General features: G+C 45.8%; 1 protein-coding gene and 1 long non-coding RNA gene across 3 annotated transcripts; one reads left to right on the top strand and one right to left on the bottom strand.

The window, feature by feature from the left end:
• Positions 1 to 12,136: 12,136 nt before the first annotated feature.
• On the bottom strand, positions 12,137 to 64,696 carry BOD1L1 (biorientation of chromosomes in cell division 1 like 1). Of its 2 annotated transcripts, XM_086705431.1 has the most exons (27): positions 64,316 to 64,696; positions 57,979 to 58,103; positions 53,060 to 53,250; positions 51,963 to 52,577; positions 51,626 to 51,775; positions 49,347 to 49,513; positions 47,450 to 47,561; positions 46,655 to 46,793; positions 45,897 to 45,969; positions 37,918 to 43,903; positions 35,581 to 35,645; positions 34,656 to 34,740; positions 30,500 to 30,543; positions 28,973 to 29,033; positions 27,600 to 27,670; positions 26,902 to 26,974; positions 25,589 to 25,662; positions 23,874 to 23,958; positions 23,436 to 23,509; positions 22,398 to 22,473; positions 22,164 to 22,198; positions 21,056 to 21,101; positions 19,229 to 19,278; positions 19,047 to 19,131; positions 18,480 to 18,633; positions 15,727 to 15,867; positions 12,137 to 12,908 (listed from the first exon to the last, which is right to left on the bottom strand). In XM_086705431.1, exons 1-27 carry the CDS (start codon positions 64,544 to 64,546, stop codon positions 12,791 to 12,793), a joined length of 9,126 nt encoding a protein of 3,041 aa, XP_086561557.1. In that variant the 5' UTR covers positions 64,547 to 64,696; the 3' UTR covers positions 12,137 to 12,790. The 2 variants fall into 2 exon arrangements, with proteins under 2 accessions (XP_086561557.1, XP_086561558.1); XM_086705432.1 differs by lacking the exon at positions 15,727 to 15,867.
• Positions 59,104 to 61,227, top strand: LOC147582104 (uncharacterized). The gene is made up of 3 exons (XR_015250591.1): positions 59,104 to 59,169; positions 60,160 to 60,254; positions 60,893 to 61,227. It is a non-coding gene; the product is annotated as an uncharacterized LOC147582104 (long non-coding RNA).
• Positions 64,697 to 71,350: the final 6,654 nt, after the last annotated feature.

Raw genomic sequence — 71,350 nt, 5'->3', positions numbered from 1 at the left:
GTTCGTGAGTCCGAGCCCTGTACCAGGCTCTGTGCTGACAGCTCACAGCCTGGAGCCTGCTTCGGGTTCTGTGTCTCCCTCTCTCTCTGCCCCTCCCCCACTCATGCTCTGTCTCTCTCTCAAAAATAAATAAACATTTAAAAAAATTAAAAAAAATAAACTTGAAAAAGATTTATTTTCAAAAGAACCTTTGTAGAAAGAGCATGTATTTGGATATAAGTATGTAAATAAATGGGGCACTGGGAACCTCTTGCCAAGTATAATCTGAAAAAACATGGAATGCCAATAAAACAGCATTAGTAAACTAGCTGGGTAGAATGGGATGCCAAAGACTGGGGGCCTGAGGTTGGCTCTCTTACAGGAGCAGCTCGTCGTGTGCTGGAGAGACAATACAACGTACAGGCGTCAACCTGAGACTCTCTCTCTGACCTAATGAAAAAGACTGAAAGGGAGTTGACCCAACAGAAATGTGCAGGTACGTTCTCCAAAGACATGTACCAGAATGTCCATAGCCTCGTGTTCTAGTTTCCAAAAACCTGGAAACCACGCAAATGCCCATTCAGAATATCATGGATAAATCACGTATGATGTAATCCCAGAATAGGATTCTATGCAGCAATGAAAACCACCAGTCTACAGCCACAGGCAGCCACAGGGATGAATCTCATAAACACAATGTTTGTTTGTTTGTTTGTTTGTTTGTTTGTTTCTCTTTCCTTTCCTTTTTTTTTAATTTAAATTTTAGTTAGTTATCATACAATGCAATATTGCGTTTAGGAGGAGAATTCAGTGATTCATCACTTCCATACAACACCCAGTGCTCATCCCAACAAGTGCCCTCCTGAATGCCCATCACCCATCTAGACCATCCTCCACCCATGTCCCTCCATCAAATCTGGGTTTGTTCTCTATAGTTAAGAGTCTTGTGATTTGTTTCCCTCTTCTTTCCCCCCACTTTCCGTATGTTCATCTGTTTGTTTCTTAAATTCCACATATGAGTGAAATCATGTGGGATTTACCTTTCTCTGGCTTATTTTGCTTAGCATAATACATTCTAGCTCTATCCATGTCATTGCAAATGGCAAAATTTCATTCTCTTTGATGGCTGAGTAATATTCATATATACGTGTGTGTGTGTGTGTGTGTGTGTGTGTGTGTGTGTGTGTGTGTGTATATATATTCATGTCTTCTGCCCATTTCTTTACTGGGTTGTTTGTATTTTGGGTGTTGAGTTAGATAAGTTCTTTATAGATTTTGGATACTAACCCTTTATCGGATGTGTCATTTGGGAATATCTTCTCCCATCCCATAGGCTGCCTTTTCATTTTGTTGATTGTTTCCTTTACTGTGCAGAAGCTTTTTATCTTGATGAAGTCCCGATAGTTCCCTTACCTTCAGTGACTTAAACACAGTGTTTCAAATGACTCCCTGTCGCATCCCCAGTGCCTGGAGGCGGGGGTGGGGGGATGGGGGGGGAGTGTCTGGCACATCATAGGCCCTTGGCAAATATTTATTGAGTGTATGGTCTCATTTGATCCTCATACAACACAATGAGACTGGTGGGACAGGAATCAGAATTTCTAGTTACAGATGAGGAACCTGAGACTCAGAGGAGCCAAGTGGTTTATTCAAGGTCATCCAGAGCATGGCCACTGCATTGGGATGCCTGCTCTGTAAACGGGTTAGTTCTCCATCATCCTCAGTTACATAGCTCTTCCCCTAGCTTTTTAACACAAATAACATATTTCAGTTTCTTTTGTTGTTGTTAAATCATCTTCTGAGGCCCAACTTGGAGATGTTTATTTCCATTATGAGATATTTTGGACCGGGCTTTGAAAGGGAAAGGGCCAGAAGGCTGTGCTTTCAGAGAAAGGGGTGTAGGGTGGGGGAGAAAGCTCACTGGGGAGATTTATGTCAAAGAATTACAGCGAACTGTCATTCTGTCTGAGTAAGTGTGGCGAGGAACAGGAAGGGCGAAAACAGGATGTCGTGGTAGCACGTGGACTTCATGGAATGTCAGATGAACAGATGGGCCTGAGCTGTCCTGGGAACTGTCAAAGGAATAAGCTCGAGGAGGCTTTGGAGAAATCCCTGCACAAGTGCAGGTGACCTGGGCTGGAGACACGTGCTTCTTGTAGGTCAGAAAGGATTCTTAGTGAAGTACACAAAGGCAAAGCAGTGGTATCTTCTGTCTAAGCTACGACTCTGCAGTCAGTCCAGATTCAGGCCGGAAGGAAGTAGGGTTCCGGGGATTGGAGAGGGGACACATTTATTGAGACATGGATTTCACTTAAAGGTTAGATTTGCTTTTTTTTAATTTCAAGAACCCGAAACAACTAAGTGTATCCTTTTAAACGCCAATCGTGTTTACTGGGGAAAGAATTTTTTAAAGGACCAGAGGGCCCCCACAATGACGGGGGTGAAATGAACAACGGTGTCTGAGGGCAAACAGGGACGCGTGAGCCAAAAATAGGAAAAGGCAGGTCTTGCTGAATACTTCTTTTCGGTTGAAAAACTGTTGACTATTTCAAGTAAGGCTTGCGGAAGACTGACAAATTGGTTTCTGCAAATAAAAACAACTCTGAGTTTTGATGATAAACTCATTTTGAAAAGATGACAAAAAAAAAAAAAAGGCATTGCATGGATTCCGCGAGTGGTCATAGGAAACACATTTATTAAAAGCGAGCGGAGAGGCTGATCCGTCAGGAGATATAAACTGAGTCAATGAGGACACAGACTTCTGCAGAGGCTTTGAAAAATGTATTTGGAGTTTCCGCTTTAGGAACCATGGCACAGAAGGAATTTAGCAAGGCCCTACTGCAACGAAACGCCCAGATGCTAGATGAATTACATACCGGGATTGCAGACGTCAAGTGCAAGCAGACGTCAAGTGCATTGCTGAGCTTGCTGGAGAACGAGGGAAATGTACAAGCCGCCCGTTGTTCCTGGGTGCAGAGAAGGGTGTGGGGGGGTGAGTCGTCAGGAGTGTGACGTGTGCCAATTACTAAGCTACTGTTTCTTCATCGCGGAGCCACGCCTCTCGATGCTGCTTTGTGGCATCGGGACCGGCCATCTGCAGCCCCGGTTTCTCCCTGGGCGGCTGGCTCTCCACCGTCTGTCAGCTGGAGGCACTAAAAAGAGACTGAGGCCGAAGCCGGGGAAGGGATTTGCTGCTTCCTGTTGGCTCCCTCTACCCTTGCAACGTTTCTTCGCCGCAGCGGTGGCAGCTGATGGGTCACCGTTGGCTTCAGTGTCCGATTTTTCCTCAGTCTCCTGGAACGAGCCCCCCCTGTCCTGTGTCGGGCATGCCAGCACCACCCGGACAGCCTTGCTGCTGAGTCTGAGTCCCTGAGCTCTGCAGGGCTTCCCCTCCGTCTCCTGCCACACTCAGTCTTGTCTTTGCGTTCCCCCAAGCCACGCTGGGGTGACGGTTGCTTTCTGAAGTTACTCTGTATTACGTCTCTGTGTCCCCCTTGAGCTTGTTAGTCAAAGCCAGTTCCCTCTATTAAATGATTTATTACAATAACTGATGTGGGTTCTCATATCCGACTGGACCGTGATGAAACAGGTCTAAAATGATTTGCTGTACTGCTGGTGGGAATGCAAACTGGTGCAGCCACTCTGGAAAACAGTATGGAGGTTCCTCAAAAAATTAAAAATAGAACTACCCGGGGACCCAGCAATTGCACTACTGGGTATTTATCCAAAAGATACCAAAATGCTGACTCAAAGAGGCACATGCACCCCAATGTTTATAGCAGCGCTATCGACTGTTGCCAAATTATGGAAAGAGCCCAAATGTCCATCGACTGATGTGGTATTGGGACCCCCCTCCCTCCCCCCACCCCCGGTGGCTCAGTCGGCTAAGTGTCTAACTCTTGATTTCGACTCAGGTCATGATCTCACAGTTCATGAGTTCGTCTCATGCTGATAGTGTAGAGCCTACTTGGGATTCTCTCTCTAAAAAAGAAAAAAAAAAAAAAGAAGATGTGGTCTATATACACAATGGAATATTACTTGGCGATCAAAAAGAATGGAATCTTGCCATTTGCAACAATGTCGATGGAACTAGAGTGTATTATGCTAAGCGAAATAAGTCAGAAAGAGGTAAATATAGTATGATTTCACTCATGTGGAATTTAAGAAACAAAACAGGTGAACACAGATGAATAGAAGGAAACAATAAGGTAAAAACAGAGGGAGGCAAACCATAAGAGCCTCTTCAATACGGAGAACAAACTGAGGGTTAATGGGGGTGGGGGTGGGTGGGGAATGAGCTGGATGGGGGATGGGCATTCGAAAGGCACTTGGGATGAGCACAGGGTGTTATATGTCAGTGATGAACCACTGAATTCTACTCCTGAGACCAGTATTTCACGGTATGTTAACTAACTTAAATTTATAAATAAAATCAAAAAATAAAATGATTTGCTATAATGTAATACGAAGAATATGATTACCATCAGGCCTTTAATCCGATACTGAGAGATGCCCTGAGAAAGGGATTAGGTGACCTGGAGCTAGAAATTTCCAGGCAAACAAGTGATGGCTTTTGCTAGAGACTTGATACTCACAGAATGCTTTTAGCGGGATGTAGCTGGGCCCTCCAGGATCGCTTGTAGCAACAACACAGCAAACAAACGACCCCCACCCCTTGGAATCTGTGATTTATGGGCATAGCTCCCTGGAAAATGTCACACAGGCTGTGTTGCCCTCTGGGGAGGGATGTGCCATGACTGAAACGTCTTCCTTCTGTGTAAGCAATGGAGCTGCAGGTGGTTTTTAGAGACCTTATCTGCCAACGTGGGTACGTGCGTGTCCTGGCCCAGACCTCCATGCTTGAGTTGTGCCCAGCAGCTATGCGTGTGCTTGACGTCGTTACAACCCTTGACGCTGGGCGAGAGCTCCCATTTATGATGAGTCTGACCTGACGGTTGGTCCTTTGTGTTCTTACAGAAGAACTTTCTCAGAATGTTACCGGGGCTTTGTCAAAATATGATGAAGGTGTGTGATACAGGTCTTAGGGGATCCGAGGGACGAGAGCGGTGAAGGGCATCCCCAGGGCAGTAGTTACAGGACCCCAGGACGTGAGGGCTGCCAGTCCACACTGGAGAAGTGGAACTCAAAAGACTGATGGGTAGAGAGCTGTTTTCAGCAAGATACCTTCCGGCTTTAGACTGGGAGAACTTGGCCAGATTTCTTTGGGTACTTGGCTTGCCTGGATCTCACACGAACACAGCCCTTGCTTTCCTCTCCGCACCCCCAATGTGAGACGCAAAACATAAAACTTGTAGAAGAATAGCTATTTGATCTCGAATCTCAAGACAATAGTTAACTACAAAATGAAACTTATATTCAGTGACGTTAAAATTAAAAACCGTTCACCGAAAGGAGCGCAAAGAAATGAAAAGATAATCTACACGATATGTGCACGTGCGTGTGTGTGTGTGTGTGTTTGAGAGTGTGGTATTTGTGACACATATACACAAAGATTATTGCCCCCAGTACTAGAACTATATATTTACATCTTAAAAAATTTTTTTAATGTTCACTTATTTTTGACAGAGAGAGACAGAACACGAGCAGAAGAAGGGCAGAGAGACAGAGACAGAGACAGAGAGAGCAAGAGGGAGACACAGAAGCCGAAGCAGGCGCCAGGCTCTGAGCAGTCAGCACAGAGTCCGACGTGGGGCTCGAACTCATGAACCGTGAGATCATGACCTGAGCTGAAGTCGGATGCTTACCTGACTGAGCCACCCAGGCATCCTATGTTTGTATCTTTATATAAAAATATGTGAAGAACTCTCACAAATCAATAAGCAAAACACAAAGATCTGAATGGGAAGATGGACAAAAGGCATGAACAGGCATTTCTCAGAAGAGGAAATGAGATGGAAAATAAACCCATGGAAAGATACTCACCTTCTGGAAACCAGTGCAAATAAAAACCCCGGTGAGATATTTTACCTCCACCAAATAGGCAAAAATCACGAAGTCCTCACCTAAAAGGTCAAGAGAGGGAAGCGTACAACCGGAGGACAGGTGGTAAACCCGTTTGGGAAACACTTGGACCTTACCTCGCAAAGCTGAAAACATGCTTACCTTAGAGGTTAGCGGCTGTGCCCCTGGGGCAGAAAGCTGGGCATGTCTTGAAGTGGAAAACGGGGGTACGCTCATCTTCTGGCCGTCAAAGTTGTCGGTCTGAGCTGGTCCTCTGGTTCGCAGGCTGATGATCTCCCCAGGCAGCAACCAGCCTCGTCCTTCTTACTTCAGAATTCTGCCCCTGCGGTAAATGTAATTTTCTATGAGTAACTTTGGGAAGGTCTGCCCACAAAATGTTCATAGAATGCTCATGGAAGCATTGTTTAACCCAGGAATGACACAAAGACCAGTAACAGGCAACTAAATGCCTTTAGTACATTGTGGTAAAGTCTTTCACTGGAATCCTACACAGTGGTGAAAATGAGCCAACTGGAGCCACTGGAGATGACTTTTATTTATTTATTTATTTTTTTCTTTCTTTATTTTTTTGAAACATTTTTTTAATGTTTATTTATTTTTGAGACAGAGAGAGACAGAGCATGAACGGGGGAGGGTCAGAGAGAGAGGGAGACACAGAATCCGAAGCACGCTCCAGGCTCCGAGCTGTCAGCACAGAGCCTGACATGGGGCTAGAACTCACGGACCATGAGATCATGACCTGAGCCAAAGTCCGACGCTTAACCGACTGAGCCACCCAGGCGCCCCTGGAGATGACTTTTAAAACACGGTGTGAGGGGCGCCTGGGTGGCTCAGTCGGATGAGCGGCCAACCTCAGTTCAGGTCATGATCTCGCGGTCTGTGGGTTCGAGCTCCGCGTCGGGCTCTGTGCTGACAGCTCGGAGCCTGGAGCCTGCTTCGGATTCGTGTCTCCCTCTCTCTCTGCCCCTCCCCCGCTGACACACCGTCTCTCTCTCCCCCTCAAAAATAAATAAACATTAAAAAAATTAAAAAAAAATTCTCTTTATGTAAAGTGTAAAAATGTTCACAACTTGCAATGTTGTTTAGGGTCGTATGCGCATGTAGTAAAATGATAAACTTGTATTTATAATGGTCGTGGTAACCTTGTGGGCATGCTGGGAACTTCCAGGAGGTGTTGGTATTTATGATTCTGTGTCTCAAGCTGAAGGGTGAGTAAATGAGATTTTAAAGAACAATTCTGTCAATGGAGTCTGCTTAAGATTCTCTCTCTCCCTCTTTCTGCCCCTCCTTCACTTGTGCACAATGTCTCTCGTTCGAAAATACATACATACATACATACATACATACATAAATACATAAACAAACCCATTCATGGGGCGCCTGGGTGGCTTAGTCGGTTGAGTGTCTGACTTCGGCTCAGGTCATGGTCTCGCAGTCTGTGAGTTCGAGACCCACATTGGGCTCATTGCTGTCAGCATGGAGCCCACCTTGGATCCTCTGTCCCCCTCTCTCTCCTCCTTCCCAATTGTGCTTTCTCTCTCTCTCAAAAATAAATAAACATTAAAAAAATTAAAAAAAATTCTTTATAGCATATGTACATACATCATATATATGTATATACACACATATACATTATATATATAATCTTATAGCATATGTATATACATATATCCATACTTACGTACTATGTATATTATCTAAGACATATGATATTCTTATTATATACTTGTATATATCATATGTATGTACATATATTTTATATATGTATATATAAAAGCTATCCTTTTGATTGTAAGAAATATTCCATAAATACGTAATATTTTAAGAGTATAAAAATGTAGATATGTAAAATCTCATTTTCGTAAAAAATCTATCTACCTATTTCACTAATTCAAAGGCACACTTTTGCCTCCCATGTTTTAACACCTCTGGAATTAGAAAGTATCTTTTTTTTTCAAGTGTATTTATTTATTTTGAGAGAGAGAGAGACAGAGCGAGAGAAAGAAAGAGAATCCCAAGCAGGCTCCACACTGTCAGTGCGGAGCCCGACTCGAGGCTCCATCTCCCAAACTGTGAGATCGTGACCTGAGCCGAAATCAAGAGTCAGCTGCTTAACCTGTTGAGTCACACTGGCACCCCAGAAAGTATCTTAAAATTGCTACTGATCAAGTGGCAGTTAGGCTACAGTTATCGTCATGTGTTCTCGTTTCTAACTATTGATACTGCTGTGAATGACGTGCATCATGGATTCTGTGTGCTTTGATTTGAAACATCATTTAAAGTGTCTTTTCAAAGATTGCATCATGATTTGGCAATAAAACAGAGGTAGTGTGTATTCAGAAAGTCCCAGGAACCTGGCAGCAAGGAATACCTGACGTATCAGGGAGGCAGATACTGTGTTGGAGGAAAAATACCTGTGATTTCATCTTTTCTTGCAAAGTAACCACCAAGTTCCGTGTGAGACAAGAAAGGAAGGTATCCCAGAGCAGGTGAGGCTGTTCCATCTTGTTCCTGAGCTATTTTTCAAAAGATTATGTGGTGGATTCCCAGGCACACAGCTAACGGTGGGAGGAAATCATCAATCCCTTTCATTTCAAAGCAACAAGTGGATATGATGGATTCATGCCTCTAGTGAGACTATGATGAGTGTCATACTCTCAGTTTTTTCTTTCTTAGTATATAAAGTAATGATGATGCATTTTATAGTCAATAGCATCTTAGATTTCATGAAATATGGCATATGAGTTTTATATGTACGTAAAAAGAAAAGTCTGGAGGAATTGTGTATCAATCAAAGTAATAACATATCTGACTTGTGGGCTTACGAGTGGTTTTTTTTTTTTTTTTTCTATCTTTGCCTCCTGTTTTTTAAAATGTTTATTTTTTGAGAGGCGTGGGAGAGAGAGAGAGAGAGAGAAAGTGCAAGTGGAGAGGGGCAGAGAAAGAGGGAGAGAATCCCAAGCAGGCTCCGTTTGAGGGGATCGATGCCACAAACCATGAGATCATGACCTTAGCTGAAATTAAGAGTTGGAGACTTAACTGAGCCACCCAGGTGCCCCTGCTTGGTTTCATTTTTAATTTTTTCCACAACCAAGGCATTACTTTTAGAACAAAAATGCTACTATTTAACAAAATTCAGGTTTTATATCATTTGTTTAAAAAGGTCAAGCATACAACTAAGAGGGAGCGAGGACGCTCCAGCCTACGTGTGTCCGTGGGTCACCTGGCTCCTGCCACAGCAGACACTGTCACGGCCACACTTGTGGACGCTGACGAGGCTCATGGCATCTCGGTTCCAGTCCCAGCAACACGTAGTGTGTGTGTCCTTAGAAGTCAGTGATACAACCTGAGTGTCGCCTCTCCTTGCCATAGAACAGGGGGGCCAATATCCTTCACAGGGCTAAGAACCGAGTGGAGTTTTCAGTTTTGAACCTCATCAGTTTCCGTGGACGTTGAATTACGTTTCTGCGTGTGCAGGTGTATGTGTGTGCGTTGGGGTGCGGAAACAGGGGTTTTAGGTTTAGTAACTTCCGGGTTAAATAAACTAACCTAATTTCTTGGAAATTTATGTGCACTGCTGATACATCCAGTGAACTTTCCAGAAGGGCTGCAGGGTGAGGAAGCCTCTCTTGGAACTAGTGCTTTGTGTGATGTGAAGCTATTGAAACAGTTATCGCCTCCAGGAACTTTTTGGAAAGTTCACCTGGCGGTAAAGATGGCATCCATCATGGCCTCCAGTTCACCCTGCTCGTCAGCTTCTAGAATGCTCTCTTCTCTAGGTTCTAACCTTGCTGAAAACTCGCCTTATACTTAAAAGAAAGCAAATAACAACCTCTTCCTCTGGTCTGTCAGGAGTTAGTCCTTCATCTGGCTTCCCTCTTCCCCCTTCCGGGTCCTGTGCCTGGACAGCAATCTCTGTGCAGCACAGCTGTTTCACTGATGTCACCCTTCAACACCTGGGTTCAGACTCGAATCCCTGGTGCCAGGCCTGGTGCAGGAGCTTGTCAGATACATATTCCCCAGCACGGTGGCTTCGATGGGAAGACAGGCCCTCGATTTCCTTCGCCTCAGGGAGGTGTCAGTGGATGGCGAAGAACGCCTTACTCTTGACTTCATCATAATGATGGCTAAGCAGTAATTCGGGGAAACGTAAAGTGCTCTTGCACATAGGATGAATAGAAGACACGAAAATCACAGAAAGCAAGCAAACCTTTCGGCATTTGAGTTCGAATCGTCAACCGCCAGTCTCAAATCGGTTAGTAGGTTGACCAGTCGCTCGATGTCTGGGCTCCACTACAGGATGGTCCTGAGGTCGGTGGGCCTGCTGTTGAATTCCATCAGTGGCCCCCTCCCACGGGGCCTGGCACGGAGAACCCCGACCTGGGGGTTAGGAGAGTTGAGTCCCAACTTTGCCGCCAACCCACTTTGAGATCTCGCCGGGAAGAGGAACACTAGATGGCCATTCCTAATTGGGGTGCTTAGGGCAGGACATCGTTAGTAGGTTGTAGTCTTTAAAAAGCCTAGGTGGTGGGGGTGGGGGTAGGGGCATAACGTGCAGAGGCCTCAAGTGGGCAGGGAAGGACTGTGGTCGTGCACGACCAGCTTTAGCTCAAGAGGAATTAGCCACATCGCTTTCCACCAGGGGATTTTTCTGCCCCTTCGGGAAGTCTTGCTGGCTTATTCCAGACCTGTCTCAGCTCCGCGATGTGCTGGTGTTCATGTTGCTCGCGGAGGGGCAGAGAGTGGTGGGGACAGTGGTAGCTGGGCGGAGACCAGGGGATGGCAAACACGGAGATGGTCTGTGCGGGTCTCCAGGGGAAGCTACAGGCATTTGGCGCAGACGTTTCTGTGGAGGCGAGGGCGGTCTCGTCCCCTGCAGAACGTTCAGCGTTCTGACCTCCTCCCTTCTACTAAACGCCAGCAGGACTGAATCATCGTGATGACCGAGAACTGCTCCCCTGTAGTTCCGGTGCCCCATGGGACGGTGTCCCCTCCCTACCTGGCTTTTAGAACAACTGGAAGCCACAATGGCCTAGCTGAGTTCCCACCAGAAAACTGCATTTCCCAGTGCCGATATTTAGCTCCAACTTTATAAAGAGGCAGCACTTCCTCCTGGTCCAACGACTCTGTCGCTGTCAGGCCATGCCCAGAACGGCTGTGACCCAACCGCATACGCAGGTTTCGCACTGAGAATGCAGTTTGAGGTGTTTCTGGTAATCCAATCTAAACCCCACAGTGCAGAGACTGTGGCTCCAGGACTTTGGGGCCTTGGAACCAACTCTGGCTTCTTCCCTTGACTAAGAAAAGCCGCTTTCCATTTCTGAGCTTTGGTTAAATTCATCCACTTAAATGAAAACGAGTAACTCTCTTGTTCTTGTGTCCAAGGTCCCTTCCAGATCCAACATTCAGTTCTACCGAGGGGCCACCACGGACTCATATTTGAAAGTGAAAATGGAACAGTATCTCCAACACCAAGTATTTGAAGAGAAGAAGTGTTTTTCACAGGAAGAACATTTAAAATACGGAAAAAAAAAAAAAATCTTACCGCTCAAGTTTTGGAAACATCTTATAATTTATATATAAAATCTTGTAAGAAACCATGTAAAATGACAGAAATATCCACCTTACATTAAGAGTCAAAAAAAAAAAAATTCACACACACTGAATGTAAATTTTAATTATAAAACAATATGAACAAAACATTTTAAAATAATCTCAATTATTTGGCAACTCATCACATCCATTGCTAGAGACAAATTTGATCTTAAGAAAAATTTAATCTTATGAAAAAACTTAGGTTGGACAGTTTGTTCATATGGGAGTTAAAACATGTTTAAAAAAGAACCCGGCGATAAAGCCAGTTTCTATCTTGAAATCACCGTGTATAAAACAACATAAAATCCTGAAGCTCGACAGACAGGAGTGACCTCATCTCAATGCATTTCTCGTCACCGAGAAAGGACAATATGGAAAGAAAATGGTTAGAAGCCTCGGAGTAGCACAGAGGGGAGGAACGAACACCGACAGAGAGGTTTTTGCGGCAGGTGACGGGATGTAGGACCTCGCACGCCAGTGGGGCTGGAAGGAGAGCCACAGAGGCGAGCATAATCTAAAAACAAGGTACATTCTTAAAAACAGTCACAGCTGTGAACAGAAGAGCAATGCAGACCCTTTCTGGAGCTAAACTACTTTACTGGGATACATGCGAGAAGATTCTGTATTTCCTGCCGGGTCATATTCATATAGTTACAAGGCAGGCAGCGTCCTAAAACATCTCTACTGATGACTGCATAGCATTGAAACCCACCCCACCCCCTTTTTTTTATAAAAAAAAATAATAAAATAAAATAAACAGATATATAGTAAAGTTCACAGATAAGTTTTCTCTGTAAAATAAATAAAGTGTTCATTGATTAGCATCATACATAGAGTAAAATACAACCTATTTTTACATGTTTATATACTGTACACAGATTACCAGTAGGCAGCCTGGTGTCTGATGGGCTGGGAGGGTTCGCATTAGTGACGTGTCCCATCGGGAAATCCCAATTTCACATGTTAAAATATACAACTACTTTGTTTTGAGTTCAGATACAAAGTAAACTTATTTTCCTTTATCTGAAATAAATGTACATAATATCTTCTATGAACAGTAGTTTATAAAGCTGTTTAAAACAGAACAAGAAAAAGCTTGCACCTAGAAACTCAGAGCACATGCATGTCCTTTCCCTGGTTTAAAAAAAAAAAAAAAAAAAAGCTTATGGCCCCGAGGCTCGTCCCTCCTCTCTCCGCGGTGTCCTCCACAAGCCAGGGGCGGCGGCGGCCAGGATCACCGCTTGGCCTTCTTCGAAGGGGCTTCTTCCACCCTCTGCTGGCCTCTAGTTCGGGCTCCGGGGGGGCTGGCCTCCCTCTTGCGCTTGCTAGGAGGGGAGAGCTGGGCCTTCGATCTGCAGGAAAGAAAAGTCAAGGCAGTGATGAGGGCTGAAGGGAACGGCTTCAGTAACTTGGGAGTTCTTTAAACAAGGGGAGGTTTTGGACTTTAGAGCCAGGAGGAGAAAGCCCGGGTCACGTTTCCGCAGGAAGAGGCGGCTCTAGGGGGGAGCAGTGCTGACTGGTCATCCGCTGACCGCCTAATACAAACGGCACGAGGGCAGCTCGGAGGCCTGTAATCTGCTTCCAGCTCCCTCACGCTGCGGGTGCCCGCCTGGGTCCAAGCACCTTCTTCTCTGGGTCCTAGTTCTTCTGTCTGCAAAGTAACCTCCTCCACGCACTGCCCCGAGTTGAGACGGCCAGCGGGACCCCAGCAGGGCTGTCCGCTACATCTGGGCGAGGGCCTGATCGTGTTTCACGGGCCAGTTTACAGAGAAGGGCTGGCAATGGTAGAAAAGGCACCGGAGGGGGAGTTCGGGGCAGGTGGGGGAGGCGCACATGGGTGGCTCAGTCAGTTAAGTGTCCAACTTTGGCTCACATCACGGTTCATGGGTTCGAGCCCCCCATCAGGCTCTGAGCTGACAACTCGGAGCCTGGAGCCTGCTTTAGATTCTGTGTCTCCCTCTTTCTCTGCCCCTCGCCTGCTCATGCTCTGTCTCTCTCTCTCAAAAATGAATAAACGTTTTTTTTTAAAAAAAAAAAAAAAAAAGGCACTGGAATTTCCTAAGAGCATTCTGGCCAATCTCTTCGCTCTCCTGTCTGCCGTGACAATGATCTGTTGGAAACCTCAATGAATGGTGTCACTGTCCTGTTTAGTATTATATGGATGTCCCTGTTGACTATCTGATGGCTTTCAAGATAAAGTCATCCCGAGAATTCAAAAGTCCTTTACAGTTAGCCCTTGACTTCTACACCACCCTGGGCTACGGTCCTGCCGAAGTCCTGCCGTTCCCAAACACGACATTCCTTTACGTTTTCGTGCTTTGACATGTGAATTCTTGGAGAATCACCCACACCTCCCATCTAGCACACGTGCGCGTTTTTAGGCCCCAGTTCAAAAGCAACTCCTTCCGGGAAGCCGTCGTCATCACAGAGCGAGCTGCTCTCTTCCAACTAGAGGATACAGTCATCGTTCTAGAACGACACGTGAACAGACCTCAATAGGAAATGCCACTGGCATTGCTTCTATTAAATTTCGTTCACGAAAATTTTGTTTCGGTGATAGAGGCAGAATGTGAACACAGGTGATGCTGCAAAACCGTTTTGGCGTGGTTGGGGCCAAGGAAAGTTGAAAATCACGTCCACGCGTCTGCGTCCGCTAGGCTGCTTCTCCAGGGTGGCCGCTGGGTCCAGTACCGGGTACGCAGGCACGTGTCCGCGCCTGTCCGTGTGCTACCCGGGAAGGAGAACACCACGGAAGCCAAGTCTGCAGGGGCGGACCAGTGGGGCCACACCGACAGGAGAATGCGTTTGCTCTATCGTTCTTCTGACGGCACAGGGACAGAACTCAAACGGAGTCAGCTGCGCTTGTACAGGACGCGGTTCCGGCGGGCCCGCATGAGCGAACGTCCACCTCGAGCCGAGTCGGGGAAGCCGCCGGCCACTAAGTGAACACCTATTTGCCGGGCAGCCGGTGTATGCCGGGCCCGTGCCCCATGCCATGTGGCGGGGAACAGCAGCTCTCGGTCAGGGTGCTTCTTCCCGGCCGGAGGGGCTCGGTGGGCCCCCCAGGATGCGGTCTGTGACCAGCGGCACCAGCATCACCTGGGGCTGTTGGCAACGCAGACTCTCGGCCCCCCCACCCCGCAGAATGACAATCTGGCAATCTTCTTCCTAGCAAAAGTGTCCATGATTGGTCTGCAGTTCCGCTTTGGGAAATATGGACCAGACTTTCCTGAGATTCATCCCCTCCCTGATGAAATAAGGATAAATACTACATCCCACATAATGAGGATTAAATGGAGAATCTATGTGAAAGGCGCCTGGCCCTTTAGTCCGCTTCCCTTTCCAGGACGTGGGGATATCAGCGCATGTACACATTATACACACCCGTATGCCGTGAGAAGCAAACTGTCGTGGGACAGGTCGCGACAGCCTTTGTACAGCGTGAAGAGTCTTCTATCTTTGGTGCTATGACGTACGGAAAGTAAGACACGCCCCGCATCTCAAGGAAGAAGCTTACAGTCCGAGGGGGACCCACTGCCATCATCCTCCGCACAGCAGGCGAGAGGTGCGGCAGGAAGGACAGCAAAGACACCGAAGCAGCGGGGGGGGGGGGGGGGGGGGGTGCTCCTGAGGAGGGAGAGTCAGGATGGCAGTGCCTGGCTTACTGGGGGCTGGTGGCAAGGGCGCTGGAGACCCAGCACAAGCCAAGGCCAAAAAGGAGGCCTCGGCGCAGCCTGTGGGAAGCGGCAGGACGAAGGGGGCTGTGGACGGTGGGGGCTGAGCCAGAAGCGGCCGTTTTGCTCATTACCCCATCGCCTCGCCAACGCTCCGGCTAAAACACAAATGGTTCTGGGCTATGAGATGCCCGACCATGCTGTGCTGGGTTAGCCAAGCACTCAGACCCATGGCCACCTGGGAAGAAACACGCCTCGCCCTCGGCCCTGGTGGACGGGAGCCGGCAGGGAAGGCGCACAAGGGTCAAGGGCAAGTCCATGTAGGAGGGCCGACATTCCTTCCACAGCCACTCCAATTCCTTTTGGAGGAGGTTTCCATTTGGGAAACCAATGATCCCAAAAGACAGATCTTAAAGGAACTTGGGAAGAAAACATTATCGTACCAAAAATAGGCTCAGGGCATTAAAAAAGACTTGGAGTGTAAGCAGGGACTTACCTTCCTAATGGGGGAGAGTTACTAACTTTCTCGCTGGCAGATAACTTCTCTTTTGCTAATTTTTGGCGATTTCTAGAAGAAACTGTCTCTGGGCTGCCATGTTTGGATGCTGCAGGTGCCGATGGCTTGCTAGGATGCTTTCTGAAACAGATTACAGAAACACCGGGCAGTGGTACCCTCAGCACTCCAGTCCCGGGGCCTGTCCCGAAAGGACAAGGCTCCTCGTGGGTGAGTCAGAGAATGGGGACTAAAAGCAGAAAATGGTTGGTTTTCCGGACCGATGGTAAAAAGTGGACCTGATGTCGTCTACCACGAACTGCCCGCACGGCTCTGGATTTGCTTTGATTGTGTGGGAGGTTTTTCCATGATTTAGAGGAAGAGGAATCTGTGATAATAACAAATACACTGGCTGACAAGACAGCAATCCCCACAGTGCTCCCTGCGGGAGAGTAAGGGCCCAGAGTCACAGAAGTACAAGTCACAAGGCTAACGGATGAGGCCCTGGGACTGGGCCGAGTAACGGTCTGCACAGGTAACAGGGGACCGGAGAGCTGGCTCGCCAGGAAGCCCGGGAGAGAAAGCTCGTGTGAGCTGCTGTGCGGCTCCAGCGGAGAACGGAGAGCCGGGTGCACGGCTGGCTGCAGCGCGTCCCTACGAGATAAGGTGGGGCGATCCTCTCCCGGGTTCCTTAGCCCACACGTTGTGCAGGACACGTGTGCAGAGCAAGTGCTCCGGAGTGACACAGAAACTCTGGGGAACACATGGATGATGAGGGGGTTCAAAGTAAGAGGACACCTAGAAGTTGCCCACAAGCGTTTAGGGAAATGCTGGAGAGAAGCCCCCAAGGCAGATCCAGAACAAGGGCAGACGCCTCTGGGAGGCCAGCTCCTACTGCGCACAAGGAATAGAATGCCAAGCAGGGCTGGCTTCCCCGCCCCCGAGGACCCCGCTGCGGGAAGGCCTTCCGAGAGGAGCCGCGGGCGCAACAGGTTAGCAGCACTAACCCACGGAGACCCCGGCCAACCCCCAGCATCTGGAATTAACCAGAGCCAGAGCCCTGGAACCAATCAACGGATGCCAAGGAATCGAAACTAAGACAAGAGAATCCCTTTGTAAGTCAGAAGCCCTGAAGGCACGTTAAGGAGAGAGCTGACAACCTAGGCGATCACGGAATCCGAAGTCGAGTCAGGTTTGTTTTCAAAGAATGAATTCGAAACACCTGACCGCTACCTGCAGACGCTCACTCAGAGACCACAAGAAGGCCCACAGACTGGCCGTGAGGCGGGCCCAACTGTCCCGGCGGAGGCGGTGGCCCTGCAGTGGTTCTGAGCCCGATGCAGGGGACTGCGCTCCACTTCCCGCCCTCTCCCACGCACAGGGGACCGGACTCTGGCTCTTCTGCTTATCTGAGCTGCTCCAGCTAAAAACCAAGTACGAGGCCACCCGCCACCTCTCTTCACCATGCGAGTTCCTGAAGTCTTGTGGCTCTGAAATCTGATTCTTGGAGAAACCAAACTGTGGCGCCAGTAGCTGCTGATGAGTTAAGTATGGAGTGATTAGAAACGGTGATTTTGGAGCACCTGGCTGGTTCAGGCGGTGGAGCGTCCGACTCTTGATTTGGGCTCAGGTCACGATCTCACGGTTCGTGGGTTCCAGCCCTGTGCTGGGCTCTGCACTGATTCTCTCTCTCTCTCTCCCTCTGCCCCTTCCCTGCTTGCTCTCTCTCTACCTCAAAAAAAAAATAAGCATTAAAAAAAAAAACAAACTAAAAGAAATAGGTTGATTTAAGTCTTCATGTAAACACACGTCACTATTACTGCTATACGACGGTGACAGATATAATCAAGTGATACTCTTGAAATAAATGTTCCTGAACTTTTTGCTGAATCTTGGGTAATGAAAGGACAGAAGATGATACCACAATTAGTGGCTTGTGAATCACCTTAAACATGGAAAATACTCTCGCTTTAGTAGGTTAATAAACCATAAAGGGATGCAACAGGTCTCAAAACGTGCCCTGGGGAAAAGAACACTGACTGACACTAACAGGTGCGGGTGGGGGTATAACTGGCGAATAATGTCTGTTCAGACAAAGTTCAACAGGTTTCTTTCCTCTAGGACCACGCCAAGCCCTTGATATTCTCATGTGCACTGGGACTCCTGAAGGACAAAGAATTCACTGGCACTCCCAAAACTCATTTGCCCATGGCACTCTGTCTTCCAGAGGCTTCTGGCTGACCCAGGGCCTGGGAGAATGAACTCTGGGAAACATGAAGTAACTTATGTGAGGAAAAAATGGTCACGTGCGGGCAATTTCCCACGGTCAACCTGGTCCGGGCCACCGGCTGCACGCGCCTCACCAGTGACGGGTGTGCCTGCCTCCTCTCTCGCTGGAGCTGAGCCGGCTGCAGGCGGGGCCTGTGTGCGCGCCTCCCTTCCCCCACGGGCCCAGCACGGAATCCGAGACACCGAGTGACGCTCAGTAAGGAGCTGTACCGGGACCGAACGGGTTCCACCAAACGGGCTTTGGGACCCTGGCAAAGACTCGAATGTGAGGGTGGAAGGAGGGTTTCTCCGAGAACTGCAGGGTGCAAGGGCTGAGAGCACGTGCTCTCTGCTCAAGATGCAAGGAAAGGACACAGCTTACACCGCGGCACGAGGGGGTCAATGAAAAGAGAATCCCGTGAAACCCGAAGCTGCTTTCTGATGGGAGAAGCTGGTGAAGGCCTTTGGAAGCTCTCTGCCCCCGTTACCTCTGAGCCTCGGATCTGGTGGTGGACCTCGTGGTGGCTCCCGAGGGCTCATCCTCTTCCTCCTCTTCCTCGTCCTCCTCAGACTCCGGGTCTTTCTTGTCCTCGGTGGCTTCAGACACTGATTTCTGGCGTTTCCTTTCTGGCTCTGAAGATTCTGCTCAAACAGAAGGGTAACACCTGGATTCTACAATTCCCCGAGACACTTCCAGAGGAGAGTCATGGCGCTTAGAGCGTAGGATATGAGGGACTTGGAGGCAGAAGAAGCGGTTTTCCATTTCCTTTTGTTTCAGCACTTGCAACTCAGAACTGTTTAACTTAATCTCAAACACATTTGCGATAGTTTACTTAGGCAGTTCACAGCCAGCATTCACGAAAAATCCACATGTACTCAGAAAAGCATCTGGGATGTACCATTTCTGACATGGGATTAGAGCCATTTCACACATATTTATGTAATATTAATACTAGCTGTGCCCCACTGGATTTTCCCTCATCCAGAGAAAAACTCTTAAAAAGGTGATTTTGAAATGGTAAGACTCCGCAATTAAGAACGTGCCAGAAACATACCAGCGTCGTCTGACAGAGTGAGCGAGCGCTTGGGCTTTCTTCCTCTCCGACGCACGCTCGCTACTGCTTTTTCTTCACCATCATCCTAGAAGCAGTAACGATAAAGTGAAAAGGGTGGTTAACTGAACATTTACTAAGTTTATTCCTAAAGGATGGACCTTGATGAGAAAACTGACACTTACATTGCTCGTACTTCTTTCTTGTGGGGTAGTGGTTTCTTTATTGGACTCATCTTTAAGAAAAGGAAAATCTTTGCATTAATACTTGGTGTAAAATCAATTTTCAACAGTCTGGCTTGTTGTCTCCGAATGTACCAGTGCTGATTAATGCCATTACCCCAGCTGTCACCATCTTGTATCAGGCAAGCGGAGCTCGAGTCAGAATACCCAGCAGAAAGTACATCTGAATCCAAGTCGAGACCTCCAAATCTGTGCTTCAGACCCGTCAGAGGTCACCTGCGCCATCTGGGAAAATTATTTAAATTCCCCCAGCCTCAGTGTTTCACCTGTAAGCTGAGGACCTGGCTTAGCCCACCCTTTCAGCTCGAATGCTCTGAACCCAGAAAAGGAGGAGGAAAGGGACATCTGGGACACCTCGGGACACACCGGGAGCTGCGCATCTGGACGAGAGACCTCACAGAGACCTCAGTGTAGCTCCCTGTTATAATACCCATTTTACAGTTAGGAAAAATGAGGCCCAGGTAACTTGATGTGAGTAATTTGTTCGGAGTCACATCACAAGTGCATGCTAGCTGGAATGCTCTGACTGTAAACAGTTATATCGGAGCAATGAGAAAAGCACATATTAGAGGCCGATTTTAGGTTGTGCGTGCCTGGTCTTTACATACATGCTTCCTGTAGATGTTACAGCTTTCTGACGGTGTATCTGAAGTTTAGTTTAAGGCGCTGTTTGAAGTTATTAAAGTTATGTAGATGGAACAGTCACGTCAAGAAGGCTGGCAGTGGAGAAGCCTGCCTCAACCGGCCATCGTTACCGAGACTCAGAAAATCGCTGCCAAACCACTGATCACGCAGCTCAGATTAGACTCTTTCGAGGGGATTCAAGTTATAAAGGTTTCTTGTTATATGGATTCAAAATATTATAAAATTATGAATAAAAACTGGTTAAAAACCAAACATAAGAAGTCCCCTTTGTAAAAAAAAAACAAAAACAAAAACAAAAACAATAATAATCAGCCAACCTTAATTTTCCAAGAGACAAGAAAAACCGGAATTTGATCACAAGATCAAATGTGATCAGTTAAATGCGGAGAAGTTTTTAAATCACGTATTTGCTTTACCTTGCTGAGAACATGTACTTTCCTGATCTAACCAGCTGTTTATTTGATCCCAAATCGTGGTCACATTCAGCTTTTTGCCTGTGCCAATCCTTTAAAACCCACCAATGGGTCTTGTTGGTTTTAAGTACAAAGTTTTAAACCACGAAAGTAATATATACACATTGTACAAATTCTGGAAAACGCAGGTAACGAAAAGAACACGGAATGTTCCCATGATCCCACCACCCCGGGCCAATCATTGTCAACATTCTGGAGTATTTTTCTCCTTGGAACGAGGACCAAAATAACGGAAGCAATTTTATCTCTTGCACTCTGCCTCCAGAACTGCACAGGCTACTTTCAAAACTGTGTGAGAACAACAGGCTTTTGAATATCAATTCCTGTCTTCCTGGTACGAATGCCCAGTCCCCAGCCTGACCCATCTCTTCCTTAAACATACCTAGTAAATTATGGTTTGGACACAGCAGTGTCGCCCCTATTTTACTTTTGGTTGCCTTCACCCTCCTCTCTGGAGGCTTCCTCAAGAAGCCTGAAGCCAAGAAGGCCTCCTGTCACAAGAGAGGCCAGTAGCAAGAGTCTCCCAAGGGCTACGAGGGCAACTGTTGAAACCCACTTCACTGAGAAACAATGAAACTCTGAAACCTTCCCCCATAGGCGGCCGCCTCCGCTGTGTCCCTAGATCCCGTGCAGAGCAACGCTCGAGGCATACCTGCTTGTGTTAATTTTGGTTTGCTGCCAGGTGGAGACTGTTCTACCTAAATTTAAACAAAGAAAAAACTGAAGTCAGCAGTTAGTTGTCACCACCAAGAAAGTCAGCAATTACGTAAGGAAGGTTTCAAGATCGCTACGACGTAGGCAGAATCTGTGGAACCTGTCTCCTGTCGTTGGCTAGGTCTACCAAGAGAACATGGATGCCGTGCTTGTGAACGCATGGTCTTTCCACAGGAGGACCGGGGCTGCCACGAGCCTCGTCCCCGGCCGCTCTGCTGCTATGCTGGGAGAGGAGCACCGGAGGGGACGTGGCATGGCCCACTGTTAATATTCCCCAACTCGGGCAAACCATCTTACACGTTGTAAAGTGCATTCACACGTGGCTCCTCGGTCCTGCTGTCTTCTAATAACTCTACTGAGAGAAGCACGGCAGGTACTGTTACGGTTCTTTACATGCAAAGACACGGGAGTCTCTGGAGGCTCACATCACTAGCCTAGTGCATAGCTCTGGCAGGAAGTGGCAGAGTGGAGACTCCAGTTCCATTTGGTTTTGTTAAAACACTGGACGTGTGTTTGTCCTTCTAATAACGCTGCCCTTGAAACTCATGCAGTGAAGTCTTGACGCAATGATTTTGTTGGACGGTACACGTCAGGACCAAAGACAAAGAAGAGATAAAGTATCGCTGAGGATTTTCCTGCACTGATATCAGGGTGCATTTTAACACGAAAGGAACTCCATAGGGAGTAGTAACAGGTGAGACACAGTGAGGGTTTCCATAAAGAAGCCATTATCTAAAAATCACATACAACAGCCATTTTCTACATCTTATTCAAGGATGACAAGAAGGTAAGTCCCTACGTAATTTCTATATAACCAAACTTACACGTGAGGGTGGTATCGGACTGAAAAACAGTATGTTTACGTAAAGTTACTGGTAACTGAAATGTTACTTAAATGGTTATTCAGGATTCTATTTGAGGAACTCGTTCAATGCTTTCCAAATATTAAAAAAAAGTAAAGTGGTTCAGAACACGAATGCTGCAGTATATACTATCCAGGTCCAGAGCAAATGCTCCCAGATCTCTCACGCGCTGCAATTACTCACAGTGACAACACCAGGATCTGTTTTGCAATCTTCTTCTAAAAAATACAAAAATAAAAATCTCACTTAGAAAATCAGTTTGAAAATATCTTTTTTTTTTTTTTTTACATAAGCTCTATGCCCGATGTGGGCCTCAAACTCACAACCCTGAGATCAAGAATCTAACGACTGAGCCAACCACGCCCCCCTGGAAACGTCTTTCCTGTGAACCGAGAACACATAAAAATAAATACCTACTTGTTTTTAACACTGTTTCCACGGGGTATTTACGGGGTCTTCCTCTTTTCCTTTTAATAATTACTGGCTGATCCTCCTAAGGGGGGAAGGAAACAAAGAGCAATAAAATTTTGTTGTTATCTCCAAATAAGATTTAGAGTTCTCTCCTAAGACGCAGGTCTCAGATCCCAGCTCTGTCACTTAAAAACAAATACCTGGCTCAGGGCTCCATTCCCAGTCGTGCATTCTGTCACCTTGTAAACACGGAGAGCTGTACTACTAATTCATGGAGTCCTGGGGATTAGGTGATGAGCTAACGGAAGTGAGTGCTTAGTGTCAGCTTTTACTTCTGCAGTCGACATATATGTGCACTTAAATATGGATTCAGTCCTAGTCACTTGTGACCAAATGTTATCCCTTATAAAAAAAATAAAGCAGGCCACTGATCTTCTCATACACAAGTGTGAGAAAACAAAGAGAACTATTCAGAAGTTGTATCAAGTCAGGCAAACTTGGTCACAGTCATCTGGATGTGGCTGGTGTATAGGATGTTTCCCTTGATTTATGGGCCTGTCTCAGGCCAGCGGGATTCTGCCTCCACCGCACCCCCGCCCCAGGCTCTGCACATCCCCCAGAGTAGAGGGGGATGTGGCTGGAGGTCGGCCTGCCCTCCTGAAAGTGGGTCCCATTCAGCACTCGCTGTGGGCCTTCTGTGCACCCGGCTGTGCTGTCCCCGTTTCGTCCTGTCTAGACTCCAGGGCTCAGCAGTCCTGCTCTCTGACCTAAACATTGAGGTACAGCTCTGGGCTGATCCTACATGGTCGTGACAGAAATAGGTCTCTTAAAATGTTCGGATGAAATGAAGTGAAAATGAAGAGAACAAGATTAACCACAACGACACCGATGATACGATGCGTGGCGTGAAACGGCCCAGCGCGCTGAAAAAACGAACGACCTCAAAGGCACCTGGCAAAACCTTTCGGTAATCGCCTTCAACGCACTCTATCTCTCGTTAGTACTCGTGTATCTGAACAAGAAGACAGGAAGGACACTGCTTACCTCCTGAGATTTCACCGTGTCATCGTCATTCTGCTCCGTCTTTTCGCCAGCAGCTTCCCCGCCACTGTATTCGTCTGCAGAAAGAGCACAGCTCAGTTCACTGCTGGGGACCCCGGGCAGCCGCGTCGCCACCACACCCATCCAAGTGGCCTACGCGGTCCCAGTCACCGACGCGCACACACGCCATCCTCAGGCCTATGCCGCCCAAGTTAAGGCGCTGCAGTCTGGCTAACTGATAAGCATACTTTGGGTAGAGTTAAGATCCAAATTCAAAACTATTCCCAAGCCCTGGGGCTATGAAGTGTGAGCCACTGGATTCTCCGGGAAGGACAGCTGAGTCATCTGCAGCTGTGGCCAGCGAAGCCTGGGGACAGAGACGCTGACACTTGGAAGGATTAGTCTCTCCCAACAACGTATCTAAGTCTGTGTATCACTCACCTTTTTCGTCCGTGGCCCGTGAGGCAGTGCTGTTCGTCTTAGAGCTCATTTTAGATAATTCTTCCAGATCTCCTGCGTTCTCCTCCTATGGAGAGGTTGAACAAGACCAGAAGCTTCCTCACCCTGCCTCCTTTTGTCCTTCCCAAAGTTTTCCTTTCTATTTCAAAAGGTATTTCCTAGGAGTTTTTGTAGAAGTTTGTTGCACAATTTTTAAAAAGTAACTGTTTTTGCTGCTAGTGAGGCTATACCAAAAGATACAAATTCCCAAGGTAGACCCACAGGAGATAAGGCTAGACTCTACAGCAACAAGGCCATTCTTTTTTCCCCTGCAAAACAGAAATCACTCTTCCTCCCTCAGGCTGGATTTTGTCTTTTTGTGAGAAACTCCAGAGAAGAACTGATAGGAATTTGCAACAGATTTCTTCTGTTCGTTGGGAGGTGGAGGAGGAGGTAGGGGGTGGGGTGGGGAGGGATGAAGGGGAAAGTGCCTGCGAGAATCTGGGGGGATCCAGCTGGGCTGATTTAGAGCAATGATCTCGCAACACATGAAGTCATCCCTTAGGGGCAAAAAAGTTTTGAGCAAGAAACATCGAAATGCTATACTGTAATACTAACATAGTACGTAAACAAAACCACATAAATTAAAATATAAAATGGGAATTCTGTCTTACAACATTGAAAATATTATCGGTATGTGATTTTTTTAGTGAAAATGGTTGGTATCTTTGACCTAAATTTAACATGAAAAAACTTACATGAAATTGAAGGGAAAATATAAAGGTACCCCTTCAACCTGGTCTCTCCAAATCTAGGTGTACTGTCTCAGGATTCTTGTTCAGCACAGGGCAGGGGGAGGGATGCGGTTAAAATCCTCTTTCTTTCCTTCACCATGACCAATTGAAATTCATGACATTACATGGCTCCCTCTCTGGTTGTTAAAATCCTGCCATTACTTTTTATTTAGTTCATTGGTCACTGGGAGAAAAGAGAGACTCTGAACTGGTTTTACTAAGCTAGAATTCAACTGCATGTATTGATATAAGTTGACTTCAATACTTCTGGAACAAAGTGGAAAAAATAAATTAGGGAAAGAGAGAACAGGGAGACGGAACTAGTTTGGAAGAGACAAAAAGCAGTACTGAGTCTCAGAAATGGAAGCGTGCCCAAGAAGAGGTGTCGCCAGGAAATGCAGAAACGGGGGCCTGGAGAGCAAGGGCAGAAATACAAATTTGTGAGCCGCCTCCCTGAGTCCTCAGGGGAGAATAAGACCATGTGAACGAGAGGCAGTGGGTGAGGCCAATCCTTGGACTACTTCTATTTTAAGTCCAGGAAGTAAAGAAGAAGGCAGAATATTGAATTTTTAAAATAACGTGATGCGTCACTGTATTTCAATGTTTTGGTGCAAGCACATCGGTAGCATATGACACTTTGGAAGAAAACACCTAGAAACCTTAAGTAAGTGAATATGACTGAACAGAAACCTCAGCAATGGTTACATATAAACTGTGATGTTACTGCCCTTACAGCTTAAAAAGATCAAGTGCAGTATTTGTTGTTTTGCAGGATCCTAAAAAATATACCTTTTATGATAAAGTGACTATTAGAGATACATGAAGTAAAAAGGATACGAGAATGAGAAAGAAGATCATAATAAGTATTCACAGTGATGTAATTAGGTTGCCCCAAAACCTAAAATTAATATGTGGAAAAAATACCTTTGTATCTTGCGGCTCAGTTTCAGAACACTGTGCTGTTTCTATTCTGGAATCTAGGACATCTGGATTTTCATCTGTAAATCAGTTTGGACAGAATCACAAAGGGATAAAAGCTAAATGAAAAATGAAATGCATAGTTCTATTTTAAGACACTTTAAGGCTTCTTTTTTAGTCTTGTGATATAGTGAACCCAAAAGTTACTCTAAATGTATTTATGTCACGTGACTTGAGCACTGAACACTGATGGTGGCCCTGGCAAAACCAGGAAAGCAAAATATAAAAAATAAAACAAGAAATCCACAAGTGCTCAGATGACACCAAAAAAGCAGCAGGTTCCATGGAAAGGGCTTAGGGCACACGGAGTTCCTGGAGATACGTTAGCACCCTCAATGAGTTACCACCTAGAAGGTATAGTTTAGGGATTAAGACCATGGGCTTGGGAATCAGATTTACTTGGTGGGAATGAAGTCATCGTCTCGCCAAACCTTCACTTACAAATTCATTTACAAAATGGTGATGATGCCTAACTCACACAGTTATTATGAACGTGTATAAAATAACATGAATGGTGCCTAAAATATGAACTCGAGAATTAAAAAATAATTACATGCTCCTAACCAAAAAAGGAAATTCTTTTTCACATATTCTTTCTCATATTATTTAATAAGCATTTATTGCATTTCTATTTTGTGTCAGGTATCAGTCTCTGTACCATCTAATACGGTAGCCATTAGCGACACGTGGCTGTTGAAATTTAAATTAAAATTGAATGAAATTATAAATCCAGTCTTCCGTTCACACTGATGGCATTTTACTGCTCAACAGCCAGCCACATGTGGCTCTGGCTACTGTACTAGACAAAACAAATGCAGAATATTTCCACCCCTGCAACAAGTTCTGTTGGATGGCACTGTTACAGACCGTGGGAAAGTCAACAATATGAAGCACAGAAGGGCTACTGCATTTAAGCTTCACTAACACACTTCACGAGCTCTGGGGGGCATCTGTTTATGATATAAAATAAGGAAACTGGTGGCCCCTGGCAGGGTCCAGGCACAGGTTACAGAGGGACCCATAAAACCCAGGGTTTATGTCAGTCCCAGTGATTGGGTCTTCTGCATGTAGTTTCTAGATCAAGTCCAGAAAAATCCTTGAGGTGCCAACCCAGTCTGGACATAAACTGGACTCAAGAGTTGTAAAGTAAGTAATTATCACCCTCAAAAATTTTCTAGGATGTTTGCCCAGTATTTTGGATGTAAAAATAATATGATCTTCAAAGATGTCTAAAAGAGGAACATATATATTCTACATACCCTGTTCATCTTCTGAAGAGGGGTAATGCTTCTTTCTTTTTCTTTTAGGCATCTGCCTTTCTTCCTCTTCAACCTGGAATGAAGAATGACTATATTAAAGGCAATACAATCTGGGACCACATCTATTGAAATGACAGCACATTATATTAGCTTCTAGCCTCTGAAATAAATTTTCATGCAATTTTTTTTTTTTTTTTTTAAATCTAGGATAGCATTTTTGGCATCTAGATTTGGATGAGACTTATTTTGTGAGCCTGAGTCTTTTTTTTTTTTTTTTTGGATCTGAATGTAAATCCATACGAAGACATCTAAATCTGTTTCTGGTTAGATACTGTAATCCAACAACTCTAAAATACGTTCTTAAAGAAGTATTTCTCGTTTTTACCATCCCTGAAGTCCAGCTGTGTCTTACAATCAATGGCATGTCATAAATGAATCGGTAGGGCTCTTCTCCTCCTCAGTGGCCCAGAAAAGAGCCAAGGAAAGGCAGGGTATGAAGTAACACTTAACCTTCCTGACTGTACAACGTGGACACATCCCAATAACTACTTACACAACACAAGAGCATAAACAGATAAAAGGGATACGGAGATTCATTTAATTTTTAATACATACAAAAAAGTGAAGCCTTTCTCCGTGCACCGGTGAAAACACTAGGTACAAACCGTGAAATACTTGAGTTTCTTATGAAAACTCACCTCTTTAGGATTTGCTTCAACACTGTGATCTCTTAAGGCTTCTGTGTTGTCTTTTCTGCCATTGGACATCTCTGATTAATAAACAACAAAAAAGAAAAAAAAGGTTAAATTATTCATTCCGGTACTTATTTGAGGGGCGTGCGTGGCAGGGGGAAGGACTTCATAAATCTTTGTGACGGGGTCCTCACGGCAACTACGTCAGGTAAGCTCCGTGATTTCCATTTGTAAAATGTGAGTAAATGGGTTTGTGGAAGGATGAAGGTCACTGGACTCTACACAGAGTAGCACCATTTTCCTCCAGCTCATGTAGCAACATCTTGTGAAGACGTATCCAAGGAAAACAAGTCCTTGTTTCACAGTCCTCCGATTAGCGAACATTCCTGAGTCTGATAATACTAAATATGGGAGACGATGTGGAGCTATAATTGGTACACCACCTGGGGACACTTGGGCACAGTCTGTGAAGCAGAGGAGGCAGCCAGCCGCTCAGCAACTGCACACCCAAGTCACAGCCACACGACTACGCGCTGGGAAACAGGTACAAGATCCCGCACGGCGGCACTCTTCGTAATTGGGAAAAGTTGCTAGAACCCAAACGTCCACCAACCAAAGCAAAACAGGATGAAGGTGGTCTAGTCCCACAGTGGAATACTAATGTGATTTCAATTCTATCTGTAACATTTTTTTTCCCAAAAAGCCGATAGAGCAGATATACCAAATTTTAAGATATGACAAAAGTAGGTGCTGAGTATTTGAGTGTGTAGAATTACCGCTGCTTTACTTTGGTTTGAAACACGGTACATAACGTGTTACAAAAATGCCTCTTTCCCCATTCTTGGAGTAAGGTGCCCACAGCAGGAATCGACTAAAGTCTATGTTCTGCTTGAGAGGAGAATAATCCCTCTGCAATTGGCAGCCTCCATAGGTTTCGTGGAGGCCTGACTCCCGGGAGAAGAGCCACATAACCGTGACACCCCTGATCTACCAAACTGGGACTGTCTGTCTGAAGGCAACACAGGTACTTAGCATAAGTACTAGGAACTGCTCTTACAGTACAGACCACGGGGAACTATGCGTTTTGTGTTCCCACCGGATTTAAGTCCACTGTGAAGTTACCGGCAAAGTTCTAGCAGCTATTTACGGCAAGCCACCACTCACTTATCTGCCAGAGGGCCTTGAACAAACACTGGACTTCTCCAAGCCTCAGTTTCCTCAGCTACAGAAGTGATGCTGCTAACACCTATCAAATGATATGACCTGAGTAAGAGCCACTTTGTGAAGTAATTAGCACAGGGCCTGACAGACAGAAGGCCCTCGACAAATGGTAACCACAATTAATACTAACGTCAATAGTACGAAATTCATTAACTTACCTTCTTGGTTATGAGATTTGCCATGAATTTCTTCATTTGTTCTGGAGCCTGAATTTTTGACCTAAACATACCATAGGAAAGGTTATTTATGGATTGTGTCACCAAAGTCTTAAAGGCAGAGAAAACAAATAAGGAAGATAGTGGGCACAATCTGGTAGTCTGTGGGAATGCTGAAATGGACTAGAACACATGCTCAAATTTCACCCAGAAAAAAAAAAAAAAGTTTAAAAAATAAATTTCACCCAGAGGCATAAGAGCAGAGTGCTTTTGAAGAAGTTTTGGTTTAACAAATTATCATCCCACTGTGTTTACTCTCCTTGTCTTTAAAATGGTTATGGTAAAAGTGTAAGAGGTAAGAAGAATTTTCTGATTTCTATGAATTCTCCTCCCATCCAATGATCCCTCATGACCTTTTCCCCCCTCTTTATTTAAAAATGCTGAAGGATTCTGTCATTCTGTCATCATCTCTCTCTGGCAAATCTTGTCAATTGTGCTTTTATTTTTTTAGCTGAGGGAAGTCTTAGAATACCCTACAACACTCGAAATCTTAGCTACAGAACTTTATGAATACTTGGAAAGGACAGTGATGCCCTCACTGGGGAAAGGCAGCTGCCGGGGGGCCTCAGGGAAATGAGGCGGGGTGGAGGCCTCCACATTTGGAATCCTTTTGGAGGATAAAGCTGAACCAAACCCAGTGGGCTTTTTTCTCTTCCTTCTCACTCAGCTGACTGTGGAGGAGTTTTCAGCTACCATACAGGATGTTTCAAAGGGGTGAAGTTAGCCCTCTGATATCTGCTGGTGCAGAGCTCCCCCAGTTCTCTGGGGGCACTGGCAAGAATGTGTCTCTTTGCAACTTACAAGCATTTTACAAAATGTTCTCTCCTGGTAAGATATCAGGTCCCTATCAGGTCCCTTGTGCGTTAAGAGAGACATAAAATTTCTTCCCAGCACAAAAGGGATTATGACAGCCACAGCTGGGAAAGAATACGTATGCACGACAATCACAGTTGAGTATCTTCAGAAAAGCTCTCCCCAAACATAAAACGCCCTGTAGTTTTCAAACGGTTTTGTCCACAGCACCAGGATAATTTCAGACGCCGCAATCCAATGATCAAACTTGCTACCATTCATAAAAAATAGAAAGTTCGTAGTTCTTTGAAGGATTGCATTAGAAATTACCAGGTGAGTTTCCTAGTCTGAGGTACGCAGGCCTTCTTCTGTTTCCTTAAATGCTTCAAGACACTGGTCTAAGGAGTCACTAGCACGCGGTACTGCTGAATTCAGGGAGACCCTTTCCTTCTGAGGAAAACAACTAAATTTCACGACATCAGGGGACACAGTTGAACGCTGGCTGGCAGTCAGTGCAGCAAGAGCAGTCAGTGTGCTGCTCTCGAGTGGAGAGCACATTACAAGCAGCCTCCTGTCTCCTAAAGAATGCACAGGACTGCCCTCTGCGAGACGCCCCTATACATTTGCTCTCAGAACACCAGACCCCACGACAAAACCCAAACCATGACGGTGACTTACATTAAGTGATTCATTCACTGAGAAAGGCTCCCCCTGTGGTCCAGCTGTTCAAAAACAAAAATGAGAAATAAGGACACCGAATACGGTTTCTGAACCACAGAGAAACAAATTGAGAACTTTCTAAGGTAAGGTAGGGGCTATGCCGCTAAGTGGCCTAGCTGCCTTGTAAACTATGAGATTCTGACCAATTGTTTTCTACAATTCGTGTCTGCCATTATGCCAGAAAACCAGGAATTATTGTTGTCGGCATTTTTATAATAATGGCAGTGGTCCATCAAATCGCTGCAGCTATTTAACTATGTTGGTGATCTGAAGCTTAGAAGAAAGGGAGACCTTTGCAAAGTGACACGGGTTCATTTAAAAATAATGTCATCAAGCAAAAAGTCTCATTCTATCCCTTCAAACAGCAATGGTCTATTTATATTCTCTGGAAACTTGAAGTACAAGGTCTACTGTTTCTACTCAACAATGACAGAACACACATTTTTCTTTTAAACAGCTTCCTTTTACGTAAGTAGATCTCTTACTGAATCGTACCTAAACACAGTGAAGTCATCTGGATTATACTGTGGGAAAAAAGACTTCAGAATCCAAAAACGTCACCTTGACAATTAACAAGGGGATGTTAATTATTTGTACTCTAACACATACAGACCAATTTTAACTAACGCATCTAGGTTTTGGATAAATTAGTCACTTTTTTTTTTTTTTTTTAACGTTTATTTATTTTTGAGAGAGAGAGAGAGAGAGAGAGACAGAGCATGAGTCGGGGAGGGACAAAGAGTGAGAGAGGGAGCCATAGATTCTGAAGCAGGCTCTGGGCTCTGAGCTGTCAGCACAGAGCCTGACGTGGGGCTCGAACCCATGAGCTGTGAGATCATGACTTGAACCGAAGTCGGACGCTCAACCGACTGAGCCACCCAGGCGCCCCAGTCACTGTTTTTAACATGTCACCATGAATGGCTTCTCAGGTCTTGGGGTGATCCCCGAGGACTATTTGATACTTCTGCTTATAAGGCTCTTGAGATCACATGCTCTGGAGGCTGTGCCTTCAGATGGTTTTGCCTTGGAGGGTCCCTGTTCTGACCACTCTGGACAGTCCTGGGTGAGGATCCACACACACCGCTCATAACACACCGTCCTCCTCCGTCGCCTTGTCTACCTAATGCACACCTGCTCATCCTTCCATAATTTGGCTTCAACTTAGGGGGAGTGACCAGCACTTACGGAAATTTAAACCTTCTATATTCTTTGACCCTTCGATTCTCTTTCATGGAAATACTTGGGGGAAACACAGAACTATATGCCTATGAAAGTTCATCGCAGCTTTATTTATAATAGTAAAAACCATAAAAACTGGAGACCACTAAAGCTCTAACAAATGGGAAAATGCGTTACAGACTACTTTCAGCTGTTAAAACAAATGAAGTCAATCTGTATATGCTAACACTGAGTTAAAAAAGAAATTACAGAACACTACAAATACTATGATTTCATCTTTGTTTAAATACAGAATTGTATTTAAGGTGGGTATCATGAAATGTGGGAAACCTTGCTATGCACTTCTATGTATCTTACTTTCTATAATTAAAGGGGAGAGAGAGACTGGTTCAGCTTAAAGCCAGGCCCTCCCCAAGGCCCTCCCAGCAGAGCTAGCCCCACCGGTCATGCATGTATTCTTACACAGAGAACCTTCCTCACTGGCAGTTACTTCTGCAAACTCCCTGAGCACAGGAACCACATTCTCCACCTCCATTTCCTTGGTACTCACAAGGAACCCCGCTTACTAATGTTTGTTGGGGGAGTAATTTAAAGAGCCAAGGTCATCATAGTAAATATAACAGCTGCTCTCCCAGCCCCTTCTCCAAGAACTCAGACTGTGGTCTCGGATACTACGTGCTTCCAAAGACACTAACTCTACTCTTACCCCAGGAACAGAGAGCACTTGATTCACTTTGAGTCAACCAGCAAATCATATTCATCTGGTCATAGCAGTTAGTTTAGAGTGGACAAAGGTATGTAAGCTGAAATCAGAGTAAGTCTCAGGATTTTGGCCAGGAATGACAGGACAACGATATTTCTCTGAAGGCTCACAAATGAGAAAGCAATTATCTCTGTTGGGGGCTGAGGGAAAGGGAAGAAGTTGGGTCTTTGGGGACCTCATCATGCTCCGAGATCTTGCTCTGCCTGAACTTTGCAGTTGTGTGAATACTATGGACTGGATGTTTGAGTCCCCCGCAAATTCATATACTTAAACCCTAGTGCCCAGTGTGATAGTATTTGGAGGTGAGGCTTTTGGGAGGTTTCAATATCATGAAGGTGGAACACTGTGATGGGAGTGGGGTCCTTGTGGAGAGCAGAGGAGGTAGGAAATCTCCTTCTCTGCAGGCATACATGTGAGAACATAACCAGAAAGAGAGCCCTTACCAAGAACCTGACCATGCTGGCACCCTGAACTTGGACCTCCAGCCTCCAGAACCATGAAAAATAAATATGTCGCTTCAACACTCAGTCTATGGAATTCTGTTCTAGCAGCTGAACTGCCTAAGATGCTGAGCGCACACATTCCCCATAAACATTGGTAGGGTTTCTGTTACTTGCAACCAAAATCGCCTTGACCGTTCTACGTGGCTTATATGGACATTCCAACATTTAAAAACAAACAAAAAAGAACAGACTTAAATTTGGTCACATACTCTCAAGTTCCTAGTATCTTTTTCCCTGGTTGATGTGCAAACCAGAAGAGATGTTACAGTACTGATTAGAAACAAACCAGAAATAATTGTCCATTGTCACCATTCTCATATCTATTTCCCTAACCCAGTGATTCTCGAAGTGTGGTCCCAGGACTCCTAGGACTCCTGAGATCTTCCATCAAGGGGTCCACAAGGTCCAAACTATTGTCAACACACTAAGATGTTATTAACTTTTTAAATTCATGAGTCCACAATGGAGTTTTCTAGAGGCCACGTAATGTTCCCAGAATTATCTGAAAATGCTATTAAAAGCCGACCATTTAAGTGTGATGCTGGGTTTTCTTCATATACTTCAATCAAGACAGCATCAGCAATACACTGAATAAAGAAACAGCCCCGAGTAACCAACTGCTTTCTATTAAAGCCAGACTTACAGAGATTTGCAAAAATGCAAAACAACATCACTTTTCTTGGCACATTTTGCCGTTTTGGAAAATGTGCTATTTTTCATGAAAAAAATGTTACTTGTGCTTAACCTATAGTGAGCTGGTGATACTAACTCAGTTTTGGTTTCTTATTTGATAAATGCCAATGGGTATCATCCACGTAACAAAAGCTGTCTGGGATCCTCAATAATTTTTAAGAATGGAAAGCGGTCCTGAGACCAGAGTTTGGGAGCTGCTGTAAATCCTGGGGCTCTCTCCTACGAAGCCTGCAGTGGACCCTGGAGACAGCGCACAGAGACCGGGAGGAGCCTGTGCGTGCCGGGAGCAGCTCTGTGCTCGCAGGGGCCCAGCCAGAGTCCAAGGGACAACAAGCAGAGCTTTGAAGGGATGCACGGGCTTTCCAGCTTTTGGAAAGGACCTGTGACAGCATCTTCCGTGGCAGGAAGGTGCAGGGAGCCACGTGCTGGGGAAAGAGCAAGAGTTTGCCTCCTTGCACACTTACTTGGTAAGAAGAGATTTAAACAAGTACCTTACATGAAACTGACAAAGAGTCAGTTTGATGAGAAACTGTATATGCTAAGATAAGAAAGAGTATATGCTAAAAATGAAATAGGAAAGAACTCTCTCCAACCTATTTTATTTTATTTTTTTATTATTTTATTTTTTTTTATTTTATTTATTTTTGGGACAGAGAGAGACAGAGCATGAACGGGGGAGGGGCAGAGAGAGAGGGAGACACAGAATCGGAAACAGGCTCCAGGCTCTGAGCCATCGGCCCAGAGCCCGACGCGGGGCTCGAACTCACGGACCGCGAGATCGTGACCTGGCTGAAGTCGGACGCTTAACCGACTGCGCCACCCAGGCGCCCCCCAACCTATTTTAAAAAGTGAGAGGAAAATTCATATAGCCTGTGTTTTATAATTATGAATCAGCTATTGATTTTAAGCTGCAACAGAAAGTAAAAACTGTAGACCAGGAAAACAGTAACATGGACAACCACTTAAAAGGGCTTACCTGCTCCACTTGACTGTCTCCCATGCAGACTTTCTGGTGCTGCTAGAATTTCCTGGGTTTTCTCTTCCTCTGATGGTACAAATGTCTAAAAAGTCCAAAGCACCATAAAACACTAAGTTAACGGAGGTTCTGACGACAAGAAGGCAAGACTAACCTCAAGGTAATGAAGGCATCTTGCATCTTGTAACAATATAAAAGACCACGTTCAAGTCTGTGCAGAATTGAAAGCGAACACATGCCAAACTTTGAAAACGAAAGTCAGTCTAATCTCATATTTCATCCATCAGTGGTTGCCCTGTCCCCTTAAAAGTGAAACGCCACCGTAATACGACACACAAGACGACCCCCCGCCCCCATCACGTCCCCTCCCTCGTCAGGCCTCCATTCCCGCCCCACTGCGGGGTCTGGGGCTCACAACTGCCCTCCTGCTCCACGTCCAGAACATACTTCTTTGCCTGCAAGGCTCTTTTCCGTTTCGTTCCCCTCTGGTAAACCCCTACTCTGCTTGTGAACCACCACTCAAATGTCTTCTTTGCAAGCCCTCCTGTCTGCGCACCATTGCTCCTGCTGGTAAGTTGACCGTCCTCTGCACTTGTGCATCGTTCCCGTGCTTACTGCTACCTTGTCTCACACACTCAGAGGGGGCCGTGAGATCCGGCTGCAGAGATTCAAGTCACATTTTGGACATGGAACGCGTAGGAACTGGCAATGGCTTAAATGTAGGGTGACACCGAGAGACTGCGGGTGACTCCTGGTTTGAGTACATGGAACTGATGATGGCACTACGTGTTGAGATTATTAGCTTTCCTTGCACAGGACACGACCATGACAACGTGTAAACGTCCAAAGTACAGTGGGAACAGGAGCCGTGTGATGCTGAAGGACGCACACGTGCAGCCCAGTGGAACTGAACTGTCAGCCATACCTCAGTTTTCAAGCTGCCTTTCAGTGCCCATCCTCCCAAAACACTCGACGGAGATTCTTCAGTGCCTAAAGAAAGCCAAACCGTTAACCAATTTAAGAATTCGCTTGCAAAAAAAAAAAAAAAAAAAAAAAAAAATGCTGAATCAAAAGGTAACAATGTTGTTCCCTAGCCTGCCGTGACCCCTTCCTCCGCTGTTTTATTTTGCTGTCAGTAGAAAACAACAAAAGGAGGACGTGTGAAAAATCGTGGCTGAAAGGCAGGAGTCGTTTGCTAAGTTTGGGGGTGAAATCGTTTCTCGCTGTTAAGATGGCTGCCCAGGAAGAATAACAGAAGATTATTTCTGGAGACGTGATAGTTCCAAATATTTTTCTACAGTGTTCTGCATCAAGTTTGGCCCTAAAAGAAAAAACTCTGGGCCGCTGAGCTATATTCTCAACAAAGAACATGTTTATGAACAGATTCACTTTGCTTATTTCACCCTGACACAGCAGAGTTGAAAATAAAGTTAGGAAAACGGGAGGCAGAAGGAAAGAAAATGGCATATTCTCTGGTAAGACTCAGTCCTATCCCTGTTGTGATCCTTCCTCTTTCACCCTCGTCCCTCTGTGACTGTGGCCTCCAGTTCTTTCATCCACCCGCACAGAAGCCTCCAAAGAAGATCCTTCCTTTCTCTAAGAGGATGCGGGCTTTTCCTTGCTAAAATCTCTTCTTTTTTTTCTTTCTAACGTTTATTCATTTTTCACAGAGACAGAGCACAAGCGGGGAGGGGCAGAAAGACAAGGAGACACAGAATCCGAAGCGGGCTCCAGGCTCTGAGCTGTCAGCACAGAGCCCGACGCGGGGCTCGAACCCACGAACCGTGAGATCATGACCTGAGCCGAAGTTGGCCGCTCAACTGACTGAGCCACCCAGGCGCCCCAAACCTCTTCTATCTTGTTCCTTCAGGGAAACAAAGCAGGGGAGAAAGGAGTAGCAGACTGTAGCAATGGTTAATGCATAAAAAGTTGCAGAACACTTGGGGCGCCTGGGTGGCTCAGTCAGTTGAGTGTCTGACTTCGGCTCAGGTCATGAGCTCGTGGCCCGTGGGTTCAAGCCCCTTGTCGAGCTCTGTGCTGACAGCTCGGAGCCTGGAGCCTGCTTCGGATTCTGTGTCTCCCTCTCTCTGCCCCTCCCCCACTCATTCTCTGTCTCTCTGTCAAAAATAAACAAAATTGGCAGAACACTCAATTTTCCCAGGCAAAAAGCAATGGAAAAATTTCAAGTCCCTTATTTCAACCCTCGGAACACTTCTTAATGCCCCTTAAGTCCCTATAATGAACAGGACTCAATCTATTGGCCTCAGCTTCCTGAGGCTGTATTTGATGACATCTAAGGGCTGTTGCAGTTTAAAAGTCCAGAACACTCTAATTCACACACCCACAGAAAAGAAGTCGACGTCCCTGACTCCCTCAGGTCCAGCCCACGACGTCCCTTTGAGTTCCCACAGCATCCAAGCGCCTGCCATCAGAGCGTCCCTGCCTACTTAAAATGCAAAGCCGGATTCACAGCTGCTCCCCTTCCCCAAAGCCCAGCACAGTCGTGGCTGGCACAGGGTGTCCCAAGTTGGATGGCACAGTGAATGACTGAGCCTAAAGGTTACCCCTTTGAAAGTTACCAACTGTTTCTACCAACATCTACTCTCTGAGATCTGTCAGGAAGGAACACGTTTCTTTTTGTCTTTCAAATTCCAAACCAGAAGCTCACTTTACCTGAATGAAAAACTCCGTTAAAAAATACTGTGCTCCCCTGATGACAAGTAGCCAGCCGGACTGAACTGACACTCATCGCAAATCTATAAGACGTTAGATGAGGGCCGAGTCGTGTTTGTTTTTGCACTATTATCCGCCTTTTATATAATGGAAAACTAAGGCTCGGAAGTAATTTTTTTCTAAAGGGCCCTAAGTACCATGCAAGTTATTTAAACTCTCTGAACCTATTTTCTCATGTGTAAATGGAGTGATAAGAAAATGCTCACTTCACAGGGCTGTTGTAAGGTAGTGTTCATTTTGACAAAAACCCGAGGCTTCAAGGTTTAGTAGTTTGCAGCAGTCATGCAAATCACACACGGGTGGCTGACCTCCCCTCCCCCAGCTTCCTGCCTCTGCTCTCCTGGCACATGAGAAACGGGTCTAAGGTTTTAAGTTTTAAACCCACGGTTCTGAGCTCAATCTTCCTACTTGAGAAGTTATTTTGTGACATCCTGGAAGCAAAACCACCTTTTGAAAGATGGTTTTAAACATACTCTACGTGCAATTACCTTTGTAAAACGCTAGTATGTGCAATTAGGGAGAGTCTCACCTATATCGTGCAAATTCTCCTCAGGAGGAACAATGACCTTGAGGTCTCTTTCCTCCTGGAATGATTTCCTCATGCCACTACCGTCTCCTGCTTTCTCACTGGACCCTTGGATTGTCCGTCCGCCGTTGTGGTCACTTGTCACGGTCAAGTCCTGCTCATGTCTTGGAGCCGACGGAGCTACAGCACAGGCAGCTGGAAGGGGCGCCCCGTGGGAAGGACCAGTTTCTGACTCTCGGCCATTAACACATTCACTGGTGGTGGTTTTCCCGGGGTCGGCCGGCTCACAGTGCCCAGGAGAGGGCGGCTGCGCTGCAGCGTCTGGGACAGGAGGCACGTTGTCGGCCCTCCCGGCACCAGGACTCACTGCCGGCAAACAGCGGCTCCCGAGGGAGGCGTCCCCGACCGTCCGCCCCTGTCCATCCTCGGGTGCGCCCGCTCCCCTCTGCTCGCCCCTCCCTGCCCAACAGGTGTCATGCCCTGCCGCGGCGGCCCCCTGGCCCCCCAGCCCTCTCTGAATGGAGCTCGGCCACGTGCTCCTCTCTGCCACGCCGACGAGGGGCGAAGGGCTCTCGCTCCGTTCTGTCACTGCCGGTGGCACCTCGCAGGGACGGTCCTCGGGGCCCATGGCTCTGGCCCCTGGCGGCGGCGCTGGGTGTGGAGGGCTGTTCGCGGCCATCGGGCTGGGCGTCGGGGCCTCGCCCCGGCTCCTCCTGGCCGCCGAGGGGTCTTTTCTGTCGGTGACGCTGGCGGTCAGCGGGCTCTCCTCGTGCCTGTCGAGGCCGGCAGGAAGCAGCACGCACTCGGCCGTGCTGGTGGAGATGATGGCCGTGTCGCTGGAGTCCTCCGTCCTTGCAGCGGCGGGCCGCTCATCATCCCGTGGGACAGCGCCCCGCATGACCGCCTCGCGGCCTTCGGAGGTGCTCGTGGAAATCATGGCGGTGTCGCCGACCTCCTCCGCTCGCACGGCCGAGGGGTGGCCTTCCTCCCGCGGGGCGGCACTGGACACGGGGCCCTCGCAGTCCTCCCCCGAGCTGGTGGAGATGATGGCACTGCCGTCCTTCTCTTCCAGGGCGGTGGCGGGCCGCGCGCCTGCCACGGAGGCCTCGCGCTCCTCCGCTATGCTGGTGGAGATGAGCGCGCACTCGTCCTTCTCCTCCTTGCTGGTCGAGGCAAGGGGGCTTTCGGCTTGCGTGGGCGCGCTGGGCATGGGCACCTCGAAGTCGTCGGCGCTCGCCGAGCCGGCGCCTTTGGCACTGTCCTCCGCCGCGGCCGCCGGCGGCTGACTTTCGGCACACGCGAGGGTCGTCGCGCTAGAAATCGGCACCTCGAACTCTTCGCCGATGCTCGTGGAAATCATGGCACACTCGTCTTTGTCCTCATTTCTCACGGCAGCCAGCTGGCTCTCACCTGACACCGCACTGGGCATGGGGGCCTCGAATTCTTCCCCGTTTATGCCGGCACCTTCCCCATCTGCCCCACCTCTCAGTGCGCTTGAATGACCCTCCCGTACATCAGCAACTGTGCTTAGCTGAAGGGTGCAATCGTTTGTCGTGCTGGTGGAAATCAGCAAGCCTTTGCCTGGACTTTTGCCCCCAGCTACGCCAGCTGGGTTGGTAATGGTGTCACTGGCTGTAGTGGCCAGAAGGCCATCACACTCTTCATTTTCCCCAGAGGTGATGATTCCTTCGTCTTCCTTCCCACCAGGCGACATGTGCCCAGCTTCACATTGTGGGCCCGCACCCGACCTGAGTGCCTCGTAACTGCCCCCCACCAAGCCAGTGGAAGTAGTGGTGTCGTCCACTTTTTCCTTCCTGGTGAGCAGACTGTCACTGTGATCTGAAGCTGCACTGGTCATGGGAGCCTCGCAACCTCCGGGAACTGGGGCCACGTCACCCTTCCCTGAAGCTGCACTGGTCACGCTGCTTTCCACGACGCCTTTGGCGCTGGAGCAGATGTCCGGATCTTTCATGCCCTTCTCCGCACCGCTCAAGCTGTCAACACTGCTCTCGTTGGCGTTGGTGACGGTGGCTCCGGCCTCAGCTCCCACGCACCCTGCCGCGGTACCAATCTGACCGTCCCCTTCTTCGGCACTTCCGCAAATCGATACCCCCTCGCTTTCCTCCTCTGCCCCGGTGCAGGTGGACGCGTGCCCGATTTCATTTCCCCTTCCGGTGCTGGTCACCACACCTTCACCTTCCTCGTCCTCCTCTTTTGCGCCGGTGCTCGTTACAATGCCTTCGTCATCACATGGGCCAGCGGCGACCAAAGGCACGTTAGTGGCTTCTTTAGCTACCGTGCTGTCCATTGCGCTCTCTCCATTTTCTTCTGATTCAGAGCTCAGAGCAAAGCCCTCGCTGCCCTCTTCCGAGCCTGTGCAGCTGGCTGGCCCCTCTCCATCTTCTTCTGTTATCCCAGTGCTGGTGACGGCACTCTCACCTTCTGTGCCGTCATTCACAGAAGCGTCTCCGTCCTGGGGGGCGCTGGTTCCTGGTGGCGCGTCATTACCCGCCAGGGCCACAGCTGCGCCTGTAACCACACGCTCCTCCTGTCGCTCTGCGCCTGTGACGGAGCACATGACAAAAGCGGCGCTTCTCCTTTCCACTCCGGTGCATGTCACAGTCCCCTCGGTTTCTTTTTTGGGGCCCGTTCTTGTCACATTTCTCTGGAACCCATCCACCTCCTCACTGCTTAAGGAGCCCTCCCTTACTTCTGTCCCAGCACTTGTCACCGCGCCATCGCTTTCAACCTCACTGATAAAGGTGACAGTTCTTTCTGCCATTTCCAACGCACTACGTGAAGAGCCGTCACACTTCTCTTCAGAGCCGGCGCTGGTGACAGCATCATCTTTCTCTTCTGTCACCCCACTATTGACATTGTCTTCAATTGTTACTGCGTGAGCAGTCACGGGGTCTGCTGCCCTTTCTTCGGATTCGGCCATAGCACACTCTGCACTCTCTCCCTCCTTGGTGCTTGTGAGGAAGGTTTCACTTTCGGCAAACCCTTCTGTGACAACGCCTCCGCCTTCTTCGGCCGCCGCGAAGACAGTGCATTCGCTGGCTTCCGCCCCGACGTGAAGGGGACTGTTTCCAGAGCAGACACCTGCTACGAAGCCTTCGTCTGCCTCAATGCTCATGCAGGGCACAGCCACCTCACCCTGTCCTGTTTCTGAGGACGTGGTTGTAGCATCCCCCGCCTTCACGGTATTGAAGGGAACACCTTCGCCCTTCCCTTCGGAACTAGTGGCAAAAGAAGACTTTTCTGCTCTGCCAGGCCCGGCAGTCACACCCTCAGCATTTCCACTCCTTTGCTGCAAAACTAGGGAAGTGGCATTACATCCAACACTGGTGTCCACCTCGCTGTTTTCAGTCCTTCTTTCAACATCAACTGATGTGTTTTCTATTTCACCTGGGCCACTACTACACTTGAGCACAACTGTCTCGGCAGCTTTGTCTGTCCGCGTGCCGAGCACTGGGTCAACAGTGACGCCATGCTTTTTGCCATTTTCTTGCACAGCTCTCACTGTCTGCTTTGAACTGGGCTCTGTGCTTAAGTCACTTTCTTTCCTGGCCACGTCCATCAAGCCATCTTCTGCATTAACACTCTCACTTTCCATCCTCGTGTCAGTTAACTTGCTACCAACAGGCATGTTTACTTGTCCCTGCTTACTGTGCAACACAGTGGGCTGGTAACCTTCTGGAATGTGTCTTTTGCTATCCACGCTTGCTTTTGCCGGTGTATCTACTGTGGAAACTGCCCCACTTTCTTTGCTGTCACCTGTCATAAGGACTTGTGATTCCCCAGCAGTCAAACTTGTGTTAGGAATACCAGAGCGCTCCACAAGTGAGGAGCTGGCTGGGTCGCCTTCTAAAACAGTCCTCCTGTCGACCAAAGGAATTACGTCCGAATCAGGAGACTGTTTTGGAGGCACGACAGTTACTGAACTTAAGGATGGTGAAGGATCTAAATTTGGGGAATGTACACGATCAGCATCTCCTTGGGCAGCATGTTCTTCGGGGGGTCTGGTTGTATTTTTCAAATTCTTTTGTGCCCTGTCATTGTCGGACGGGGCTCGAGGAAACGGTGTAGGACTAGTTTCGGAGTCTGTATTTGTTTCATGAGTTCCCTGGTGAATGGGTTCTTTCTCCCCAGGGTTCAGTTTGGACACAGCACTTTGGATATGCACTTTCTTGGTCAGGGTGCTTTTATGGTCAGCGTGCTTTTCAGAATTACTAACAACTCCTGTTCCACGTCCTGATTTACAGGCTGGAGCTGCTGTTTTTGAATCTACTGTGGAAGTTCTTAATTCATCCTTTAGAACCGGGACTGCAGTTTTTTGTTTCGTAACATTTTCAGAGTCAACGTCTTGTTGAGAGATAGTATTGCTGTTGTCTTGGCTTTTAGATGCTTCAGACACATTTTCAACAGCTGGCTCGGACTCAATTTCCATTGGCTCTTGTTCAGGCATTGATGTGGTATCACCACTCCTTTTTGGTCTCTGAATGGAGGAACTACTGGTGGTGCCCAAGGTGTTTGCTGATCTTTCTTCTCCTTTGGTCATTTCTTGGGATAAGCTTCCTCTTCGGTTTTCACACAACTTCCTACTCAATTTCTTTTCTATAACCGAACTATTCCCTCTGGCCTTGTCGTGATTACTGTCAACTTCTTTACCATCTTTGTCATCTGATTTATTTTCTTCCCTTTTTCTCACTTCCTTACTGCTATGCTTTAAGCTTCTGCTTTTGTGCCCATCTGATAACTTCCTCTCAGGTCTGGAGGGGCCTGAATCTTTTTCAGCCTTATATTTCTCCTTTGCTAACAGTAACTTGGCTCTGTGACTCGAAGAGTCCTTCTGTACCCCGTGTGAAGAAGCGGCACTGTCCGATACAGCTTCTACACCAGTTTCCTCAGAAGGTTTGTCTTCAACTTTAGACTTTCGCTGTCTATCTGGGTTGATCTCTTCTGCGTTCTTCTCCTTATCTGGTTTTGGAGTGGTCACTTGTTTCGCGACACTTTCTTGTAATTCCGGTTCAACTACTTTTAACTGCTTGCCTTGACTTTTTGGTTTCGACTTTAACAAAAGCTTCTCTTCCAGTAGGCTCTTTGTTCTTCGCTTCTCCTTGTGAACCATCTCTTCTGGTTTCGAATTACTATCTACATTAGTTGGGTCCATATCACACTTGTCCTCTGAATAACTGTCACTTCTTCTCTGCAATGGGATTCCGTGTTGCTTTGAACTCAGAGAATCTTTCTGAACTTTAGAATCACTTGATCTTCTTGATTTGTGTTCTGCCTTAGTCTTCTCGGCTGAAACATGTCTCTCTTTTTTGTTGTTTTCTTTACGAACATTCTCATCTGTTTTTATAATATATTCAGAAACTGGCTTCCCATCTTTGCCTAAAATTGATAATTTCCTCTCATTCTTATGTTTACTTTTTCGTTCAGTTTTATCATCCGAAGACAGTTTTGGTTGCTGACTTTGCTTTTGAGTATTTTCATCCACTTTTAAGCTTTTCTCAGAAGAGTGAAGCTCCGTCTCCTCACTCGTTTTATGCAGACTGTCACCTTTATATTTATGTTTCATAGACACTTTGTCTTCTGACAGAGTCTTCTCTTTTTCAGGCTTGTCCTTTGAGGACTTTGCCTCTTTCTTAGGTAGGCTTTTCACATGTGGTGTTTCAGAATCATCTTTCTTTAGATGCTTTTCATTTTTAAGTGTGCTCTTCTGTTTCTGGGGCTCTTCGGTGCCAACCTCTGACCGTTCTGCCTGCCTCTTCCCATCTTTTGCGTCAGCCTCTTCCTGTGCCCCTTCCTCCACGACGGGGGTGGATGTGCGTCTTCTGTGTTCTCTCTCTATCTTGGATTCATTTTTGTTTTCATCAGCTGAATGCAACGACTCGGAAAGTCTCCGGGCAGGTTTACTTGGTTCGCTTTTTGCGTGAACATGCTTCAGGTCCTTTGAAGAGGACACTTTTTCCTTTTCGCCATGCTGTAAAAAAAAAAAAAAAAAAAAAAAGGTAAAATATGAGCAATACTAAAATCAAACTTAGCATTTGGGTACCCCCGAAATGCTGACTGCCGTCACGTGTTACATGTCACTTAAGCTCGCCAGCAGCCTGTGGTAGGTACTGGTGACCCCACTTGGTGCATCGGGAAACCGAAGCTCAGTGGGAATTGATGACCTTGTCCCCAGGCCAACGACTTCAGATGAATTCGTTCGCAGTCTACGGCTCTTCCCACTGCACCGCAGAGATCTGTGCAGAGACCAGCTATCTCTCCTGAGACCTGTCCCTGCATTTGGGAGGCCTCCTTGAACTCCAAACCATTAAAGCTCACTTAACACCCAGCAGCCACTAATAAACATAAGCTGCATGAATGAGAGCTCAATGTTCTTTTCAGTTCCAAAACATGATGAAGAGAATTTAAAAATTCTATACTGAAATGAAGGTTTCTTACATTTTAATTTAGGAGCCTGAATGATTTGTGGAAACCTCATGAATTCAGGCTCCTTAAAGGACATTCTAGTTAGGAAGTTTCAAATGCACACAGAACCTCACTGTAACAGTAACCTTATCACATATCAAGCACGTGTACGTTTATGTATCCGAAGGAAGACAATGATGGACCAGAGCATCCGACCCTTCCTCCCTGTCCCATAGTATGGCACCGAGTACATTATTAATGTTAGTCAGTGAACGCAGACCACACATACTACAGTCTCATTGACCACTACCTATAATTTCTCATTCAAATAATGAGCTGAAGTTCTCAGAAGATCTGTGTCTCTGGGTTAGTTTATCACTGCAACTTCTTACAATTTAACACAAAGATTAATGCACTTCTACAGATTCAGGAGTAGGACACAGAAAGATCTTAAAAAAACACTTTAAAGTGAAATTCCTCAAAGAAAGAACAAGGATTTTATTGCCTAATTTTACAGTAAGCTTCAACCAGTTTATATGAATAAAATTTTATGAAGTCATTTTTAAAAGAAATTTATCACAAAATGAAGTTAAATATTTTAAAGTATGCCATTAAAACATCAGGATATACTTATAAATATGCCTCTAATTTCTGAATAAAGAAATCAAGATTATTAACTGGCTATGAATAAATAATCACTAAATTATTAGTTTTCCCTTGGAAATGTGAAGATAGTTTCGGTATAGGGGTGCTTGGCTGGCTCAGACAGTAGAGCGTGAAACTCCTGATCTCAGGGTCGTGAGTTTGAGCCCTAGGTTGGGCGTGGAGTCTGCTCAAAAAAAAAAAAAAAAAAAAGATAGTTTGGCTATAGAATTATAAATATGGCAGAGTAAATAAGGATTTGAATCCAGTGAAAGCAAAAGTTTATCCCAAGAAAATAATCCAAACAGGGGGAAAAATGTATTCATTAAACATACTTTCAGTACTTACATTGGTCAGATCTTGGAAGTAATCTAAGTGCTCAACTATAAGGGAATGCTTAAGTTACAGTCTATCTATTCAATACAACCCTATGCAGTCATTAAATATAATAACTAGAAACTTACAAGGTAACATGAAATGAGCAAGAGGGAATGTTAAAATCATTTTGCAAGATTACACCCACTCTACAAAATTATGTACATTTGTGGAGGAATGTAGGAGAATGAAGTGAATAATCTGCCCTGGAGAAGGGATTTTAGCTACCCTCTTTCTTTTCCATTATCATTACTGGCAATTTTGCTATTGCTAATATAACAAATGAGGGTGGGGGGCTGGGGAATGAGGGAAAGGAAAGTAGAAAAGTAGCTATTACTTGGATAAAAGATCACATGAATCAACTTGGTCAAAATGAGGAATTCAGGTCATAATAAGATGGGGGTTCAAGAATGCTGAAGGTGATATATTTTTTTTCTAACTTGGAAAAGATCAAATTGCATTCCAAGTTTTACTCCGAAGGACTGAATGGCCTTTATCTAACAAAAGAACATTTAAAATGGGTTTTATTAATTCAGACACACCTCACTTGTCTTGAGAGTTTCTTTGGAATCTTCTTCACATTGCTGTTTCTTTTTAGAATTCTCTTCAACATTCCTAAGTGGGAAGAAAAAGTCATATATGAGCTTAATTTGAATAAAATATAAGAATTTCTCAGTAAGATTAATTACTGGTTCAGCTAAATCCAAGTCTGTGACAAATGTACATAATGCAACTTGACTGTAGCCTATGGCTCATGGGGCTTCAGGCCACTTTCAGAGTCTCTTTGGCTTTCTAATTCTTATAGAATTCACTATGACAATGCAATGACAGATAAGCATTTGGTTCAGCCCTCTGGTTTATGGGGAGAAGCAGGAGACACTGTTGAAGGGAATGCCTAGCAAGACTAGAAAATGGATGCAGTCACTATAAATAAGTGGTTAAGTGGCACTGTAGGGATACTTCCTGAGTATTCTAGAGGGTCCATAAACTCTGAAATTCTCAAAACAACTGTGTGTTTATACACATGCGTTTTTCTGGGGAGATCCGAAACTGCCATCAGATTGTGAAAAAGTTCCGGACCCCCCTCTCCCAAAAACATTAAAACACACTACTTTACAGTAGAGATACTAACACAAAGAATGAGGATATAAAGAGTTCTGAACCCCCATGGTTCTCATAAATGTGCAACAATAACACACACTTTCAAGGTAAGGTTCTTTACTGTCACTGCCAATGCCTCCCTTCTGAAAGTATGCCAGGGGAAAGTTATAATGGGAGCACTGCCAGATAGAACATGTACCTTGAATCTTTCTTTCTTCTTTTGCTTAAGGCTACCTTTTTCTCTAATACTTTCCGCTCTTTAAGGACTTCTTTAATTCTGGGGGTTTTCAGTTCCAAAGTCTTTGTTGATGATTCTTCTAAGTCCACACTATTTTTGCCTAGGAAAGAAGCAATATCAATAAGCTGTACTTTAGAATGGAATTTATAAACAGTGTAATATTTATTTTTCATTGAGAATTTCTGATCAATGTAAAAGTGCTGAATGGCTTTAATATCCTTAAGTTGTACTAGAAGAAAAGTAATATTTTAGATGGACAAGTCTTAGCTTTTTTATTTCAAATGCTTATGTGTATTTTTTTTTTTTTTTGTATGCTACAAAGGATCAGTGCCCAGAGAAAGTTCAATTTTGTTCAATGAAATATTCCAGATAAATGTCTGACACTTTAGTAAACAAAAAAGCACAGATTAATTCCACTAATATCACCAGCAAGGCTTGATTACTCACATGCAAACAATCCATTTTCCAGTGATAATTCATTCCACAATGGCTGGAAAATAAATTGCTAATGAGAGCTGTATAAGCTGGTACCTGACAGAATGTATAACTTAGATACAGCAATAGAATTTAAAAAGTGATACATCAGAATAAAAAAAAAAAAAAAACTTCCATATTTAAGAATACTTGTTTTAATACAACAGCTTTATCGAGATGCAATTTAGATCATTTTATATCATCTCATAAGTAATATGAATATCTAGAAAATAATGGAGTATACAAGATAATTTAAAATATTAAAGTTAACACCTCCTATACCTTGACTCTTAGCTTTTGAAGACTTTGTCTTTTCTGCCTTCTGCTTTCGTTTTTCTTCAAGTTTCTCTCTATTAATTTGCCTTCTTAAAAGCCTCTCTTCTTTTTCTTTAGCCTAAAACCACAAAATATTCACAATTATCCTGACCATTAGGCAAAAGCAAAAACAATGAAAACAAGTATGTTTACCCTTCAAATATTCTTACAAAATAATGGGCTTTGCAAAGGTGCATACACATTATATAATTTGGAAGCTACCAGAAGAGACAGATCAGAAAATTTTCCATTACTCTTTCAGATTGCCATTAGTTTAAGGAATAGGAAAGGTATCATTTTGGGAAATGGTGGTTTAATAAACCAGTTACTTCAATGAAAAGGCTGGCTGTGAAAATATATATGAACATCAATGTACATCATATGTACACAGGCAAATCTCCTGTGTACAATTTTTAAATTATTCTTAAAAAAATTTTTTTTTAAACATTCATTTACTTTTTGAGAGACAGTGAGCAGGGAAGAGGCAGAGGGAGAGGGAGTCACAGAATCCAAAGCAGGCTCCAGGCTCTGAGCTGTCAGCATAGAGTCCGACGCGGGGCTTTAACTCAAAAACTGCAAGATCACGACCTGAGCCGAAGTCAGACGCTTAACTGACTGAGCCACCCGGGCACCTCAAATTTTTAAATTATTCTTAAAGGAGAAACTGAAGTGCAGATTCAAGAGACAGGCTAGTTCTACAACAAATATGACTTGTGGGTTATGCTCTTGGGACCCAGGTTTTGGACATGGGACTTTCTGCTATCCTATGTTAAAAAAACAAGGGGCGCCTGGGTGGCTCAGTCGGCTGAGCATCCGACTTTGGCTCAGGTCATGATCTCATGGCTTTTGGGTTTGAGCCCCACATCGGGCTCTGTGTGGACAGCTCAGAGCCTGGAGCCTGCTTCGGATTCTGTGTCTCTCTCTCTCATTCTGCCCCTCCCTCGCTCATGATGTGTCTTTCTCTCTGTCAAGTATAAAAAAAAAAAAAAAAAAAGAAATTAAATAAAATAAAAAAACAAGAATCTGGTCATCGTGGGTTACGCCCCCCACCCTTTTCCAGCCAGAACTCCAAGTCTCAGAGGGCCAAAAACCCTAAGCATTGGTATAACCTCTGATGAAGCAAACTTCTCAGAGACAAGCAACTATCAGCATTTCCACCTCCTTCAAATGACCATCGTAGGTAACAGCATTTCCTCGCTCTAAGCTGTGCAGCTCCATATTTTAATGTTTCTAAAACCGTAAGTCATCTTACAAATGACGTACACCTATGATAAGGTAGCAAATTTTTTTCTCTAAGAAGCTGTTAATCCAATGACACATCTTGTACCTAGGACATTTGTAGACTGCACTTCTCTCTTTTTGAAATAAAAATTTTTAATGTTTATTTACTTCTAAAAGAGAGAGCGAGCGCATGAGCGAGGGAGGGGCAGAGAGAGACAGAGACAGAACGTGAAGCAAGCTCCAGACTCCAAGCACAAAGCCTGACATAGGGCTCGAACCCACAAGCAGCGAGATCGTGACCCGAGCTGAAGTCTGACACTTAACCAACTCAACCACCCACCTGCACTTTCCTCTGAATCTTATGTTAATGGCTGCACATCCTATCTTTGTATGGGCTGGATCCACACTTGATTCAAACATTTCCATACTGTGAAACACTTGTTGCCCGGTTTTCACTATTAAGCATAATGACACAAACACCTACGTCACACGTTTATGTCTGTTCTGCCTAAATGACAGGCTGCTGAAGACAGAACCTCCATGTCATGGTTCTGTCTGCTGCCCAGTACCTTGCACACAGACTAGCCAGGTTTGTCAACCTGATGTCACAGGTTAAAATAGCGACAGATCGAATCTGACTTACAATAGACTGGCGTCGTTGTTCTACGGTAAGTTCGTCATCAGAGTCGCTATAATACTTTGAGTAAAGATATGGTTTGTGAACATAAGCGTGCCGCACGCTTTTTGCTTTTCCTTCACTGGGGTCGCTGTTTTGAGTTTTTGTTTTGTTCTGCTTGTTCTTCTCCTCATCTGGAAGAAAGCCAAAAGAAAGAGGAGTGCTTCTGTGAATTACCAATGAAGTCGACACCATGCTTGATCAACATCAAGCAACAAAAGCAGTTATCAATATAGTTCAAGTGCGTTTGTCAGCCCAATGGAAAATATCAGGATGCAAAAAAATCAGAAATAAACATTTTTAAAGGCTATCATCCCATCCATATCGAAATTTACTTCTTCCAATGAGCTTCTCACACATAAAGAAGGCAAAAAAAAATTAGACCCTGTCACCATTCAGGGTTCCCTGACAAATACTTAATTCTCATTAGTACGTCAGTAGACTTGGTACGGACGTGGCTTTGCCACTGTAAAACTGAACAAGTTCACTTGAACCCACACTTTAAAGTAGGCTTGAGATTTTTTTTTAATTTTGAGATTTTAATGACCACCTGAGAGTCTCCCACTACGCAAGAGGCAAGAGTCAATAATTGGCCCACACCAAGTATGTACTAAAAGCCCTCTACCCTAGGAAGGTGGGTATGTTTCCCACCACACAGCAAGTGAAGTAGAAAACCTGTAAACAAGGTCTTCATTTCTACCACTTAGTACTCTCCAACCAGTCACCTTCTTACTTCTTGGATCTCAGACATATAAAACCTAGTCCTGTCCAGGAAAAAACGTGGAAAGCCCCACAAAAGCACCTAGAATGAGAATTTTAGTCAGGCTTCAGAAAGTGGGGTACACACAGGATGAGTGATATCCATCATACACAGGGCCTACGGAACTGACCTCACAACGAGGTATGAAAAGCATACCTGATGTTGTTTTCTGGGCTGGTCATTTCGGTTTTAGGGGGATACTAAGGATGCAAACTGGGATGGACTGAAATTAAAAGGTGGAGCTAAAAGCTTCTACTTTTTCTCCTCTAGGATTTTCTCTCTAGGTGTCCTATCCAAAAGCCCACGGCAAATTTACAAAATGCTGCTTACAAGTAGTTGCAAATAATATTTGATTTTTAACAAAGGTCGTAAGCAGAACTTAATCACGTGATACAGAGTAGCACAAAGTGTTGGTCAGAAGCCCAGACCAGGGTTGAAACTGACACCGGAGCTCAATAGCTACGTGACCCTAGACAGGACACCTTCTCTTGGTGACTCTCTTTCCTCACCTGGACCTACTTCTCAGGATTGTTGAGGATTACAGGAGCTAGGACACAGAATAGTACACAGTGCCTGGAACACAGTAAGTGCTTAGTAAGGGCTGGGTGAAAAACAAACTCTACAGAGAAGTATGGTCTTGCCCGTAGCTTCTGGGAGGTAATCTCTAAGTCTGTGGAATATCATGTCTGACACGAGTGTTTGTCTGCCTGGGGGTCTTGGGTCAAGCTAAATCAACTCACGGTATGATCTGGGTCAGTAGCTTTGGGCCATGGCATATCAGCTTGACCTCTGGAGGGGCTGGAGATTAAGATCTGACGTTATGTCTCCATGATGGAGTCCCAGTAGAAATTTTGGACATGAAGGTTTCTGTGAGCTTCCCTGGTTGGCGATTAGCCATATACATATTTCTGACATCAATGCCAGGAAGGTAATGCTCTCTGTGACCCCGCAGGGAAAGGGCTTCCAGAAGCTCTGTGGACTCTGGCCTGTGTGCCTCTTCCCCTGGCTGATCTGAATGTGTGTCCCTTAACTGTAATAAACCACAACCATGAACTGTAAAGCTTTCAGTGAGTTCTAGGAGTCCTCCTGGAGAATCGTCAAACCTAAGGGTAGGCTTGGAGACCTCAACTTTGCAAATGGTGTCAGAAGTGAGAGCAGCCTTGGGGACTGTGCTCCCCCAACAACGCCCATACAAACCCACAGACACCCACACCCACAGCACCGTCATATACACTGTGTCCTCTACATCTTCTAATAAACCTGCGGGATGGAGTTCAAGGATGGAGAACCAAGGCTTGTGGAGTAACTTACCAAGCTTGCTCAGACAGACAACCTTGGAGCTGGGACTCAGAAACACATCTTCCAACTACAAAGTCCCATGCTCTTGCCAGTATACCACACTGTCTTTCACGATATAGCCATGTGAACATACAAACAATGCTCGACAGGAAGCTTCCCAGAGGCGTTATTAAGTAAAATGCTTTACCGTCTGACGTAATCTCTCCTTCTTCCATGCTATCAGACATTACAACTTCCTCCTCGGTGTCTTCTTCAAAAGATGAAAGGTCACTGGTATGGACAGAGCTAACTGTGATGTCTGTAAGTCCATCCACATCAGAATCTATCAAAGAGCAATCTTCGACGAGGAAATAAAACACAAAGATAAGTCATGTTATAAGAACAAACTCAGCACCCAATTCCTAAATTACGTTTAAAATACTCTGCATTAAATACAGGTCAAAAAAATTTGACCCCCTCCCCCCCCCCACACAACTGACACTCTTTGATCTGTAAACTGTAGATTTTTGCAAGTTTTTATATACCTTCTTTTGCCCCTTCAATGGTTTTAGCTTTATTACTATTCTTTTCTGACGGGAGTTTTGAACACTCTACTTCTTTTTCCTTTGCTTGCTTTTCTTCTTTCGCTTTTTGTAGGTCCTCACTCCTTTTTGGGTGGTCAAACTTCTTTTCGGTCTTTTCCTTCTTTTCTTTCTTCCTTTCTCCTTTGTCATTACTCTCTGGTTTCTTTTCACCTTTGTCCATTGATTTATTTTTTTGGTCAATGCTTTCCTGTTGAGCATCCTTATTTAGCAGAATTGAACTATTACTCTCTTTTGTATGATTTTTAATTTCCTCAACTGGACAAGGGAGATCATTTAATTCTTCAGACTTGGGGGCTGTTTCCTGTCCTTCCCCTGCAGAGTCGGGTGTAGACTTTTCTTTGTCAGCCATGTCCTCTGAAGTTCTCTCTTTCTCAGTACTAGTGTCAGTGCTGGGCTGAGATGGGAGTTTTTTGGACACTCTCTCACTGGTCTTGGTGTTTGATGTTTCTGTTGAAGCTCTGGCTGCACTAGCTTCTTGGTTAAGAGAAGTTATGGTTTCCAAGATTGACATGGCGTCATTGGCTACATTAGCGCTGGGTCCAGGCACTGGGACACCTTTGAGGGAAAGATGAGCGTTAGAAAAAACTTATGCAGAAGGTAAGCCCCTCTGATGAATCGATGCTACAAGACGCTCTCATCTTTATAAGACACGTATGCTGTGCAGACCATTCATATTCTTTTAGACTTTCGGATACCAATGCTAACACCGAGAACATTCTAAATCCTCTACTGTTCTAACACTGTGTCATAGGAAAGGCACCATGCAAACTTGAGAATAGTCTAATTCTCTTCGGTTATATTAATTATTCCCTCAGTTGAAACACACACACATACACACAGCCAACACGTCAGGAAAATGTCTACCATTTTGCATTAATCTCAAAAAGAAATGTTCTATCAGTTGAGGAATGTGATATTTGAAATAAATACAATTTCACTAGAGTAGCCAAGGAACAAAATTGATAATTATATCCCTAGCTTGATACCCAGTTCAAGAAGCAAAGCAAAGGAACTGACCAAGAGTAAAAGCAAAGCACCTTGTGTAATGACGGAAGAGTCTGGTTTCTCATCATCAGGGGCTGTGCTGCCACTTGCTTCCTCTTTGTGGTTTAGGGTGGCCAAAAACTCATGCACAGCTTTCTCCACCTGAGGTCTGAACGTGTGGTTGATCTTTGGATCCACAACCTGAGAAATAATTCGGTCAATACCAGACTCCAACATTCCTGATCTGAAACACAAATAAGTTTTACAGAAAGGTAAAACACAATTTCATATGATTTACATTAACTGCTTTTAAATAAAACTGTACCTGTCACATATATGTTCAACCTGAAATTACCCAATCCACTCATCTCAATATATGGAAAGAATAGGCAATGGGGAGTCAGTTTCACACCAGGCAGCATTTAGGTCCATCACACTGCAAGAAAGTCTGTATACTTTCTACCAGCGGTGTCGCCAGTGGAAATGCTAAAGCAGGCAAAACAAGAAACAAAACACCTTTACAACTAGACACAATACGGGGCCCCTGGGTGGCTCAGTTGGTTAAACGTCTGACTTCAGCGCAGGTCATGATCTCACTGGGTTTGTGAGTTCCAGCCCCATGTCGGGCTCTGTGCTGACAGCTCAGAGCAGGGAGCCTCCTTCAGATTCTGTGTCTCCTCCTCTCTCTGCCTCTCCCATGCTCATGCTCTGTCTCTGTCTCTCAATAATAAAAAAATAAACGTTAAAAAAAAAAAAAAAGAACTAGACACAATACATTATCTAGAGCCCACACTTCCAGGTGATACTTACCTTACCCCAACCCTGGCCAGGGCATATGGGAATAAATGATCACTAAAGCTGAGCTCTGGGTATAAATCTATGGACTCCACAAATTTTTTTTTTTTAGCAGAAAAATGTAAGCCTTTTAGAAATATGAGAATCTCCAGGAAAACTGAAGAACATACACAGAGTGTAATTTCAACAAGCTTATAAAACAAAGAAAAGAAAGCAAACTTCAGAAAAATAAAGAAAAACTTAAGACTTCTCGTTTTCTTTTTATTACATTATCTTCCTGCTGTAAAAACTGATGATTTATTCATTCAACAATCAGGTTACGAGTGTCTTCTCCATAACAGGCACCGTGCTGGGGATCGGTCTGTTACAAATCAGACCTGGTTTCTGGTCTGGCGGGAGAGACAGACACGATTAAAATACCAGAGGGCAGGCACTATAAGACACCGTCTATTCTAGGAAAGAGGGGAATAGGGAAGTATTAAATATGTTTAAGGTGATCTGGGAATGCTTCACAAAGAGAAGACGCTTCCACTGAGCCTTGATTTCCATAGAAGCAAAGAGGAGGAAAGAGCTGAGAGAAATACATGCAAGAGACAGGAGGAGCAAAGGGGGCGACACAGACTGAAATGTGCAGAAAATCACAAAAGCGTGAGTAAAATAAGAGGATGTGGATTTGTTTTAAGAAATGCACTTACACCTCGTTTCTTGCTAAAACAAAACAAAACAAAACAAAACCAACCACCTGAGGAGCCAACGTTTCTGGACAGTATTGGATGAGCCGGGGGCTGTCTCTTCTAGCTTCTAGGCCTCGGCTCTCTCCGCAGAACGGGGGAGCCATCTCTCCTTACACTTGACAATGCTATTTTTGAGTGCAGCTCTTTCTGAGTGGAGGATGGATTTGATTTCCATTTCCTGAGGTACCTTGCAGCCTTGTGATACTATAATTCTACTTATGTGGGCCACAGAGAAAAATGAGTCAACACCGGACAAAGTAGGTAACCTGCTTTTTAAAGTTCTAAGATAAAAAAAAAAAAAATGCAAATCCTGCACACATTGTTACATCTTAGAGGTGCCTTTAACATGTAGCAGGTGTAAAAGAAACAAGGACAAGCAATCTTAAAAATGTTTTCAGGCACACTACAAAGGCACAGCATAAAAAATAAAACCCACTCACCCTAACATCACTGCTGCAGCCGATGTTTCTCTGCCTCTATTCCAGGCCCTCGTCTATTTCAGTCTAGTCTCCCACGAGGTCAGCTCTGATCTTAAATCAAAGTGGGGGCCATCCTAATGAACACACTGCTCTTAGTGGGCCCACTCTAGTATGGTGTGGTCACAGCAGCCTCACCAGAGGGAGATGCTACAGCCTTGGACTCAAGGGGAAAGCCGAAATGCCAGTAGGTAGTATTTTCCTGATTAAAGCTACTTCCTTTTCCTTTCAAATTCTGTTCAGTTAAGATCATTATTTAGAGCTATCTAGCATTTTAGATTCTGTTGTTCAAATGAATGCATAAAAAGAACACTACTGAGAGGTGCCTGGGTGGCTCAGTGGGTTAAGCTTCTGACTCTTGATTTGGGCTCAGGTCATGATGTCACGGTTGTGAGATCGAGCCCCACGTTGGGCTCTGCGCTGAGCATGAAGCCTGCCTGGGATTCTCTCTCTCTCTGCCCCCTCCCACTCGCAATCTCTCAAAATAAATAAACATTAAAAAAAATACCACTGAGTCCGAAGATCAATTATTAAGTTGAACCATTTGAAATTGCCGTATTTTTGTCCTACAAAAATGGGAATTGTAGACGGTTCAGGCTAATGGTCAATTGAATATTTCTCAAAGTCTTTGTAGGAAAAACTGTTTGAAATTGTATGTATAGGGGCTGGTCCCTCTCTACAACAATAGCTGGACAACTACTGTGGTATCTTTCCTTAAGGAAGCTTGAAAATGACATACTCAAGTGATATGTAACTTTACTCAGTAAGAGAATATTTTAATTAATGGGGCATCTGGGTGGTTCCGTTGGTTGAGCATCTGACTCTTGATTTCGGCTCAGGTCACGATCTCATAGTTTGTGAGTTCAAGCCCCGTGTCGGGCTCTGTGCTGACAGCGTGAAGCCTGCTTGGGATTCCCTCTCTCCCTCTCTCTCTGCCCTTCCCCAGCTCATGCTCTCTTACTTTCTCAAATAAACATTAAAAAAAAAATAATAAATAACATAGCTAGCAGAGAATTTACAGATGTTAGTCTAAGAAGAGCAATTCCTAAATTATCCAAGGGAAGCTGTTTGTCCTGTTATAAAATGTCTCTAGAAGACAGGCGCGTGGGTGGCTCAGTCGGTTAAATGCCAGACTTCGGCTCAGGACACAATTCAGGGCTTGTGAGTTCGAGTCCCTCGTCCGGATCTGTGCTGACGGCTCAGAGCCCGGAGCCTGCTTCAGAGTCTGTGTCTCCCTCTCTCTCTGCCCCTCCCCTGCTTGCGTGCGCTCTGTCTCTGTCTCTCTCTCTCCCAAAAACTGAATAAACATTAAAAAAAGAAATTTAAGTGTCTCTAGAAGATAGTTCCCAAGACCCAGGCAGGTGGTCACAAGAACCCTTTACTGCAATGTACAGCAACCCCTCACTAAGCATGATTCTGTGAAAATGTCTTACAAGGGGGCTATTAAGAATTGTTAAGTGCTTTCGATTTTACAGGGGTGAGAAAAGAATGAAGGACTGCTTCCCTCCTTGATAGGTTTTGCCTGCTGAGGGATAAATACAATGCCAGGAAATCTGCCTATGAATTTGGTCGCTCAACTTTTGAAAAAAAAGAATGCACCTCCCCCACACCGCCCCAGTAAAAACTCTAGGCTTCCAACGGGATGTAATGGCTGGTTTGAAAAGGGGGGCAGCTCCACCCTCTGTAATCTGGAGTGCTCTGTAGAAGCGAGGGCAGGCCCCGACCTTGCCCCGAGGTTTGCCCCACCCCCACCCCTGCTATTCCGGCTACTGGTCGGAAAAGCCTGGAAACGTTGGCAGCCACAGACCCTCGGGTTTTCAGGAAAGTCTTTGGCTTTTCCCATCAGGTATTAACTCTGCAGCCTTCCCTGGCGTCTTTTGACCTCTCGGGGACTGTTTTATAGGTTTCGCAAACATCCTTTAAAATGCAGACAACAAAGCTTTTGTTAAATTTCCCTCGTCTCTTATTCAGTAGGAGACAGTCAGGGCCCCCAGGTTCCAGGTGTCTAGTATTACGTGTGGCTAAATGGATCTTTGAGTCAGAGTGTGAAGCTTTGTTTGTGGGGCTTCCCCGGGGCCTGCACACCAGGTAGGCTTGCAGGGTTCCTACCTGGTTAGAGGGTTTGAAGAGGTGGGAGGTAGAAGATGAATTTGTTTAACTGTTTAAAAGTCACATTTCATTCTAAAAGATGAGCTTGAACGTAAATATTTGTCAAGAAAGGAAGACTGGGCACTCTTTAAATAACTCAGTCACCCCTTCCGCGGGGAGGGTGACGCAGGGATACGAGGTCCGGGTCTTCCTGTCTTGGCAAATATTTATATTCAAGAACAAGATGGTATTGTAAATCTGCTTTTCTGGGAACAAATATGATTTTTTTTTTATAGGTCCCTCTAAACACTCCAGCTCTTCTCATTCTCTTTATCTTACCCAAAATGGCTCTGACAGGTCCAAACACACTTTCCTGCTTTTTTTTTTTTTTTTTTTTGGCTATATCATCACTAAGAAGCAGACTTAAAAGTCACAGTAAAGTGCAAAAGAAAAAAAAAAAAGAGGGGAGTCGTATTAGAAGATAGGAGACATGGCCTCAAATTAGGGGAAATTATTTTAACTGCCGTGATCTAGAATGCCTTTTTTACTTATGAAAGCAGAATAATAAAGCCTGACCTTTATGGGATATTCTGGCACTTACCAGCAATTAACATTATACCCTAGTATTTTGTTTCTGGAGTCACATTGGCATCCTGGTCCTTCAGGTATTTCCAAAGGTCTGCAGAAGTCAGACTGCTAAAATTCATGGGGAAACGTGAAGCGATTTGAGCCCCCTCTAAAACTGCACTGCGTCATCCTCGAAACAGCCAACCAGACGTGATAAAATGACATCTAGCTTCCACAAAATGGTCTCTGCCTTCCACAGAGCAGACTGACGCCTTCAAGCCTGCCTAGGGACTCTGGGTCTGGAAGACTTACTTGAGCACCTGCTGTCTAATGTTGTTTCTCAGCTGGTTCTTATTGAGGTGAGGACTCCATGTATGAGTTGCCAAGTGGTTCGCAACAAAGCTGTCAACCCGTTGTCTCAGGTTCTGATAGGCAGGCTGGGAAGTGGGGGGGAAAGACAAATGTTAAAAATCACAAGTGTTACATAACATCAATATTTCTAAGTCTCAGGAATTTGAGGATGCTTAACAGTGTTAACGTTTTTTAGATTACAGCATCAATGTGGCCACAAGGTTTCTCAGCTTAGGACCTTCCTGCTTCAGGATAACTGAGACATGCAAATACTGCTTATTTTGTCGAAGCCAAGATGTTTGGAGATAGGAGGACACAAAGAAGAAAGACACACCTCTCACCTGTAGACAAAGGACTCGAAAATCAGATACAAGTAACTATCTGGGTTAGATTAGCTTCAGATGATCTGGAGCCAAGAAAGGGAGGGGAGCAGAGGAATAAGTCTTTGCTGAGGATGTGGCATTTGAGTTGGACCCTCCGAGTTTCACAAAGCAGCTGGTCATCGGAGACGCAGGCCTTGCACATACAGCCAACAATAGAAGCAGTGCAAGTGGATGAGAAAATGTGGGGTCAGGAGCATCTGGGAGCCTCCAAGTTGGTGGGGGAAGAGAATATAAAAAAGCAGAGATACGAGGTTGCAGACAGCCTGCGGCCACGGGCTGGAGGGCTCTGGGGACGTGTGGACGTCTGGGATTATGGGGTTGAGGACAGGAACTCACTGCACGTGAGCAGAGGGATACGCTATGGCTGAGCTTTCTGCCCAGTAATCTTCCGACAGGGAGAGAGTAAAGAGACACACGATATACTTCGGAAAGGAGGCAGTAACTACAGCGATGAAGATGTGTGCCGGGGGAGTGGAAACGGGCTGAACCAACACTGCAAGGAGGCATTCGATCTAACGTAAGCGGTGGTCCTCAACCAGGAGCGATTCTGCCCCCACCCCAGGGCACTTTAGACAATGTCTGGAGACAGTTTTGGTGGCCACAACTCAGGGAGCTGCCACTGGCATCTTGTGCGTTGAGGGCAGGGATGCCGCTGAGTGCCCTAGAGTGCACAGGGAACCTGAACAACAAAGAACGTTCCAGCCCAGAATGTCAACGGTGCTGAGGCTGAGAACCCCTAAGTTAAGGGAAGCAGGAGAGAGAACACATGGTATGTCACTTTTTTTTTTAAAGTTTATTTTTGAGAAAGAGAGAAAGGGAGAGAGAGAGAGAACAGGGGAGGGGCAGAGAGAGGAAGACGGAGAATCCCAAGCAGGCTCCACTGTCAGCGCAGAGCCCGATGCTGGGCTCCAACTCGCAACCCGCGAGAGAACCGTGAGATCGTGACCTGAGCCAACATCAAGAGTCGGACGCTTAAGTGACTGTGCCATCCAGGCACAGACTTAAGTGACTGTGACATCCCCGTATGTCACTTCTTAAAAGGACATGCCTAGGGGTGCTTGACCACCCTATCAGGACTGCACCCCTCCTTCCTAGAGCCTGCCCCCCAGCCCCCACCACTCGCGGTCTGTCACGTGGCTTTTCATGTAGGGGAGTGAGAGTCCCTGAATGGCCATATGGCTTCACCTGCTGTTTGTGGCTCCTAACCTTACCCTTCAAAGCCCGTAGTCCAGTGAAACATTCTCACGCCTTCAATCTTCTGTACCTACCATTCCCTCTACTCTCTATTTGGCAAACTTCTCGCCTTCAGAGCTCACCCTCATCTGTGATGTCACCCCTGGCTTTCCCCCATGTTCCTCCCATCCTGTGTACATACCCCCTTTCCAACAATGCTTGCCCTGTACTGTATTTTGGGGAGGGGGGTATTTATCTCTCCACTGAAGAGGAAGCCGGGTCCTCACATTCCCTTCATCTTTGTTTTCACATAGCTTCTCACACTGCTTGGCAGACAAGCAATTAAAAAAGTAGCTGTCCGCGGAGACGGCGAGATACCTATCTCAGGCACAGATGGTAAGACTTCATCCCTTTGTGATGCCCCCTCATCCCTCCCAATTTCCAGACTTTTCCTGATTCCTATTTCCTGTCCTACAAGAAACACTCAGGATCCCGTCTCACATCCCTCTCCATTTATCCAAAATCAACATGAACTAAAACGAATTCTTTCTCCCCACTGACTCCAAAACATAATTCTTGTCTCCAGTATCCCCCAATCCCAGAACCACTGGACTCAAACATCATCACAAAGCACTCAGCACTCTTGCTGCCCCAAACAAGCTCCAATCTGAACTACAACAGGTAAGTCTCCTTGTTGCCACATTCTCCTTTCAGTAAAAAGCCTAGTGACTTCAGCAATATTTTGGATCCCATTACTCCTCTGAGAAGCTTTCCTTTTCCTCTTTTCTTCCTTTTCCAGTGCTCTGCTCAAAAGCCTTGGAGTCATCCTTGACTCCTCCCTTTCTCTTCCACCCCACCTCCAAACCTTTGGCAAATTCTGTCCACAGCAGCATCAAAATACGCTCAGAACCTGACCACTTTCCACCCCCTTTACGGCCACCCCTCTGGTCCAAGGTGCTCTCATCTCCTCTCTCGATTCCCAGCCCATCTCCTTACTTCTGACCACTTGCCCACCTGAAGTCTATTTTTCACACAGTGGCTCGGGTTAATCTTCCAAAACTAGGGTAATCATACATTTATTGTCCAAACCACATCATGACTGAGCGTGAAAGGGACACCCTTAATAATTACACACCTAAACCCAACCCATCTAAAAGGGGAGCCAGACCACGTCCTTAGGCTCAGAAGGTGCCAATGGCTTCTCAGCTCCAGTAACAGCCAATTGCTTACCATGGCGTCCAAGGTCTGCCAGATCCATGAAGGGAGGGGGGACGGAGGGCCACTCCTATCTCACCTTCTGTCACTTTCTCCCTCACCAGGTCCTGCCTCAGGCCTTCCCACTGGCTGTGGTCTCTACTTAGAGCACTGAGCCCCACACAGCTGGCTGGATGGTCTCTTTGGTTCCTTCAGTGACGGCTCAAGTAACACCTTCTCGAAATCTTCCCTGGACAACTTACTGAAAACGAATCAGCAACCCTTCCCAACCTCACCCTGCTTTATTTCTTCCACAGAACCTATTACACATTATCCCCTGTCTGCTTTTCGCTGCTGGGATGCAAGCTCCATAAAAGCAGGGAGGTTTTGTTCACTGCTGTATCCTGGCATCTGAACAGTGCTTTGTACATAATGAATACGTGTTGGGTGAGTAAGTTTATATACTCTGTCTTCAATATTCCTTTCAAATTTAAAAAGAAAAAAAAAAAAAAAAAGAGGCAATAGTCACAGTGACCAGGAGCCACTTGTAACCGAGAAAGTATACAAAACTTGGCCTTTATTACCTGGGGAGAAAGGTGCCATATTTATTTGGTTGGTGAGTTCTCTGCCTGGGACAGAAGGACAGGCCTCTCTCGAGCTTCCCTCTTCACACTCTCCAGGGTGACCTCAGAGCCAAGGGGTCAGAAACGGCAGGGATCTGAGAACTAGTAATCTACAGCAGAGGAGCCTCAGCCTTAGTTAGATCTTGGGATGACTAAGGTTCTCATCTTTGGGTAGGAGGGCTGATTGGTTTGCTAAGGTCAGATCCCTCTCTTGGTTGGTTAGAGGCCATCAATAACCCCAGGGCAGTCTGGAGGGTTTTCTGGCCCGCGGGAATGCCAGCGGACTTTAGTACTTCTCATCTTGCTTTAACCACACTGGGCTGGATGGTGGCTTTGCTCTTGGAGAGCTCCTGATAGGTGTCAAATGTCTTGATTCTTAAATATGCATGTGACTGACAAGCCAGTTACTGCTATAACCCTATAGATTCTGTACTGCAGGTCAGAGTTTGACATAAAGCAGGTCAGTCTTCAGGGTTCAATTATCAAAAGCACCATACCACAAATGGTCTCAATTACAAGTTGTTCTTATAGAGGAGGTTCGACGGTTCCCTAAAAGTGATGCTCCTTTGCATGAACAGGGGATCTTACGTCTACTCTGACCCACTCATCGCATGGAGAGGAATGTTAGGCTCAAAAGAAAACCTTGGCTTCTGTAGGATTTTTGAGACTTTCAAAATTGTCATATGTATGTATATGTATATACATATATATGAAAAAGGATATAAAATGCTACACAACAAGAAGAAACACTTTAAATCAGATTAAAATCTGCATAATCGTTAGTAAAGCTAAGGAACAGGAAGAGGGAGACACTCATGGGGGAAAGAGGAAAGAGAACCAGAACCAGGAGGCACAGAGGTAGAAGACAAGGAGGAAAAAGAGAGGAGGGGAGGCATCAGGAGTGAAGACAAAGGGAGAAAGCAAGCACAGGAGGGGTGAGGAAAGAATTTCCGCTGCACACAGGCATCCTTTTCCGTCAGGGAAGGGGTATTATTTCAGTTCTCTGGTTTCCAACATTAAAACAAGGGACCTTGTTCTGCGGCCCCTGAAGTCCTTGCAACTGGGTATTAGGTTGAGCCACATGTAACTGCCTACAGTCGACCGTTTCTGAATGACGAAAGTTGCACTTTAATATGCACATGTACATTTTTTCTTGGGAGAAGGTCCTGTCTTCATTAGATTGTCCAAGCAATCGTCCTCCCTTCCTTCCCACCAAGAAAGGTTTTCAGGCTCCACTTTGAGAGGATCTGGCAGGGGCATTACAAACACGTAACAATAACATTTAGTGGGGATGGGGGATGAAGAAAAATTTGAGCCTTAGGTGTTGCAGTGCCCCTTTAGCATATTCAAGTTTCCAATGTGCCTGTGCAAGGGTAACAGAGATATGGTTTCTCAGAACAGCAGAGTGAAATCTCTATTTGCCCGATACAAATAACCAGTGTCATCTACATAACACGTACCTGGATCTGTCTCATCTCCCTTTTTTTTTTTTTTAAAAAAAAAGGGCAACAGACATTATTTTCAAAAAGATGGCTGTGCATATTCCCTAAAACAAAGTGAGAAAACTATATACTTCCTACACAGATGAACATCTCCAAGTATCTTGAATTCTCTGTGGTGTAAAAACCCCAACACCCCGAAAAAGCACATTCTACTTCTGGTCCACGTGGTGGATCAGAGATCCCCAGATTTCCCAGAGGGTTTTCCCAGGGAAGACAGCAGAATCGTGTGCAGTTTCCGTCAAATCCTGGTGGACAGAGTCACAAGGAAAAATCCGTGTAAGGATGCAAACACCCCTTGTCTCAAAGACATGAGGTTCCTCAGAAAATGTGAGGAATGTGTTGAGAAAACCCTCACCCCGCGCAAACTCCAATCTGAGGGACCCAACCAGATATAAGCCAAATACCCCAATTTCCTAATTGTTTCCAACTGAAGCTTCCTGCTTCAATCATTTCCAGAATTCCAGCCTCTGTGTTCCATCCTCCTCACTGATTGCCCACTGCTCATTCTTTGCAGAATCAGCAAAGTGTCCTCATTCCGGCTACCACCCCCTTTCACTCTGACATTTGGTACAAAATCCTTCCCCTTCCCAGCCCCTAACTCTTTCCATGCAAGGAAGCACCTTGCTGACCTTTCCCCTCTTCCCATTACTCTCCAGAACTCTCTTCTTTCCTGTCCTTCTTCCACTTCAATCAATACCTGCTGTCACCTCTCCTCCAACCTTTCCTCACTGAATGGCTTGGTTCTCCCTATCCCCCCGCCCCTTGTCACTTCAGAGAAGTGACTTGGCCTGAGCCACCTTAATCAGGCAGTCAGCGGTGGAAACAAGAGTCTCAGTCTCTCTAGCCCACCTTTCCACCGTCCGGCTCTGCCTCCTTACCTCTGCAGCCACGCACACAGTGGCCAGCAATGCACAATGCTAATAATTTGATTCATTACCACTGGATTCCTCCAAAGGACACAGACATGACCCTTCCCGCCCAAAAATCTTCAAGAGAGCACGCAAAAATAACTTGGATACAAAGTAAACCACGGAAAAAAAAAAAAAAGACCAGAGACGAAAGCCCTGTTAGCATTAGTGTTTCCAGACGAGTCTCCCGAAGAACCATGACTTAGTCTTGCTCACCACCATACTCCCCGCGTCCAAGCAGGGCAGGTGATTAACACGAGCCCGTTAAACGAACGACAGGATCGGCGAATGAATGAACGCACCGATCCTCACACAGTGCCCGGCCCCTAGCAGCCGCTCAAAGAGGAAGCGGCTGCCCAGGGAACCTGGGGAGGGAGAGGCGCGCTCAGCAGGGGCCCCAGCTGGGGAAGTCGAGGCGCAGCCGGCCGACGGACGAGTGCGGGACACTGCCCGAGAGGGCCGCCCTCGGGGTCCTCCCCTTCGCCCTGCCCCCGCAGCCCCCGTGCGCCCCGAACCTTGGTGTCCACGTCGGCCAGGCAGTCCCTGCGGAACTGGTCGAAGAGCCCCTGGCTCTTGAGGTGGTTCACGATCATGGCCACGAGCTGCGGGTCCCCGGCGCCGGCCCCCGCGCCGCCCGCCGCACCCGGGCCAGCCCCGGGGCCCGGCGGCGGCGGCGGCGGCTGCGGCTGCGGCGGGGGAGGCGGCGGCGCCGGAGGAGGCGGCTGCGGCTGCGGGTTGGTGGCCATGGAGGCCTGGGCCGGGGAAGGCGCGGGCCCGGGCGGGCGGGCGCTCCTGGGAGGCGGCGGCTGCACCGGTCCCGCCGCCTGAGGGAAGCCAACGGGATGTTGTTACGGAACCAGCGGATCCAGAGCAACCCCGGAAGTGAAAGGGAACCAGGGGAAGAGAGGAAAAGGAGGTGACAATAGCAACGGAGGCTTGGCGACGGGAGCCGCGAGGGGCCAGTTCCGGCCGCCCGCGGGCGCCCTCGCGAGGCGCGCTTGCGGCGGAAGCGGCGGCGACCAGGCGCTGCGAGCCGCGGCGTCGGGGCCAAAGACCAAGGTCAGGAATCCGGGGTGGTCGGGCGTGCGAACCACGCGGCTCTCCGGGCCAGAGGGCCGACTGGGCGCCCGCGCGGCGCCGGCCGGGTTCCCTGCGCGGTGGCATTTAGGCCTGACGCCCTTGCTTCTCTTACACGGAGCAGTCGAGATCCATAGTCGTTTGTAATGCGAACCGTAGGTGGAAGTGCTTCTCTAAACTCTCCCAACCGTCTTCGCTCAGCCTACGATCCGGCCCAGTTTTCTTCCAAGCAGGTAGCTCCAGCCGCCTCCTGTCTTTCTTCCCCTCTCTCCCTCCGGTTTTTCCGTGGGCGTCCCCCTCTTACTCCGAATGTGCCCGTGGTCTGGAACTCGCTCCATCCCAACAGCACCTTCCTGCCCGTGAAGACAAGCCCCCAGGCTTTTAGTTTTAACGGTTTGTTATGGATTACTTTGATAGGAACAGGTAACGCTCCTGTAGCTCTCAAGCAGCACTGTGTGCCCCGCATGGCCCTGAAAGCTTCTTACATGCATTAATTAGTTCAGTCTTTGGAACGACACTAAGCTACTAGGTCTTAGTACTGTCATCGGTCTGCAAATCAGGAAACGGAGGCCCTTGAGACGTTAAGTAAATTGCCTAAGGTTACACAGCAAGCATATCGCCCGATTCTAGACTATTTTTTAAAATTATTAGTACACAGAGTGAAATAAGTATTAACAAATTTTCGTAATTATTTAGTAGAATGCAAAATTTATTGGAAAATACATCTTGGTTAAGCGGATACTGTTGTTTTTACAAATTCATTTGTCTGTGGATGAATACGCTTCATTGTTGGAAGGAGAAAGGCTGAGCATGACTTCTGTTGTTATTTCTAGTTTTTATAGCTCTACGCCCTGAAAAACCGTGTTCGTATAAACAAGTACATACCTGTGAATGGAGTCTTATTATAGCAATGTCACTCAATTCTTGATCTCAAAAAATTGGAGTTGATGACTTATGAGTTCACTTACTCAATTCAGCCTCCTTCAATTTTGTTGAAAGCAAAGAATTGAAAGCCACCCGACTTGCCAAAGGATTTGTGTATCTAGTCCTTATTGTTCCACTTTTTCAGTTTCTGGGAAATATAATAAATAGGCTTCACAACATATCAAATGACTATGAATTAGACTTTTTTTTTTTTTTTTTTCCAGTGAGATGTATCTTGTGTAACCTGACACGCTCAAAATTTGGGGAAAATCTAGACATTGTTCATTTTCGTGAGTGGCTGCAGATAAATTTTTTTTTTTAATTTTGTTTTGTTATCGGATAGCTCGGTTTTGTTTTGTCAAGACTTTGCAGCTAATTATACAGCTCATTCCAGTTGAAACTTTGTCAAGCATGGAAAATGTTTGTCATATACCCTAATTAATAGCGCCCATTTTCACCGTCGAACCAGCCAAATTGGATTTAGTTTCCGTGAGAAACACTTTGACTTCCTTGCTTCAGTTTAAATAAAGTGTCTTGCATTTTGAGGCTTGTAATGAAGACTGCGGACAGAAAAAGTCGTTGAATGAATTGTAAAAGATTTACTAAAAGCAATAAAGATTAAAATAGTGTAAGACACAATTGTTTTATCCATTTTCAAAATTAGTGAAAATAAGATGCAAATATGATGTTTCCCTTAGTTATCAACAGTGCAATATAATTTGCTAAATATATTTATATTATTTATTAAGTGTGTGTAGTATAATAAAAGGCATGGCATTTGGTATGTATGGGTGCTTGTATCACCAAACTTATTCAGCTTTAGGGGAATAACTAAGTACGAATCATCCATAAAAATTCAGCAAAACTCCATGAATATAGTCAGTCATAGTGATCAAACCTAAAAAAATAATAATAATAAGGCATTTTTGCTACTAAAAATAAATTGGTTCATTGGCTAGTAAATTTTTTGTTTTGTGAACATTTTAGAAAATCCTAAATATTTTCTATGTAAGAACTGATTATAATTTAAACAGATGATCCAAAAAGACCAGTGTCATTTCTTAAATGACCCTCCACCCACCCAAAGCCCAGTTAAAACCCTGAAAGTCCACTTTTTCAATGACACTAGAACACGTTTTTAGGTGGGGTTCAAATGCCCATTAAGTTGTTCTTTTTTTTTAAATTTTTTTTTTTTTCAACGTTTATTTATTTTTGGGACAGAGAGAGACAGAGCATGAACGGGGGAGGGGCAGAGAGAGAGGGAGACACAGAATCGGGAACAGGCTCCAGGCTCCGAGCCATCAGCCCAGAGCCCGACGCGGGGCTCGAACTCACGGACCGCGAGATCGTGACCTGGCTGAAGTCGGACGCTTAACCGACTGCGCCACCCAGGCGCCCCAAGTTGTTCTTTTTTTTTAATTGTATTTTTTTTTTTAGTTTATTTGTTTTTGAGACAGAGACAGAGAAAGATAGAGTGCAAGCAGGGGAGGGGCAGAGAGAGAGGGAGACACAGAATCCAAAGCAGGCTGTGGGCTCTGAGCTGTCAGCACAGAGCCCGACTCGGGGCTTGAACTCTCACGAACTGTGAGACCATGAGATCATGATGGGAGCCCCCCAGGGGCCCCACCCACGAAGTTTTTGTAACAGTTTTTGTCAGGTTGTGAGGAGAGGAAACGATGTGTGGCTTGCCTCCCCGCAGCAAGCTCCGCAGTCACAGCCAGCCCTCCATTTCGGCTGTAGTATAAAATACCCAGTAAAGACGGAAGTGGCCGTTGCACAGAGCGTTATAAAACGTGAATGTGAGAAGCGGGGAGCGGGGGGGGGGGTGCTTTCTTCTCTGGAAGAAACTTCAAAGAATTGCCCCTTGCTCCAGGGTCAGGACCTGGAGATGGGGTGTCAGAGGGGAGACGGTCAGGTAGAGGGCTGGTTGTCCAGGGCAGCATTTGGCTGGCAGGCACTGGAAGCTTCCTTGTTCCTTGCCGGTCTGGGAGTGCTCAAGAGTAGAGGTGCTTTGGCAATGGTGGCTGGTGAGCATATGCTAGAGCTGCAGAGTTCGAGAAGGTCGCGGAGTCCTAGCTGGTAGGACAGTGGAGGGTGGGACTAGCACAGCAAGATAGCAGTGATGGTGACTGAGAACCAGGGCTGGGCCCTGGGATACTGGGGCAGGAAGTCCAGAGGAGAGAAATCATGATGTGGGGTGTGGTGGGGGGAGCTGGGAAGGGACACTTTCTGGTGAAGTAGGACGTACCCATCACCTTAGTTCCTCATACTTTACGTGATAGGAGAGTCCTGTGTGGGTAGTCAGGAAGATTAGCAGTGGTGCTCAAACTTTAGCATGCACCAGAATCTCCTGGAGGCCTGGTGAGCACACGGTGCTGGCCCCATCCAGGCCCAGAGTCTAATCTGGTAGGTCTGGGACAGGGCCTGAGACTCGTGTTTGCAACAAATGCTGATGGATCACCGTCTAAGAAACACTGGATAGGCAAACCACACCCCACAGGCCTAGTCCCCTTTACCTGTCCTTATTAAGTATTCTCTGGAACCTAGCCACGCCCACTGGGTTTGCTTGGTTTCCAGTGTCTGGCTGCTTTCACTGCAAGGTTGGAGTTGAGATGGAGACTGTGTGGTTGGGAAAGCTGAGACTAGTTACCATGTGGCCCTTCATAGAAAACGTCTGCCAAACCCCTGGGCTGGAAGGAGGCCGCAAAGGTTCGGTGGTGAGGCTTTCCATTTGGGAAGCCCGTATTCCAGAACTTCTGCCATTCACTAGATAACAAGGTACTTCTCCCAACAGAGGAGATAATGCCTACTTAGCAGGGAAGCCAAGTCTTATAAATGACCGTGGTTTGTACTGTGCAGCCCAGATGAAGTGAATTATTAAGAATGGGTGGAGTTTTGGAGAGTCCAGGTGGCTCAGTCGACTGAGTGTCCGACTCTTGATTTCTGCTCAGGTCAGGATCCCAGGGTCATGGGATTGAGTCCTACCCAGGGTTCCGCCAATGGAGCCTGCCTAAGCTTCTCTCTTTCCCTCTGCTCCTCTCCCCTGCTCGTGCCCCAGTGGGTGTGCTTTCTCTGTAAAAACACAAAAGAAAAGAAAACAAAACAAAATGGAAGAAGTTTGGATAGAGAGAGAAAGGGGAAGCTATGCCTTGTTGAGGAAAGAACACGCTCTAAAGGAAAAGAGTCAGAGTGTGCCTTTGTTTCAGTCTCCAGTCACTCCATAACTGAGAATATAATCAAGGTAGAAAACCAGGTCTCTAGCATGGTGCTGGGCACACACTATGGATGTAACAGGTGTTCATTTATTATGGGATATTTATTTCATTTCTGTTAGAAATATTCTGTGATGTAGCCCATCAGTTAACATTAAACTGTCCATTAACACACATGGAGGTTTGCTACTTTGTGAGGAAATTGCTATTGGTCTTGAAGGAGGAAGGGGTGGGTATACCAACCTAGAACTCTAAAATAGGAATTTTCTCATCTACATTTGGGAACTCTGATGGCCATTTATCTTTCCCTTAAGCGATAGCCTTTTTGTCATATTTTTATTCCTTGCTTTCTAGTTTGAACACTTTTTTTTTTTTTTACAAGAAAATACTCCTTTAATGCATGTAACGTCACTTTTTTCATATTTCTTTGCTTTTAAGATTTAAACTTCTGGTAATGACAGTAATCAGATTAACAAAAGTAAGATTTATTATGAAGTTAAGAAGCCAGTATCTGTTAATGTTACTGAGTTGCTGGCTGTTTTGACAATTGGGGTAACATAGCAGATGGCTTGAAATAAAAAAATATTCCTTTATGTGCTTATAAAGATGGAAAGGAACTTTGCATTTGTGAGTTAGTCGTCACGAAGACTCTCTTTATTTTTAAAATAGCTTTAGTTTGTGTATATGTTCCTTGAATAGTCTAGAAGGTACATGGTGCCCTGAACATGAAAAGTCACACCTCCAGGAATGAAATGAGAAAATGCAGAAATGAAAGGAAGATCTGTAGAAATTATGTGATATTATCTGAATACCCTAAATCCAATCCGGGTCTAAGTGGAATCTAGGGAGAAATTCTAGTTAGAAATTCTGAGGAGGAGGAGAAAATAGTAATTATAAGCAAGAAATTGTATACTTAAGTAATGAGAATATTCTACCTCTGGAAAAGGAATATTTTCAGAGGGGAGATGACAGACAAAGTTTCTGAAAAGGAGGGATTTACAGTGTCTGGAATCGGCATTGTCTCCGCGGAGAGTATATATTTGCTGTGTCAGGACAGAAGAATTTTCCCTTCCTCCCCACTAGGTTATTTGGCTGGTCAAACAACCAAATGGAGATTGCACAGGATTAACAGGAGAAAAACTAGTGTAATTCTGCACATCCAGGAGCCTCAAACCTGTGACACCTGAAGGACAGCCAGGTAACAGGCTTCTGTAACATCCTAGCTAAAGAGGCTGGTAGGGGTCTGGGGATACAAAGGGAAGGAAGGCTATTCACGGGAAGGGGAGAGACGTTTGGAGAACAAAGCTTGCCCTGTTATCCAGGGAAGTTTCTTAGGTAAGAAGGGATCTTCTAGCCCCTTTCCTCAGCTGGCACTAAAGTGATCGGTCCCTCCGAGGAAGCTGAGGCCATGCTTACCTGCCTGCACTCCGTCCTTAATCTGCAAGGTGGGGAGATGACCCCCACAGAGAAGACCAATGCCCTCAGTAGAGCAGCCGGTATAGACGTTGAACCTTTCTGGCTAGGCTTATTTGCAGTGGCCCTGGCCGATGTCAACATCGGGAGCCTCAGCTGCAGTGTCGGGGCTGGGGGACCTGCCCCAGCAGCTGGTGCTGCACCAGCAGGAGCCCCCGCCCCCTCTACCACTGCTACCCCAGCTGAAGAGAAGAAAGTGGAAGCAAAGAAAGAAGAATCTGAGGAGTCTGATGGCGAGATGGGCTTTGCTCTTTTTGACCAAACCTGTTTTGTAACGTGTTCAATAAAAAGCTGAATTCAAAAAAGTGTCTTCTGGGGCGCCTGGGTGGCTGGGTCGGTTGAGCGTCCGATTTCAGCTCAGGTCATGGTCTCGCAGTTCGTGAGTTCGAGCCCCACGTCGGGCTCTGTGCTGACGGCTCAGAGCCTGGAGCCTGCTTTGGATTCTGTGCTTCCCTCTCTCTCTGTCCCTTCCCTGCTTGTGCTCCGTTTCTCTCTCTCTCAAAAATAAATAAACATCAAAAAATAAATGTCTTCTGGTAATTGTTCTCTTCCTGGTATAGGCTCCCTTTCCAGTGTAAATTTAGGCAGCTGAGGTGGAGATAAAGAGATTTTCCTAAATCTGCTGGGTTTTGGCTACCTGAATTTAGTTCAAGATAATCCTCATGTCGGAGGGCACTTGTTGGGGTGAGCACTGGGTGTGTATGTAAGCGATGAATCACGGGGACTCTACCCCAGAAACCAAGAGCACACTCTATACACTGTATGTTAGCTAACTTGACAATAAACTTAAAAATAATAATAATAATAAGTAAATCAAAGATAATCCCCATGCCAAAGGGGCATATTTTGGAGACACTTCTTCTG

Source organism: Puma concolor, chromosome B1 (genome assembly GCF_028749965.1).
Source record: "Puma concolor isolate L17-30 chromosome B1, mPumCon1.1.hap2, whole genome shotgun sequence".
Lineage (NCBI taxonomy): Eukaryota > Metazoa > Chordata > Mammalia > Carnivora > Felidae > Puma > Puma concolor.
This window is presented reverse-complemented; position numbering and strand designations above follow the sequence as displayed.

What these genes read in the sequence shown, in the direction of transcription:
- BOD1L1 (XM_086705431.1), bottom strand. Translation starts at nt 64,546, where the DNA reads ATGGCCACCAACCCGCAGCCGCAGCCGCCTCCTCCGGCGCCGCCGCCT. An exon ending in ACACGGTGAAATCTCAGGAG is followed by an intron (nt 22,474 to 23,435) that starts GTAAGCAGTGTC and finishes TTCCCCCCTTAG; the next exon opens with GAGGATCAGCCAGTAATTAT. An exon ending in AACTCTCCCCCATTAGGAAG is followed by an intron (nt 12,909 to 15,726) that starts GTAAGTCCCTGC and finishes TCTTTCCTGCAG; the next exon opens with ATCGAAGGCCCAGCTCTCCC.